Below are 71,117 nucleotides of genomic sequence, written 5' to 3' on the forward strand. Positions count from 1 at the left end.
CCCTTCTCCTCGGGGACCACTGAGAGGACCTCCACCCCCACCAGTGTGACAGGACCCTCCTCCACAGCGACCTCAGAAAGGGTCTCCACGCCCAGCACAGTGACAGGACCCTCCTCCACAGCAACCACCAAGAGGACCTCCATCCCCACCAGTGTGACAGGACCCTCCTCCAAAGCGACCACAGAGAGGACCTCCACCCCCACCAGTGTGACAACTCCATCCTCCACAGTAACCAGTGCGAAGGTCTCCCCCCCATCCAGTGTGACAGGACTCTCCTCCAGAGCAACCACAAAGAGGACCTCCACCCCGACCAGTGTGACAGGACCTCCCTCCACAGCGACATCAGAAAGGGTCTCCACACCCACCACAGTGACAGGACCCTCCTCCACAGTGACCACTGAGAGGACCTCCACCCCCACCAGTGTGACAGGACCCTCCTCCACAGCGACCTCAGAAAGGGTCTCCACACCCACCACAGTGACAGGACCTTCCTCCACAGTGACCACCAAGAGAGTCTCCACTCCCACCAGTGTGACAGGACCTTCCTCCACAGTGACCTCAGAAAGGGTCTCCACGCCCACCACAGTGACAGGACCTTCCTCCACAGTGACCACCAAGAGGGTCTCCACCCCCACCAGTGTGACAGGACCCTCCTCCAGAGCAACCACAGAGAGGACCTCCACCCCCACCAGTGTGACAACTCCGTCCTCCACAGTAACCACTGCAACGGTCTCCACCCCATCCAGTGTGACAGGACCCTCCTCCAGAGTGACCACAGAGAGGACCTCCACCCCCACCACTGTGACAGGACGCTCCTCCACAGTGACCACACAGAGAACCTCCACCCCCACCAGTGTGACAGTACCCCCCTCCAAAGCGACCACTGAGGGGTCCTCTACCCCCACCAGTGTGACAGGACCTCCCTCCAAAGCGACCACTGAGGGTGCCTCCACCCCCACCAGTGTGACAGCTCCCTTCTCCTCGGGGACCACTGAGAGGACCTCCACCCCCACCAGTGTGACAGCTCCCTTCTCCTCGGGGACCACTGAGAGGACCTCCACCCCCACCAGTGTGACAGGACCCTCCTCCACAGTGACCACCGAGAGGACCTCCACCCCCACCAGTGTGACAGGACCCTCCTCCACAGTGACCACAGAGAGGACCTCCACCCCCACCAATGTGACAGGACCCTCCTCCACAGTGACCACCGAGAGGACCTCCACCCCCACCAGTGTGACAGGACCCTCCTCCACAGCGACCTCTGAAAGGGTCTCCACACCCACCACAGTGACAGGACGTTCCTCCACATTGACCACCAAGAGGGTCTCCACCCCTACCAGTATGACAGGACCCTCCTCCAGAGCAACCACAGAGAGGACCTCCACCCCCACCAGTGTGACAGGACCCTCCTCCACAGCGACCTCAGAAAGGGTCTCCACGCCCACCACAGTGACAGGACCCTCCTCCACAGCGACCACAGAGAGGACCTCCACCCCTACCAGTGTGACAGGACCCTCCTCCACAGTGACCACCGAGAGGACCTCCACCCCCACCAGTGTGACAGGACCCTCCTCTACAGTGACCTCAGAAAGGGTCTCCACGCCCACCACAGTGACAGGACCTTCCTCCACAGTGACCACCAAGAGGGTCTCCACCCCCACTAGTGTGACAGGACCGTCCTCCAGAGCAACCACAGAGAGGACCTCCACCCCCACCAGTGTGACAACTCCGTCCTCCACAGTAACCACTGCGACTGTCTCCACCCCGTCCAGTGTGACAGGACCCTCCTCCAGAGCGACAACAGAGAGGACCTCCACCCCCACCAGTGTGACAGGACCCCCCTCCAAAGCGACCACTGAGGGGACCTTTACCCCCACCAGTGTGACAGGACCCTCCTCCACAGTGACCACCGAGAGGACCTCCACCCCCACCAGTGTGACAGGACCCTCCTCCACAGCGACCTCAGAAAGGGTCTCCACGCCCACCACAGTGACAGGACCCTCCTCCACAGCAACCACCGAGAGAGTCTCCACCCCCACCAGTGTGACAGGACCCTCCTCCAGAGCGACCACAGAGAGGACCTCCACCCCCACCAGTGTGATAGGACCCTCCTCCACAGCAACCTCAGAAAGGGTCTCCACGCCCACGAGTGTGACAGGTCCCTCCTTCACAGCGACCAGCAGGAGGACCTCCATCCCCACCAGTGTGACAGGACGCCCCTCCAAAGCGACCACTGAGAGGACCTCCATGCCCACCAGTGTGACAGCTCCCTCCACAGGGACCACAGAGAGGGTCTCCACCCCCATGATTGGGACAGGAACCTCCTCCACAGCGACCTCAGAAAGGGTCTCAACCCCCACCAGTGTGACAGCTCCCTTCTTCACGGGGATCACTGAGAGGACCTCCACTCCCACCAGTGTGACAGGACCTTCCTCCACAGCGACCACTGAGAGGACCTCCACCCCCACCAGTGTGACAGGACCCTCCTCCACAGCAACCTCAGAAAGGGTCTCCACACCCACGAGTGTGACAGCTCCCTTCTTCACAGCGACCAGCAGGAGGACCTCCACCCCCACCAGTGTGACAGCTCCCTCCTCCATGGGGACCACCGAGAGGGTGTCCATCTCTAGTCCCTCTGCCTTCCCGGCATCCTCACCCATGACCACCAAGCCAGGCTTGTCCAGTATCTCACCCACAGGTCACCCCTTGACTTCCCCCTTATCGACTACTCCTGGGTCTCCACCCACTACACCCTCCTGGTCCTCAGAGACCTCTGGCAGCCTGATGCCCTCCATTGTCCCCCCATCCTCGTCTGGGCCAACCACACCCTGCCTTTGTCACGCTTTTGGGAAGTTCTTCCTACCAGGTATGTGAAGTGGCACCCCCTCCTGCAGACCTCCTCCCTGGTTTGGTTACCTTGATTGTATCATACCCTTTTGCCCCACACTGGCTGACCTGTTGTCTCTGACCTTGTAGGGGACATTGTCTACAACAAGACAGATGGGGCAGGCTGCCCCTTCTTAGCCATCTGCAACCAGCACTGTGACCTTGACCGCTTCCAGGGCACCTGCCCTACCTCCTCACCCCCAGGAACCTCAGCCTCTGTGCCCCCAACCACCCCAGTTGTTGGCTGTGATCGCACAATCCCTCCTCGAAAGGTGTGCCTCCTGCCTCCACCATGACTTGCCAGGCCTTTCTGTGTGCACGGGGCCTGGGGCACCCATCAAGGTTGATGGCACACCCCCAGCCCTCAGTGGCCACTCCACGGGTTGCTCTGGCTGGAGGAAAGCACGCGGGGTCCGAGTCCAGCCAGGAGGCAGCAGCTGCTCTGCCCCAGGCCAGAGGGGAGGGTTCCCGAGGCTGAGGTGGGGGCAGTGAGAAGGGGTCCTGCCAGCCCACCCCGTGAGTGCTGCGCTGTCTCTCACAGGTGAATGAGTCCTGGTTCCTGGAGGACTGCACAGTGGCCCGTTGTGAAGGTGACAACCGTATCATCCTGCTGGGACCACGGCCGATGAACAGCATCACCTGTGTGAACGGGCACCTGCCCGTGAAGGTGCAGAATCAGAGCCATCCCTGTAACTACTACTACGAGTGCAATTGTGAGTGCCCGCCCTTGGTTCCGGGTTGGGGGAAGGCTGGTGGAATTTGAGATGTGCACACACCCCCCATGCCCTAGGCCTGGGGCTCCTGGGCCCATCCCCATCAGGCTTGACAGTTTGAAGGGAACCCAGGGGTTTCTAAGAGCAGGGAGAGTAGGGGTGAAGGTGAGGAGCTCCGAGGGGGTCGCATCCTAAGGGTCCTGAGCAGCTTTCATGGCAGAATGGCACGCAGGAGGAGGTGGGTGGTCTTACAGTCCTGAGGGTCCTGGGGTGGCCGAAACAAATGACCCCCCCCACCCCCAGCCAGGCATCTTAAAACAGCAGGAGTTGATTCTCTTGTGGTCCTGGAGGCCAGAAGTCTGAGATCAAGGAGTCAGAGGGACCGTGCTGTCCCCAAAGCTTTAAAGGTGGGGGGTGCTGCCTGGCCCTCCAGACTCGGGGCCCCGGGCGCACCTGGGCTGTGGCCCCATCTCCACCCAGTCATCACACAGCTTCTTCCCTGTCTCTTAGAAGGACCCTTGTCATTGGATTGAGGGCTTCCCGGTCATCCAGGATGACTCCCCCCACAAGCCTTCACTTAATCACAGCTGCAGAGACCCTCCTTCCCCCAAAAGGAGGTCACGCTCACAGGCTCTGAGTGGACACAACTGGGGGGCCTCCCCATCCAACCGGGTCCACTCGTGTCCTGAAGGAGGGATGGAGGCCCCTGGGGCTGAGCGACCCCCAAGGTGGTAGCTCCTGGTGGCGCTGGGTAAGGCCCGTCCATGCCTGCAGGCGTCTGCAGTGGCTGGGGGGGCACCCACTACGAGACCTTCGACGGCACCTCCTACTCCTTCCTGGACAACTGCACCTACGTCCTCGTGCGGGAGATCCAGCCGCGCTACGGCAACCTCCGCATCTTGCTGCACAACCGCTTCTGTGAGGCCGCTGCCCACTGCCCCCGCGCTCTGAGCATCCACTACCAGCCCATGGACATCGTCCTCTCCACTGCCACCGGCACCGGTGGGCAGGAGGAAAGCCTGGTGAGCACTGGCGGCAGAGCGGCACTGGCCGGTCCTGACCTGGTTGGGGGGGCACTGGTGCACAGAGATCACGTCCCCCTCCCCTCAGAGAGCAGCTCCTGGGGGCCTCGGGGAAGGCAGAGGGCACACTGGGACCTGGGGTCCCGGGCGTGATGACTCCAGAGAGGGCAGAGAAGGGGCATGAGGGGTGCCTGAGGCCGAGAGCACCCAGGACCCAAACACACTGACCCTGACTCCGGCCCGAGGCGGGCATCTGCTCTTTGGGGCGTGGGTACCAAGGAGGGGGGCCCAGCACTGGGAGGAAAGCCCCAAAGGCAGGCGCGGCCTCCATCACGGGTTCCCCGGTCATGCCCCCAGATCCTGTTGAACCAAACGCGGGTGAGGCAGAGCTTCAGCAAGAACGGCGTGACCCTGACCCTGACCGGGGCCACCGGAATGCGTGTTGATATTCCCGCCGTCGGTGTCACCATCACCTTCAACGGGCGGGTCTTCCAGGCCCGGCTCTCGTACAGCCGCTTCAATCACAACACCGAGGGCCAGTGTGGTGAGCGGGAACTGCAGGATGCCTGCGGGGGTGGCGAGGGGCTGGCACCACCGCTGTGGGTGCACCGCCCGCTCCCGGGGGCCCCCCGCACCTGCCCCGGCGGGAAGCCCTGTTTGATAGCTGAGCACTTGCTGGGAAGGTTGCGGGATGAAGGGAGAAGGCGAGGATGGTCCAGTGTGTGTCCCCCCTCAAACCCCACCCTCCCCAGGCACCTGCACCAACAACCGCAGAGATGAATGTCGCCGGCCCGACGGCACCATGGCCCGCACCTGCCAGGACATGGCCCGGTCCTGGCTGGTCTCTGAGAGCAGCGGGGAGGGCTGCGGGGTGCCCACCGGCCTGCCCACAACCACCAGTCCCCTCTTGCCGGGAACCAGCACGCCTGCCATCCAGCCATCGTGCCCCCCAGAGCCCCTCTGCGAGCTGTTGCTGAGCCCGTGAGTCCTCCGCCTGGGCTGGGCGGTGTTGGTGGGAGGTGCCATCACCCTGAGGGGCCTCTGCTCCAGCCTCTGATGGGCCCTGCCTGCAGGGTCTTCGCCGGGTGCCACAGCCTCATCCCACCTGGCCCGTACTTCAACGCCTGTGTCAGTGACAGCTGCTGGCCCGGCCGCGGCCGTGCGGTGCTCTGCCAGAGCCTGGAGGCCTACGCAGAGCTCTGCCGCTCCCGGGGCGTCTGCCCCGACTGGCGCAACGCCACCCACGGGCTGTGCGGTGAGTTGGGCATGGCCGCCGGGGGCCCTGGCCTCCTCGGCCTGCTTGACACCTGTCTGTGTGCCCCCAGACCTCGCCTGCCCGCCCACCAAGGTGTACAAGTCGTGTGGCCCCGTGCAGCCGGAGTCCTGCGACTCCAGGTGAGCCCAGCTGACAGGGAGAGAGCAGCGGGGACAGCGGGCCTCCCAGGCCAGCCCGGAGGACCTGGTGGGGAGCAGGAGAAGACCCACGAGGCTCCAGGACCCCAGCTTCAGATCTTGGGGGTGCCCTTCCCCCACCCGACCTCCCACCCCGGACCCGAGGTTGACCCCAGGCCTGCACCGTGCCCACTGTCCTCCCCCTCAATCTGCCTTTGTCGCCTTGCAGGAGCCAGAGCCCGCTGAGTGTGGAGCTGGCAGAGGGCTGCTTCTGTCCCGACGGCCACATCCTCTTCAACTCCCACAGGGACATCTGCGTGCCCGAGTGCCGTAAGCACCCCGCGCTGGGCCCGCCCAGCCCTGGAGAGCGGGAGGGACCCCAGGATGGGCAGTCCTGCCAGCGGCACAGCGTGGCCTGGAGCCTTCCTGAGCCCCCTCCTAAGTGACCCCCCTCGAGCTCTCCAGGGGCTTCTACCCAAGCAGGAAGACAAGGCCTCCACTGGGGAAGGGGTGGCCAGGCCAGCTAGGCCCCAGTGCTCCCACTGACCCCTTTCTCCCCATTCTTGCCTCGCAGCCTGTGTGGGACCAGACGGGCTTCCCAAATTCGTAAGTGCTCTGCCCTCAGCGGCCGACTCCTCGCTTGAGCGGGAGGAGGGCGGGTGTCCCACTCCCAGGGCCCTGGCTCTGCCCGGGGTCGGGCGGCAGGGTGGGTGCGGGTGGGGCACACCCAGGTGTGAGCCGCGTCAGCCTCACGGCTGCTCCCAGGACAGGGAGGCTGGGGCCCGACCTGCTGCTGGACGTGACCCCAGAGGCCAGGGCACCACCTGGGAGCCCTGGGGGACCCTGACCTGGTCTGTTGCAGCCTGGAGAGCAGTGGGTCAGCAACTGCCAGGACTGTGTGTGTGACAAGGGCACCGTGTCAGTGCAGTGCACACCCGTGGAGTGCCCGGCCCCAGACCAGCCGCAGGAATGCGGCCGGGCCGGCTTCATGGCCGTGAGCAGGCCTCTGGCGGACAAACCATGCTGCATGGAGACTCTGTGTGGTGAGACCTGCACCCCAGTGGGCGGGTGGGTGGCCCAGTGCCTGGCACAGGCCATCTGGCCGGCAGGACAGGAGTGCCTCGGGGTCCTGTGGCTGGGCTGAGGCTGGATCCCGAGGTGGGGGGCCTCTCGGTCCTTCACTTTTCCACCTAAAAATGAAGCTGGTGGCCTCTGGTGTCCCTGGTACCAGGCAGGGTCTTGGGGAAGACCGGGGAGGTGACAAAGTGCGGCCCAGAAGGGCCACAGAGAGCCATCAACTCCTGTGGAAAGGACCTCTCTGGTCCAGCATGGGACGATGTTACCCTGGGAACCACAGGGTGGGAGGAGGGGCAGGAGCACCCCAGGCAGCCCCCTGACTCTCCCGCAGTCTGCAATGCAAGCACGTGCCCCCAGAGCCCACCTGCGTGTGGGCTGGGAGAGAAGCTGGTCCGCACCCAGGTGGAGGATGACTGTTGCCCCACCTTCAGCTGCAGTGAGTCTCTGGGCTGGGGGGTGGGGGGGGTGGGGCTGGGGCTGGGGGCCGCCCGGCAGGCGCTCAGCATCCCTTCTCCTTCCAGGCCCTCTGCTGTGCACCTTCAATGGCACGTTCTACGGGGTAAGGGCTCTGCGGCTAGGCAGTTGGGGCAGGCGGAGGGTGGGCTCCGGGCTCGGCACGTCCTCCGAGGACCCCTGTGCCCCTCTCGCCACAACAGCGGGTGGGTGGAGGCCCCGAGCCCTTTGGAGGCAGCTGCTTTCGAGAGCCACTAGGAGCTTAGCTTCGGGATCTCCCAGCAAGAGCTTTGGGGCAGGACCGCACCTCCCATCCGCCCGGGGTCCCTGATGCCCCGGTCTGCGCTCAGCCAGGGTACATCTGTGATCCTGTGTGAAGAGGAAGGAGACCAGTCTGTGGGTCTCACAGGCACAGGGAGGTGGCCTGGCCCTGGTGTCCCCTCAGGGTCACCTCCCCTCACCCTGTCCACTGCAGGTCGGTGCAACCTTCCCAGGGGTCACTCCGTGCCACACGTGCACCTGTCTGTCCATGGACAGTGAGGACCTGACTGTGTGGTGTGAGGAGGAGGCCTGCAACACCACCTGCCTCCAGGTGAGGCCGGGCTGGGGCCCTGGGGAGCCCCGTCACCGGACCCTGGGCCCCCGGGAGGGCCTCCAGCTTAGCCTTCACAGAGGCTTTTTCTTCCCAAAAGGAGGGAGTGAAGCAGGAGGGTGGGGCACGGGGCCTTGGGTGGGGAGCGGAGCTGTAGGCTGCTGGGATCGGTTCCCGGAGGGCCGAAGTGGAGAAGGTGCTGGGAGCAGGGCTAAGGCTAAGAGGGTACCCTGCGGCTGGGCAGGGGCATGCTTCACAGAGGAAAGGGGATGCCAAGGAGGCTAGCCCTGGGCCCTGGGGTGGGCGGAGAGCAGGGGGGCTGGGTGTGGGATGTGACCACCCCTCTGCCCCAGGGCTTTGAGTACTCCACGGTGGCCGGGCAGTGCTGTGGGGAGTGCGTGCAGACCACCTGCCTCGCACCGGACGGCCAGCTGGTCCAGGTAAGGGGGCACTCAGTCTCAGCCCCTGCCTTGCAGAGACCCTCCTGGCCAGCTTCTCTCTACCCACCAGGTAATCCCCAGCCTGGCCCCCACCCATTCTCCCTCTTTCATTCCAGCTCAACGAGACCTGGGTCAACAGCCTCGTGGACAACTGCACGGAGTACCACTGCCAGGCCAGGGACGGACCCCCTATGCTGACCCCAACGCCTGTGGTCTGCCCCGACGTGTCCACCTGCAAGGTGTGTGTCTTGGACTCAGGCTAGCCAGGCTGGCCTTGTGGCACAGAAGCCCCGCCCACATCACAGCCCACACCCACCCATCCCGGGCCCATCACCAGAGGCCCCATCCACCCGCCATGGAGCCCCGCCCATTCCAGCCCCAACCAACCACCACAGAGCCCAGCCCACTCCAGCCCCACCCACGCACCAAGGAGCCCCGCCCACCATCCAAGGAGCCCTGCCCACTCCAGCCCCACCTCTGCACCCTCCCCCCACAGGGCATCCTCAAGAAAATTGGCTGCTGCTACTCTTGTGTGCAAACGGGTAAGTCAAGGCTCACCTTCCTGCCCCTCAGCGCCCTCAGCTCTGCCCACTGACTCCTCCGAAGTTGCCGACCCCGCTAGAACCCCACCCTGAGCGGGAGGTTATGTGGGTCCTCGGAGACCTGCCCCTACTACCCTTCCTCTGCGCAGACACCTGCCAGGTCCACACCAACATGACGGTCCTTCGACACCGGGGCTGCGTCACCCAGGCCGCCGTCAGGGTCTCTTTCTGCGAGGGCTCTTGCCCGGAAGTATCCCGGTGAGCCACCCGTGCCCTCCACCCCCGCCCCAGACACGCGGTCACCACCCGGTGCCCCACGTGACCCTGTCCTTGGAGGGACACCCTGCACTGGGGCTGAGGCCGGAGGGCCCAGCTTGCAACAGGGAAGAGGGAAGGGCTGTCCAGCAGGCCTGCACAAGTCCTGAGCCTCCCCGTCCCCCAGAGCCAGGCCTGGGACAGCTGGGCGGGGCCACGGGGGTCAGAGCACCAGGGCGACCACTGGAAGGTCTGCCCGCGTTCGGGGCTGGGCAGAATCAGCGCCTTCCCTGAGCCGGACTGTCAGGGCAGAGCTGCTGGCAGAGTCCACCCCGCAGAAACCAGGCCACGGCCAGCTGTGAGCCCAGGCAGAAAAGGCAGGAGGAAGGGTCCAGACCTGGCTGGATGGCCCAGGGCAGGTTCCCAGAGGAGGGGTCTGCCATGGTTGGCAAGTTTGAGGAGCTGGTTTGGGAAAGAGAGGGGCCTGGCTGGGGAAGGCGGGGGTTCTCAGCGGTCCAGAGCGCTGTCCAGGCCAGTACGAGCAGCCCTAAGCGCTCAGGAAACTGGTCACTGTCTCTGGACCCCCGAGAGACCAGGAGCGGGCAGTCCGGGTAGGTGGGGAGGTCCTGAGGGCCGTGCGTCTGCAGGTACTCCATGGAGGCACAGGCCGGGCAGTGCCGCTGCACCTGCTGCCAGGAGACCAGGACCCACCAGGAGGTGGTGACCATGCAGTGCCCCGACGGGACGGCCTTCCAGCACACCTACACCCACGTGGACGAGTGCAGCTGTGTCCCGGCCTGCGCGTCCTCGCCCCAGGTTCTTGAGGATAGCGCATCCACCTTCCCGTTCTTGGGGTCCACCACTGTCTGACGTTCTGCGCCCCCCCAGACACCCCCACCACCGTGGAAACCACGGGCGCCCACGCACACCTTCATGGTACCACTGCCCCTGCCCTCTTTGCACTTGCCCGGTGAAGCCTGGGCCCTGCAGGGTGACAGCGCAGTGGGGGTCGGCTTGAGGAGGACCCCGGGCGGGGGCCTGCCCTCAGAGCCCCTCGCACCTGTTTGGCCACCTCCCTGGCCATCAGGGTCAGATGACGCTCATCTGGAACACGAGCACATCCAGGCGTTGACCCCAGTCGGTGTCAGGACGCTGTGGAGAAAACCGCACACCCCCCGCTGTGCTCGGGGTCCCACCAGGGCCTCTGTGCCCCTCGAAGCCCCCGGGGCACAGACCCCCACTGGCTACCTCCTGCAGCGAACCGCAGACTGAGGCCGGGCCAGGCAAGGCCGGCTGCCTCCAGGGAGCTGCGTCAGGCAGGCTGGGTGCCTGCCGGTGTCTGGACCCTGATCTGAGGCTATGAGGGCCAAGAGGCGGGCCAGGGAGGGGTTGGTCCCCACAGCACCCTCTGTGTTCACGCAGCCCCGGTCTTGCAAATAAACGCCGAGCATCACATACACTTCCTAGTCCTGGTGTCTCTTCCCGCCAGCTGTGTCCCTGGGCTCTCCCCACCGTCCGGGGGCAGGGCTGTCCCCGAATCCCGCCCCTCAGGCTCTTGCTGGAACCCCTGGGAGGGGTGGGCAGAGCAGGCGGCAAGGAAGCCCCCAGGGTCCGTCTCAGACCGTGGGAGTATCGGGTGGAGTCGGGGGTGGCCCGAGGGCTTGGAAACACTGTCACCATGATTTCAAACTCGAAGGGTTTAGAAGGAAGCAGTTCACGGGCGCAAAGACTGGATGAGCCTTTGGGGGGAGGGGGGGTCGCTGTGTGTCCATGCAGGAAGCGCTCCCCATGCTGTCCGCACCTCCTGCAGGCACTTGTCACGGGCCAGCCTGCCCCGTCTCTGACCCTCACGTCTTCTCTCCACCGAGGGCAGGGGTCGCTGCCTTTCTTTTCCGCTGCTCCATCCCGAGTGGAGAACACGGTCTGCACCGGGCGGGGCAGGACGAGCTGGGTGCAAGGGGAGGGTGGCAGGCCTGGCCTGACTCACCTGCATGGCATGGGCACCTCCCTGCGAGACAGGGAAGGCTGCCCGCGGAGGGCAAGGCGGCACTGGCTGCAGCCAAGCAAGGCCGGTGGGGGAGAGGAGAGTCTTCCAGGCCTCGCGCATCACAGGGCCCGCCTCTGCGCTGAGCCCACCCAGGAACCAGTGACTCGTGCTGTCCCCCAGGGGCCGTGGTCCTCAGCTCCCGGGAAAGGTGGGGGCTGGGGTCTCTTCGTGGCCTTTCCTACTCAGATCGCCGAGGTCTAGTCAGGGCGGCCCAGCAGAATGGGCTGGAAACAGTCCAGACTGCGGGAGGGGCTGGCGGCCCCTCCCCGCGGCCGCCACTGGGGTCTGTGCACTCCCCCGTCTCAGTCTGATTTCCTGGGTGACTGTGGCTGGCTCCTGCCCTGGCCTGTCTCCTAATTCACATGTGAAACAGCAGCATTCCCTATGCTTCAGTCATTCTCAAGGCGCAGCGGCTTCCTTACACCCATGTACCTCTTCCAGAACTAAGCGTGTTTTCAAGGCACCTGAGGAGTGTCATTTGCTGCAGACCAGAGCTCACGTGTGTGAGCCGTCTTTGTGCTCCGTGGGTCGGAGCTCACGCATGTGAGCCGTCTTTGCGCTCCGCAGGTTGGAGCTCACGCGTGTGAACCATCTTCGTGCTCCGCGGGTGGGAGCTCACGCATGTGAACTGTCCTTGCGCTCCTCAGGTCGGAGCTCACGCATGTGAACCGTCTTCGCGCTCCGCGGGTGGGAGCTCACGCATGTGAACCGTCCTTGCGCTCCGCAGGTCGGAGCTCACCTCGGAGATGAGGGCGCTGACATCCTGCCTGGGTAGAGTGAGGGAAACGGAGCTCAGGCTGGAGTTGGGACGGGCTTTGCAGGCTCAGCTCTCCCGCCCTCAGGGCGTTGTTGGTCACCCCAAATGGGAACACACATCCCCCTCCATCCCCAACAGGAAGGCATCACTCCTCATCCGGCAGGAGGAAGAAAGCTTCCCTCCGCTTCCCACAGCCCAGCCAATCAGAGACCGCAGAGGCCCAGCCCCCAGGAGCCTCCTTACTTTGCATCCCCAGCTCCTCCAATGGACTCTGGTGATCACAGCCCCTCCTAGCTCCCCCTTCTCCCTAGAGTAGCAAGTCCCCTTCCTTGATCTCTGGATTTGCCTGTGGTCCACCACTGCTCACATATCCTGAGCTGCAATCCCTGAATAAATCCCTTTTGCTGGTGAAATAACTAGCTATGTTGTTATTAAAGTCACTGGGCAAGCTGGCCCCATCTCTCTCCAGAGACTGTAAGCCCAGTCACTGAGACGGTGCTGAGAGGTGGAGCGTCTGCCGCTGGGTCCCTGCCTGCAGGGCCCTGGGATCGCCAGGTGCTGCCTCAGCCCGGGGCCGCTCTGCACTCCTGCTCCAGGCAAGTCCCACGGCTGGCCATTCAGGTCCAGTCCTGACTCAGGGCCCTGACTGGGACCCCGTTGGGCCTCCACCTCCCCCCCCCGCCCCGGGGCCTTGTGTCTCCCTGACTCATCAGGTGGGCCCCAGGCGCCCTCATCATCTGCCCACCTGGACCCCCGTGAACTTCGGCAGCTCGGGTGACCCAGCTCTGCCTCCAGGCTCATCGGGGCAGGGCCAGGAGCCTGGAGAGATTCTGGAGCCTCCCATGTGATCCATGATAGACCTTTTTCTTTCATGAGAAATTTTATTCTATTTTAGGTCTTCTGTGTGACATATGGAATTTTAGATCCTTGACCAGGGATCAAACCCAAGCCCTCTGCAGTGGAAGTGCAGAGTCTTAACCACTGGCCCACCAGGAAGTCCCTAAAGATTACGTCTGAATATAAAAATGGAAGCGCTAATGAGGATAACTCACTCTTGTCAGCACAGGAAAGACAGCCCTGGAGGGATGCCTCCGCACCAGGGACCTGTCTCCAACAGGTGCCCCGCCCTCGGGGCCACGGTGTGGAGGGCCTGGCCAAGCTCTGAACCCCTCCTGCCGTCGTTCATCCCACAAGCGCTGACTGAGTCCTGCCGTGCCGGCAGAAACTTGCGCCTCCTCCCCTGTGTGGCCAGCAACCCAGCTGGAAGCAGAGGAAGAAGGGGTGCGTCCAGATGACCCACGAGAGAGGGCTGGGTGTGGGGAGGGCGGGCGTCGTGAGGGGGCTGGGAAGCTGCACGGGGCCGGGCCCTGGGGTGGGCCGGCCAGCTGTGGGGACCAGGAGGGGTCAGGAGCCTGCAGCGGGTGGCAGGCTCAGCAGCGGGCCTCCCGAGCCCCAGCAACCCTGCTGCTGTGTCCCGGCGTCTTCCCTGCAGTGTCAGGGGGGACACGGGCAAGGGACTGGCGCCCGTGCATCCCCCTGGCGCTCAGGGGAGGGGACGCGGGGAAACCTAGACGGAAGGACCAGAGCTGCTGCTGGGGCACCTGGCCCACCCACGAGTCTCCAGAGCTCTTGGTGGGAAGGGAGGAGCCTCAGGAGGATCGCAGCCGGCCTGCAGCTGAGGGCAGCAGCATCGCCCACCTAGGGAGCCCCGCGGGGGAGTGGGGACCCGCGACGGGCACTGTCGGAGCCGCCACAGCGGTGGGGCCAGCCCGCCCCTCTACCCGTGACTGGGGGGAGGCCAGTGTGCAGGCTGCAGCGGCTGAGGCGTGGGTGACGGAGGGCTGGGGAGGCATCTCGGGGGCCTGACAAGCCCTGAACCTGGGCGCGGGACTGGCTGCAGGGTTGGGGGAGGACAGGCCGTGACCTGGAGCACTGCCTGGGGCAGACCCAGCTTTTGGAATTTCAGAGCCCATCCTGGGCTGGAGCCAATGACCAGCCTCTGTCCTCTGGTAGCCCGGCCAGACACCAGACCCAGGCTCTAGGCTCACACTCTGGGCTCCATAGACACACGCCAGGCTCCGTGCTCACACGCCAGGCTCCGTGCTCACACTCCGAGCTCACACTCTGAGCTCCATGGACACACTCCAGGCTCTGTGCACACACCCTAAGCTCCGTGCTCACACTCTGGGCTCCGTGCTCACACTCCGAGCTCCATGGACACACTCCAGGCTCCGTACACACATTCTGAGCTCCATGGACACACTCCAGGTTCGCGGGCAGAGTCCAGCCTCTGCCTTGTGCCTTCACTCACTAGTCTGCTGGTGACCGTTTCATTAACTGGCTTATTACAAGCCAGATTAAAACACAACAAAAACGGTAAACTCTCTTTGAAGGACTGGACTTCTCTGTTTTTACATAGACCATTTATTAAGTTAGAAGGCTGAAAGGTACAAACATATCTTACAATCGAAGAGGAATGTGGACCCTGGACCCCAACAGAATGATCTGAAACGCAAAGCTCCAAGGACTGTTTCTGCAAACACCCAGCACGGCTCCTCAAACGGGGGTGGGGTGGGGAGCCCACTAGACACGCCTCTCTCCGACACTGAGCAGCAATGACCCGCGAGGCGCCCCAGTCCTGGGCCCGGCAGCCACGGGCGCCGCGCTGAGTGCCTCCCAAGGGGCGGCCTGGACGTGAGCACGGACGTGAGCAGAGCAGCGGGGACAGCAGGGCCGTCGGACGTCTTGAGGCCCCACAGACGCAGCCTCCTCTGACCCAGTGAAGCAGCAGGCGTCCACGAGAAAGGACCCCGAGAGCTGGCAGATCTGCAGCCGCCCTGAAGCCAAGACTCCTATCCTCAGAGGCCCAGGCGGGGGAGGCAGTGACGTGGGTGGTGTGGGACCACTGGGTGGGCGCCTGGGGCTGGGGTCCGGCGTTTGGAGCCGTGCTGCAAGTGGTCACCGCGCTGCACTCGGGTCTGTGGCTGCACAATCGTTGGTCTCACGCATCTACAGAGAGCCTGCGGCAAAGGCACCGGTGGTCTGAACCCCCTCTCGCAGGCCTCCCGCCCCCAGGCCATCACGGGAGGAGCCTGGTCAGCTCGCCCGCCGGCCCGGGAGGCAGAGCGCAGCGTCGCTGGCTGGCATCACACTAAGCCTACGTGGAGGACAGGACTGCAGTCAGTCCTCGCCACCTCGGGTGACCGCCGGTCCGTCTCCACGTCCCGAGACTGGGAAAGGCCTCCAGACAGAGCGGCGACTACGGCTGACTGCCAATGACCCCGTCAGAGCGCGCTCAGTGTTCTCACTCCCATGGGCGCCACCCAGCCTGTCCCCATCCTCGGTGTCCACAGCCAGACGCAATGCCAGGGTGCACACCACGGGGCACCTCCTGCCTCTCAGGAAGACCTCCCAGTGCCAGCGGTCACCACACTGACCCAGCCTGGGGCCCAGGGCTTCCCACATGAGGTCGGCAGTGAGCCGAGTGCCTAGAGGCCCTTCGACAGACAAGGACAAGGACGGGGTCTGCTTCCAACACCCCACCTCACTGAGCTCTGCGGCCAGAGCATGTCTGGGGGGGGGCGGCGACCCCTTGGGACAACATGGCACAGAGGGGCGAGGCAGCAGGAAAGACGCGGGGCCGCAGGATCAGGATGTGGCTGCAGACGCCAGGCTGGGCCAGGGCTCCGCACACAGGCTGGGCCCCGCGGCGAGGTCTGCCCGGCCCCAGCGAGAGGCCCACGAAGACCACCACGGGGAGGAGACGAGTTTCCCGTCTGAAAGTCCTAACCTGACCCACAGCAGCTGTTAGGGGATTCTCGGCCTCACGTTAGTGGGTCTACCCAGCCAGGCAGCATCACAAGACCCCACCCGTCAACCCAGAGGGGGCGCTGCTCCCAGGAGAGCACCCTGGGAGGACGGGCGGCAGGAAGTGGGTGTGCGCACGGGACGCGCCGCCTCCACCCTCTGACGGGAGGCGGGAGGAGAGCCACCCCACCCGCCCCGACCACGTCCAGAACGGCTGCAAGAACCAAAACCACATGCATCCCACACGAGGGCGTGGACTGGGCTACACAGACGTCTGAGGAAGGGCTATGCGGGGCGCGTTCACAGGGATCTGCTGGGGATGGTGCTCTGGGGAGCTGGGTGGGCAGGCAGCGAGACGGCAGGCGTGTCTACGACTCCTCGCCCATCTGGAGCAGGGAGTTGATGGCTGCGTCCTTGCTGCCCCGCTGGGCCTCCAGCACGGAGCGGATCACCTCCCGGTCCATGTTGGGAAACATGTCCTGGATGGCCTTCAGGTCCTCCTCGCTGCAGCGGGGCTGGGCGCTCACGGCCGGGGGCAGCGCCACAGGCACCACGCCGGGGCTGCACACGGCAGGCATCCCTGCAAGCGGAGGTGGGCTCAGCGGGCAGCACCTCTGCCGCGGGGCTCAGGTCTCACCTGAGGTCTGCCCCCCCAACACGACCCCAGGGGTCTCCCCCCGATACAACCCCAGAGATCTACCCCCCCGACATGACCACAGAGGTTTCCCCCTTGAACATGACCCCAGAGGTCTCTGCAGAGATCTCAGCCCCTGACATTACCTTTCAGACAGGCCAGACGCTTGGGAGAAACAGGGGTGTGCAGACCTCAGCCATTTGTACCACAGGGGTCAACCTCTTCCACCACGGCCACACCCAGCTGCCCGCCCCCCTCCCCAGCACCGAGACTCCCCCGCTGCCCCCTCTGCCAGCTCTCCAGGACAGGCCTTCCCAGCTGGACACCCAGTCAGTCAGACCCTGACGAGGAAGGAGACCCACAGGGCGGCCAGCCCAGCGTCCTGGGGGCGGCAGACACCCCGCTCCACACGGGCTCGTCACACTGGCCGCACCCTCTCACTCCCTTGTGGATGCTGAGAACCTCAAGGCATCTCAGCTCCTGGAAAATTCAGACCTGGAGCCACTGGACCCCAAGTCAAAGCTGCGACCCTCTCGTGAGGAAAACAAATGAGCAAAAGGCAAGAGGTGCTACTGAGGACCTGCAGCTCAGGGACAGAGCCCGGGTCAACCATCGCTCTGAAAAGCAGAAAAGGGTTTAAAGCCGTTTGCTTTTAGAAACTCAAAAGCACAGTCACCCAACCAGGCCCGAGAGCTCACATGGCTTCCTTTCCCGTCTGAGCTCAGATGACCTTAAAGGCAGCTCAAAAGCGTCCAAACCAAAACCAGCAGAAGGGCCGACAAGCGCTGAGGTGAAGGGGTGCCGGCCGCAGGGGTGGGCTGGAACCTGTGCTGGACACACCCGCAGCAGGAGTGGGCCTGGCCCCTCCTCCCCTGCCCCCACCCCCGGCCCCCTCCTCCCCTGCCCATCCTGGGCGGCCCCACCGAGCACCCAGCCACCTGCGCCCGCCGCCCGCCAGCCTTTAATCCTGGCCGTCCTGAGAGGCGAGAGGTGCTGGGTCCCATGTGGGCCCTTGAGTCTCGTGAGACCGAGGCCCCAGGCGTTCTGGAGCTAGGCAGGTGCCTGCCCGCCACCCTGCACCAGCAGGGAGCAGGAAGGGGACCTGAGACAGGGACACTGACAGCTTCACTTGCCAGCTCCCACCATCTGCAGCGCACCCCGCCCCCCCTGCCCCCGCAGCCTGCTTCTGGAACACTCAACCTTTAGCAGACACCCTGACTCTCCTCAGGCCCCTTCCCCCCGGGGGGGGTCCAGGGCTGTAACTCCAGTCCTCACTCTTCACTGCGCTCTGCTCAGAAGCTTAGAGGTTTCTCGGGGACGCGGCCACCACTGTGCGCACGGCATCCTCACATCCTTGCCTGTCTCCTGGGCTCTGAGCCTCCTACGCTCGCGTCCCGCCCCATCCTACAGACTGTTCACACCTGGGGGGCTGCGTCACTTCCAATCAGAACCAGGGTGGGAGTCAACCACAGGCTGACGTGAAGGCGCAGAAATCCAAGACAAAAGCCAAACCCAACTTGACTCTGCTGCATGATGTGAACTGCTATCATGAAGGTAAACACTGCCGCATGTGTGGGAAGGAACGCGACGGACACAGGAGGGCTCCGGCGTGTGGTCCGTCCGTCTGCCCAACAGGACGTGACCTTGTGCTATGGTGACTCAATACTCAGAAATCATGCTTCCCCATCTCCATACAATTCAACTCACCTTCTTTGCACCAACAAGAGAAAAAAGTGATCGTACTCCTACACGTGCAGGAGAAGTTCTCACGCGACAGCAGACTCCCAGTTTGGGGAGGCTCTCCAGGCACTGCTTGCAGACCAGGCCCAGCCGACACCCCACACACCTCCCTCCTGCTCTGACGCCACCCCAGGAGACGCACCGCGAGGACGGCAGACGCACCTGCAATGGGCACGTAGCCCACGCCCTGCTGGTACACGGTGGGCATCAGGACCACAGGCTGAGGTGGCACCATCATGGCAGCCGGCAGCGACTGAAAGACATGAAAGGTGACCCAGGGGTCACAGCAGAACACACACACACCCAGCCTCGCCGAAAGCGCCTGGGAGGGGACGGCACCAGGCCTGGAGCCCCGCAGGTCGAGGCAGGGACGCGCCCTGTCCCCGTCGTCAGACCGGGGACACCCCTTCACACCGACTCCCCTCAGAATCCTCTGCGGGCAGATGACGACTCAGGTGGAAGGCGTCTGTCGTCAGACCTGCGGAACCATGACTGAGAGGTCATCGACAGACGACGCTGCTCGAGAATATAAACCGAAGTATAAACTTCAGGCTCAAACCCCTGACGTCTCAGGACGGCCTTTCTCTGGTGACAGTTAAGTACAGTAACAGCGCTCTGTCCGCATGGAAGCGTCTGCTGAAAGGGCAGGGTGTACCCAGGAGCACACGTGCTGACGTGGGAACCCCCAGTAAACCAGTCTGGGAGCCCCGGGGCCGGGCGGCAGCCTCACCGTGTAGGACAGCACCAGGTTGATCATGCCCTCCTTGTCGTCGCCCTGCCGCCCACTCAGGCTGTACCACTCGTCCACCACCTTGCCCTGCTTCAGAGCCTCGGGGATCGTCACGTGTGTCCAGGCGATGCGGTCGTCCATGGAGAAAGCTCGCTGCGGCAGACGGGAGAAGGCGTGTGACCCCAGAGGCCCCAGGGCTCCCCCCCAGGGGATGCACAGCAAGGAGCACCCTCCTCACTCCACTCTTGCGGGTCCACAGGCAGGGAAGAGGGGCTCCAGCGGGCCACCACCATCGCCTGCACCAACCTGCGGGGCCAGGCCCCCACAGACACACGCTCCCCGAACCACGCCTTCCCCTCCCCCTCCACCCCAGGCCCCAGAGGTGAGGCTGGGGGTCAGGAGGAAGGACACAGGAGGGGGGCCGAGACCCGAGGACCGCAGCCTCTCCCAGCCCCGCTGCCCACCCCACCCCAGCACCGCAGCCTCTCCTAGCCCCGCAGCCCACCCCACCCCAAGTCGGCCTCAGGAGGGCTGGGGCATGTGGAGGGCCAGGCTGAGGAAGGCCCCAGGGCGCCTGACACCCCAGGGACACTCAGGAGGCTCCTGCTGTTCACCCACAAAGAGGCCAATACCCACCCTGCCAGGGGCCTGACTGCGTGACCCCTGAGCCACATGCAGACAGCGGTGCCTGGCCTGTGTGGTCAGGCGACGCCCACGCTCTGGACACAGTGGTGACGTGTCTGAGTGTAGGTTCCAGAGACTCTGAGGCAGAGCGCCTGTCACACCACAGCGCCCGGTGTGCACACGCCCGACGTTCCGGAGTGGCCAGGAGCCTGAAGCGCAGTGGCTCGCGCGGTGCCCACCTCATCGAAGATCTCCAGGTAGAAGGAGTCCACACCCGGGGGCACGGTGCACTGGATGACCTTGTTCCAGCGCGGGTTCTTGGCGCCATTATGGGCCGTGGGCGTCTCGTACACGGCGTAGCCCAGACGCAGGCGGCAGTAGGGGTCCATGCGGGTCATGCCATAGTTCTTCGCCAGCTTGGCCTGAAACAAAGCCACCACATGAGACGGGGCTGCAGCCATCAGCCCAGGGGCCTCTCCACCACCCATGGCTTCTGTGCGCTCTGGGTGCTGACACACGGGACACAGCCACCACTGTGCTGTCTGCAACCACAGGTCCAGAGTGAGAGAGAAAGGCGCTGGACCAGGAAAGAACATTCCAGAAACTTCCAAAAGCAAACCCTGACTCTGCCACACCAGGAGGTGTGTCTGCAGCCTTGCACCGTACAACAGCTGTGCTCACGTGGTGTGTGCGGCGTGTGAGGCATCACGAGGAACCCAGGCATGGCTCTGAGTATGTGGAATCTATGCAGGTCAAGAGCAAACCTGCCCGGTTTTAGATAATGGCCTTGTGCGTCCTCAGACTGTGCTGCCCGTGGGGTCCCAGAGCCCGTTCCGAGGACAACCATGCTCCGGGGCCCAGGAATGAGGAGGCAGTCTGGGCTGGGCCCAGTGTCTCAGGACACACCCGATTCAGGACACACCTGCTGCTGGGAGGGGCTGGGTCCCCACCACTGCTCCTGGCGAGGAGGGTGGAAAGGGCAGGCCGCCCTGTGACAGGCAGAGCCCTGGAGACGCAGGGGGACGGGGGGCCCCGAGAAGCGAGGCCTGGCCAAGGCCTTCCCTGCATCCTCAGACCATGACCGTGCTGGCCCCTGACCAGGCAGGAATCTCTCAGCAGTGACCGACCCTGCCCAGTGCCTGGGCAGGGGGGAGCCGGGAATCCGCTCCGAGGGGCTTGATCCCCTGGAGCCCACGCATCACAGCGGCCAGGGCTGGCACCCCAGTTCCTGCTGAGCAACGGACAGACTTCAGGAAGCGCCCTGGGGCCCGAGGGCAGGCCCACAACAGGCAGAGGGAAGAGAACTTTCCATGGTGCTGGAGAAACGCTCTTATCACAGGGGTGAACACGTGTCAGAGGTCACAGAAACAAAAGCACATTAATTCAAACCAGTGCGTCCTGACATGTAAATCATACTCAACAGACTTAATTTTTTTTTAAAAAGCTCCTAGAGCCTGCTGCCTGTGAGACGCCTCTCCCCCCCGAAGGCTCTGTGGAAGCCCCGCCCATTGGGAGCCTCCTTGCACCCCTCCCGTGCCAACACCCCCCAAGCTCTGGAGTGTGCCCGCATCATGCCCCAGAGCCGCCCCTCCGCACAGGACTGGCTGGCCCGCCTCAGGACACGCGCTTCATGTCACCGCAGCACCTCCCCCCGAAGTCCTCGTCTCTGAGCCTCAGGCACCTGTCTTTCAAGCACCCTCGACTGAACGTGTCCAATGCTGAAGCGTGGCTCTCCTCCCTGCCTGCTCCTGCCGTGATCTCCCCATTCTGGTCACTGCCCACCACCCCCGGTGCCGGCAACAGGCCGTGGGGTCACACACCCTCCTCCTGCCCCAACTCAAGGGCTCCTGAACTGGACTGGTTCCCCCCAGGAGGCCAAATGCGGGGTCTTCCAGCCTTGCCCACGATCTTCCTGACACAGAGCCCGAGGGAGCCCTGGACCCAGCTCAGGACGGGCCGTCTGCTTCCCACTCACCTGCTCCACGCTGCTCGCTGCCCCCCAAACCCCACCCTCGCCCCACCCCAGGGGGCTACGCTCTCCACAGCCGCCCGCCGCTGCCCCCCGCCCTCAGCATCCGCACTTGGCCCCGTGGGCTCTGAGGGCCGCACCCACCTGCACCACGGTGACGCTGAGGCGGCCCACGGTGCCCAGCGCCCCTCCATACTGCAGCTGCTGCGCGGCCTGTGCGTCCAGCTGGATCTGCTGCTGCTGCTGCGTGGGCGTGATGCGCAGGAAGTCCTGGGGCAGCTCTCCGATGTACACCTGAGGGAGCGCGGCGTCAGTGCAGGGCCCCCCACCCGGGCCCGCCTCCCTGCCTGCACCACGCGGGGCTGGGGCTCCAGCCTGCAGGCCCCCGAGGGCCTGTGCTCCCGGGAGTAGGGTGCCCAGCACACGGCGCTCTGTGGAGGCCCAAGCACGTCCCTGCCTGAAGGCAGGTCTCACGCCCTCACTGGGGCTGCAAGCCGCTCTCAGGCCTCAGACGCGCTTGTCCATGTGTTGGCGGTCCCAGCCGCAGACCAGGACCACGGCAAGCACGGCCTCTCCACCAAGAGCTGTTCACGGGTGAAGCCTGAGGCTGGGATGTCAGGAGACTCAGAACAGCCTCTGTGCGGACGCCTCAGGAGAACAGCTCACACTCAGAAGCACCCCGGAGACCACGAAGCCAGGAGACTGACCAGCAGAAGCCCCGGGATCTGGCCCTGAAGAGGGGACGTGACGGGAAGGCGGTGGCCCCCAGGCACACGCCCGCATGTGGAGAGCACGCGGTCTGACGGTGACAACTCCAAGGAGACCAAGCTCGGGCCAGCTGGGCTCTGCCAGGGCGGTGAGCACAGAGAGACGCCCCCCAGGGCAAGCAGCCCACCCCCTGGGTGCTCAGGGACCTGGAGCACCCGCCTCTGCTCTCTGCCAGGTGGGGGTCAGGGGGGTGCAGGGCCGGGGGGCACAGTGCAGCCAGAGCCCAGGACCCACGACGGAGGCCTGGCTGCTGGGGTAAACCAGGGCCACAGCCCCCCAGCGCCCAGAGCACTCACAGACCCCCATGCAGGGCCCCCAAAGGACGCAGCAGCTTCAGGGAACACGGGAGAAAGACCCCGTATGTCACGGTGAGCTCTGGCAACCGTGTTTATGGACAGCGGCCGCCAGGGACCACCAGACGCTGCCAGACGCCAAGGCTCCTGCGGTGCCGAGCTCACGGTGCCCTGGGAGAGCGCCTGCCACAGCTCACAGCCACCCAGTGGGGTCTGCCGGCTCTGGGGCCCTGCCGCTTCTCTCACAGCATGCTGGCTCTCACCCCAGAACCAGCACCGGTACAGTGAGGAAGGAGCCCCCCGGGAGTCTGATGCCAGTGGCAGGACAGACGGGAACCGGGGAGGAGCACAGGGGCCTTTCCGACGGGCACTCTCCCCACTGTCCCCCCACGGTCTGTTCCCTGTGGACACCGGGCTCCACTCTGCGTCCCCCAACTCCACTGCTGCGAGGCTCAGTGCAGGGCGGGCGGGCCCAGGCACCCCGGAGCCTGCGTTGCCAGGAGAGGCTTAGCACCTTCCTTCGCTCCCCAAGGTGCTGTGGGGCGCATCTCCTGGGCGGTGGCGCAGCTGAGCGGGCCCCAGGATGGGCCTGAGGAGGCAGGCCGCTCATGACACCCTGCGGGCTGCACCCCTCGGGAGGGGCTGAGGCACCTGGGATACGCCAGTTCCCATTTCCACGGCACCAAGACCAGACCCCGTGTGCCCGCAATGCACCCGCCTAGAGCCCTGGGCGCGCTCGCTGCCGGCTGCCCACAGTCCTGCTCTGGCCTGCCCGGTGCTCATCTTCAGCCCTGACTCCCCGTGATTACGCCCCGGGGTCGAGCACAGCCCACCCCCGCCTGCTGCCCTTCGGAGCGGCCGCCCACCCAGCCCTGAGAACCCCAGGGGAACAGGCCATGCGGGGCCAGAGCGACAGTCAGGAACGGCCACTCCCCTCCTCCACAGTCCGTGTGCCTGCCGTGAGCCAACTCCTGGGGCTGTGCGCCCCCTTCACCATCCTCAGGCCTGGGTGGGAGGCGGGGGGGTCGTCACAGCTGAGGGCTGGTGGAGCAGCACGGAACCCAGAGACTCCTGGTCCAGGCAGCTGCCCGCCTGCAGGCGCCTGGGGACGCCTGCCCTCAGCTCGCCTGCCAGCCACCGCGGGAGGCTGAGGCCTGAGTCAGCGGCGGGCCAGGGCAGGCCCTGGGGGCCCCCTGCCCAGGGGTGGTCTGGCCCCACTGGCCAGACAGCAGCCTCAGAGGCCCGTGGGGAGGAGTGAGCCACACATTCAGCCCAATGCACCCCACCCCCGGGAGGTCACAGGACATGCCCGCTGAGGCCTGAGACTCCCACCGTCACCACCTGGATCACTGCAGCCACGGGGTGGGTCTCCGCACCGGTAACCCTCCCTGCCCAACCCACCCTCCTCCTGCCTCAAGGAAAGCGAAGGAAAGACCTGGAAGCCACCAGAGGGAAGGCAGGTACCACCGGCGCCTCTGAACCCGGCCGAGGAGGGGGCGGCTCCCAAAGGGCTCCATGGAGCCCCCAGCCCTGTCTTCTGCCAGGTGTCACTGCGAACAGCTCCGCCCTTCCCAGACGCCAGCTCTCCTCCCGTTCCTATCCTGCAGGCCGCCCCAACTTTCTAAACGGCCCAGACTCGCACAGGCCATTGAAGCCCAAGCGTCTGGCTGTCCCAGCCCTGCGGACAGTCCACGAGCCCCAGGCAGGGGACCAAGAGGCGGCATTAACTGAGCACAAGGCTGCCAGAGGGCCAGCGAGAGACACCAGCAGCCAAACGAGAACCAGACCGCGCCGCTGACAGGACAGCGAGCGGTTCCTGGGGGCTTGGCCAGGAGCTCCAGCGCTGCTCACGCCGCTCTGGACCTGGCGCGACTGACACGGGGCACCCCGTCCACACCCCAGCAAACCGGCCGCTGCAGGCTGCAGGGCCCAGGGCCGGGCGGACCGGCGCAGCACTGACAGGTCTTAGCTCCACCTCACGTGTGCGTCGTCACGGCCAGATGCTGGGCAATCACAGCTCCCGCAGGGTTCGTATCACAACAGAAGACAGGCAACCGCACAAGGTCCCACTGCTGCCCGAGGGCAGATGGCATGGCCAGCTGAGGCGGCCTTGGGAGAAGATGCCACCTCTGCAGAGACCTGAAGGCAGGAAGGGGTGGCACGCAGGACCTGGGGAGGACCGGGGCACAGGCCTGGCTGGGAGCCCGGGGGGCAGCTCTAGGGCCGGTGGGGAGGTGGCCAGAGCCGGGCAAGCCAGGGAGGGCAGGAGCATAGAGGACGGATGGGCGCAAGGCTCTGACTCGGAGACGAGCGGGGAGGGGCTGCACGCACAGCAGGCTCTGCCTGGGGCCTGGCCCAGGGGTAACAGCGGAGACCCGCTGGGCAGGGGAGGCGGGTGTGGAGGTGCCCAGGCTGAGAAGGAACTGACTCTGGGTCTGCTCGGAAGGCAGAGCCGCAGGAAAGCCTGCGGTTGTGCGGGAGGTTCTGGTGGGAGCCCCAAGGGGACTGGGGCTGCCGCCCGAGACGACAGGAATGCCAGGGAGGGTCCCAGGGAAGGATGGAAGTTCCCGTGAAGACGGAGCCTCCAGCAGGGAGGGACGTCACCCCTGTGTCCACAGCTGCAGCCGTTTTCAGAGGCCCCAGAACAAACCCCAGAGAAGTCACCACAGGGCCCCCACCCGAGTCCCCCCTTCCTGCCTGCTCACTCCCGCGCCCCACAAAGCGCAGGTGCATTCTGGGCCCCGGGGCCTGCCCACTGTCGAGAGGCAGCAGCCTCTGCTGCGCCCCACCGCCACCCCGCCCCGGCTCCTGTGCAGCCCCGGCAGCACAATCGGCAGGGGAGGGGGCGGGGGGGCAGGTGGACTGGGGGGTGGGCGTGCAGGGCCAGCAGCCTCGAGCTGAGCTGTGGGCCACACCTCCCACGGGCCGGGGGCGGGGGGAAGGACGCGCAGACGCAGGCAGAGGCGCCAGAGCAGAGGGGGTCTGACGCCGACACCGCCAACATGGGCACCTTCACACCCTGAGAGAAGGGGACCGTGAGCTCAAGAGTCCCAGACACCACACAGACCTTTCAGGAACCAGAGAAAGCAGGACGAACAAGTCCATCAGAACAAGTACCAGCTCATCAAAATAACATGGCTCCTGGGAGGAAAGCAGAGGTCACCAAGGCCACCTGCTGCCCAGGAGGAGGGCTGTTACAGTGACGGAGCTGAGAGCCCCCAGGGTCGCACAGTGACGCTCCCAGGAGGGCTGCAAAGAGGAGGGAAGGCCGACATGTTTTCCAAACCTGCAGAGAGCGAAAATGGAACTTACCTGGGTTTGATGACTCCAACAGAAGGCAAGGAGAGAAAGAGAAGAAAAGCAGGCAAATAAAAGCACAAAAAGAAGTGCTGGGAACAAAGAGTGTGTGTAACTGTGCACAAAAAACCAACACGTTCCCATCGAAGAGTAAAAACTTGACAGTCGAGTGCGTGCTGTTGACGGCAGACCCACCTGACACAGATTCAGAAAGAGTGACTCCAAGAACGAAAACCCATCAGGCAGACACTCCCTGAAAGAAAGCTGGCGTCCCCTCATCGCAACAAACCAAACAAGAAAGGCCTGTACACGGCCAGCAGGGTCACCACACGCAACAAGTTCTGACTCACAGGAAGACAGGGCCCTTCTCAGCCCGGAAGCACTCCTAACTCAGCCGCAGAGAATCCAGAGCAGAGCTCATGGGGCCTGGGGAATCAGGCCATGGGCCAGCTGGGCGAAGAAGCCACCCCTCGCCCAGGACTTGGGCCAGAGGGACGGACTCACCCGGCGAGAGCGGGCCATCTGAGCAAGAAGGGAGGTCAAGCCAGTCTCCAATGGAGAGAGAAAGCCACGCACCAGCCCAAAGAGAAAAACCACTCCTCCCTTTGAATACTGCAAATGACAGAGCAAGAACTGAGCCTGCATCTTGCCTTCCATACAGACTGCACTTAAGGACAAGCAGAGAGCACTCACCTACACTACCAGGCCCGCCAAAACCAAGCAATAAAACTCAAAACACAACTCTCTGCCACCCCTGGTGGGTCATAGGTTCAGCAACAGTGATCAGTTCATGCAAGGCTGACGAGGACCTGGCCATCATCACAAGCCACGTGGCGTCACCCCACAGCTCGCCCTCAGGCCTCACGAGGGAAAAGACAGAAAAGGGCTGCGCTGACCAGCCAGCATCTCCAAAAGCTGGATGAGTGGCCCACATTGCTCCCGTCGGCCTGGAGTCTGTGGGCACACAGCACAGCTCAGCCTCCGACCAAGCCTGACCGCTGCCCGCCGAGCTGGCCAGCAGCACAGGGGTCTGCAGCGACACGTGCCACAAACCTCCTCTGACCCCTACACAGTTACTCCCGTGGGTGCCCTCCAGTGCTTTCTAATCCTCTGTGGACCAGACAGAAGCAGAGGGTGGAGAAGGTAGTCAGAAGGGAAACGCCAACACCGCTGAAAGTGGGCAGACAGCACAGGGCAGGCAACCCTCAGTGGCCATTCAGGGAAAACTACCACGAAGACGCAAAAACCACCTCTTCTGGAATTTAAGTCAATTCCGAGCCCCTCAGGCTCCCTACTCAGGGACAGAGGGAATCTCCCCAAGTGGGCGGGCCCACTTTTGCCTTCACGTGCCTGGGGACCCTGCCCATCCGTCCTTCACCAGGCCTGGGAGGAGACAGTCAGACTTCAGAGTCGGCCCGGATCCCCTGGTCAGTGACCCTGGGCTGAGGCTGAACACTGCCTGTCCTGTGTGGGCCGGACTGGGAATCCTGGCAGAGGGCTGACCCTCAGGCGTGCCACCCAGCCAGGGCCGGCACGGGAAGCCCCGGCTGGTCTAACGGTTCTGCCACAAGGCCGCCGTCCGCGGTCCTCCACTGCACCAGGCACATACAGGACAGCACGTGGGGGCGCAGGCAACACCAAGTCCATGCGTCCTGGCAAGGGAAGAGGTCTCCGCCAGACTCTGGTAACCGCAAAACGAAGGGCTCCTTGACGCCGATAACTGGAGGGAAAGCCTCTACAGTGCAGTCCACCCACAGGGGGTGGGCTGGTGGGGAGACGTGCAACGAGAGAATATGTACCAGGCAAAAGTTCTACAAAAAACAGAAAGCACACTCTAGTGCCCCCCGCCCTCTGGCACAGGCACCCCCACTCAGGACCCCCTGCCCTCCTCTCCCCACCCTCTCCAGCTCTGCTTTCCACGCTCCCCCTCCCTCAAGTCTCGGTCAGACGTGCTTCCTCCACAACCCTTACTCACCCCACACCCCGGCCCAGGGAGGCTACTGCTCACCCCGATTCCAATTCAGACCTCCAGGCCCAGGCCTGGCTCCTCTGCGAACCTCACGGCAGCGTCAGTGAGCCATGCTGCACAAGACGCCGAGGCCAGCGGGCCCAAGGGCCCTGAGCCCCCAGCCGCTCTGGCCCAGACCGACCCTCGCGGCGTGAGTTCGGCTCCTGAGGAGCACCCCACAGACACCTGCCAGTCCGTGTGCGGGGCCCACGAGCCCCGGACAAGAGAACGTGCCAGTCGTCTGGGTCACTGGGGCCTCAACGGCACAGGCCTCACATCCGGACACCCTCTGCCGCCTGGGCCTGTCACAGCCCTACCTCAGCGCAGGGCCAATGTCCCTCTGGACGAGAGGAGGGCCCGCCTTCACCACACGCTCCCCTCACCTGGGTCCGAGCAGGCCCGTGTATGTCTGCCTGTGGATCCTGCCTGATGAAGGCACGGAGCTCCCAACAGGTCTGACCCGGGACAGAACGGACACCCGCCCCCGCCCCAGGGGAGCGAATGATCTGCTCCCCGAGCTTCTCTGATGAGCCACTCATGTAGAATGGAGGAAGTGCTGATGCTCAGCCTGCTCCAAGTCACCGTGTGCAGTGAAGATGGAGACATGAAGTCAGGGGCCAGAAACCACCCTACAGACTCTGGGACCTTTCCACACCCACATCTGTCAGGAAGTCCTGTTACGTCCCATTCAAACGCTCAGAAAGAGCACCTGTGCCCAACAGGCTTCCAACAAAACCTGCCTTCCACAAACACAGAAAGACGTCGTGTGGATGGATTCTTCTTTGGTTGGGAGAGACAGACAAGATCTGTCCACTCTGACAGGGAGGGTGAGGAGCCCGGGGCTGCAGGGACTTCCCTGGTGAAGCCACATCAAAGCATCAACCAGAACCTTGTCCCAGCTCAAGGCCCTGACTGTGATTAAAACAAACAAACAAACCTCACGGCTCATGGTCAGGCACCTCAACCCAGTCCGAACGGGGGCTGGAGACGAACCCCCAAGAGCCCGAGTCTTGCTCTTGGACAAGGACACAGTAGCCGCGGGAGACAGGGCTCCAGGGCCGGGGGCGGAAGGGGACTCCCAGCTCAGGACCCCTCATGTGTTACCAAAAAAACCGAGGGACACAGCCGCGCCTGGACCCTCCTTCATCCAAGCGCTGTCCAGGTGCCCCTCTATAGAAGGATACTCTAGGCACACGGCGCCGCCTCCTTCCGGGTACTCAGCGGTGGTACTCAGCGGGTGCCGATCCTCCCCAACTCGGGGGGCTCGCCGGTGGGGGCGGGGCCTCCTCCTCCCGGGGAACCAACAGGCACCGACCCTCCCCCATCCTGGGGAGCCGCCGGGGGCCGACCGTCCCCCACCCCGAGGACGCAACGGCGCCGACCCTCCTCTTCCCGGGGAACCAGCGGGCGCCGACCCTCCCCCACCCCAGGGACGCAACGGGCGCCGACTCTCCTCCCGGGGACGTAACAGCGCCGACCCTCCTCTTCCTGAGGAACCAACCGGTGCCGAGCCTCCCCCATCCCGGGGGCCCGCTGGTGGGTGCGGGGCCTCCTCGTCCCGGGGAACCAGCGGGCGCCGACCCTCCCCCGCCTAGGGGACCCAGTGAGCGTGAGGCCTCCTCCTTCCGGGGACCCGCACGGTGCGCGGCCTCTCCCTGCCGGGGACTCCCTTCCGCTCGCTCGGAGGCCGGTGTCGGGCCCTCCCTGTGCCCGAAGGCCGCGGAGCCCGCCCCCGCCGGAGCCTACCGGCCCGCGCTGCGTGCTGACGGTGGTCGCCATGGTTCGGCCGGCCCCGCGTCTAGCAAACCAACAGCTGACAGAGACGCTACCCGACCGCGGTCCCCCGAGGCCGCAGCCGCCTCAGTCAGCTGACGGCGGCCCCGCCCCCGCCCGGCCCTGACGCAGGCGCAGTGCGTCCTGCCGCTTCCGGCTTCTCGCGCAGCGCGCGCGCTCCCGCCGGGCGCCTGCGCAGTTGCACCTCCCCCCCCCCCCCCCCCCCGCCCCGCGCTGCGGCCCAGTGAAATGGCTCCCGAGCCGGCAGTGTGCGCTAGCGCGGCGGGGCGGGGCTGGCAGTGGGACGCGACTGGCGGGTGCGGGTTTTGACTGGAGCCGCCGCGGCTGCAGCTGATTCGTGCCCCGGCTGCGCCTCGCGAGTGGCTAGCGTGACCCGGTTCGGCCGCGGCCTTCAGAGTGTTCGGGCGATGAGGCCGCGCGATGCCCCTACTGCCCACCGGCTCCTCGGCACTGTCTGCCCGACGCTGCTGGACGGGCCGTCTCTGGAGTCTCCACGCAGCTTTGCGCTTTTCCGTCCGAGGCGGCTTCCCCGAGCCTGGTGTTATGCTGTCGACACAGGCGGTCTCCAGCCAGCAGCACGAGACTATATAACCCCAATCCTATAAGCCGCTGGCCACTCCAGTCAGTCGCGTGGACCCACCGCCAGTGGCCACCCTCTCCCACCCGAGCTGGAACGCCGCTGCCCCCTCGCGACTCAGCCGCCCGCCAGTCGCCTCTCCTTCCAGATGGCACCCAATCCACAGCGAGAACCCGCGTCCTTAAACCTTACCCGGAATCACCTTGTAGGTGATTCCCCAATCCTATAAGCCCCAGTCGTATAAGGGGCGCCCCTGTGCGTCCCCAGGGTGTGTGGTCTTACTAGTCTACAAACCAGTAAGAATCCCATTTTGTCGAGTTGCATGTGTGTTCCTGGTGGCCTGCCTGGAGGGCGCCGTCACACCCGAGGCTTGAACCGTCCTTTCCATGGTGTGTACCTCCCAGAGCCTTCAGAAGTAGCCAGCCCACTGCGCGGTCTTTGCAATCCCGCATTTGCCCAAGCGACTAGATACCCCCTCGCCCGGCGTCTCATGCCACCGCTGGTGATAATTTTAGGAATTGGGATGTCCCTGATTGACAGGCTCCTGGTACTCGATTTCCCTGGGCAAGGATTTTATCCACAGACTCATCAAATAGACGTGCACCTGAAGGCCAGCATCCTGTTTAGAGCCTGTTTTCTGGGGTCGCTTCTGGTGGCAGTTATAGTATCAGTCAGGGTCCCAGCAAGAAACAGTCGGTGTTCTTAGGAAGATCACTGGAGAGATTTCAGCAAATGTCCCGTTTACCAAGAAAGGGCAGAGTTAAGTGGGAAAGCAAAGCATGAGGGACTTTTAGTCTCAGGGAGCTGCCACTACTCCTAGCCTGGAAAGGACAGAGAGGGAGGGAGCAGAGGTCAGGGAAAGAGGCTTCCTCAGCGGACAGCGAGGTCGCTGCCAAACACAGGCTTGTGGGAGGGGCCTGGGGAACCGAACGCCTGGCCTCTGTCCTCCCATCTGATCTGTACAGTGTCTGCCATCAAGCAGACCAAGAGATCCATTCTGTAGATAAAGACACAAAAGAGAAAGATGGAGAGGATCTGGGAGGCCAGATAGAGACTATTTTACACGTGTCTAAATATCCTCAATAGTGGGTGGGAAGGAGAAAGTGGGAGGAATGGAGAGAGTAGCTTGGAAAAATATACACTAACATATGCAAAATAGACAGCCAGTGGGAATTTGATGTATGACTCAAATTGAGGAACTCCAACTGGGGATCTGTGACCACCTAGAGGGGTGGGATGGGGTGGGAGGTGGGAGGGAGGCTCAAGGAGGGAAACTAGGTATACCAACACAATATTGTAATTATCCTTCAATTAAAAATAAATATCCTCAATAACCAGGGGACACAGTTTTGTAAAACATCATTGAAAAGAGCGACAACAGAATAGATGAGATGAAACTATTATGAAACTTTTATGAGTGTTAAGGAAATATAATAAAATTTTATTAAAACACATTAAGACCTAAATAAGTTGGGAAGCTATATACCATATCCATGGATAGAAAGGCTCAATGTCAGAAATATGTCAATTGTCCCCCAAATTGCCCTACAAAAGAAATTGTCATTAAAATCCCTACAGGGTTTTTTTTTTTTTTTTTTTAAGAAATTTAGCAAGCTGATTCTAGAATCTATGTAGAAGGACAACGGCTGGATGTTAGCCAAAACACTCTAGGAGAAGGAAGAGGAGAAGCCGGAGACAAGAGACTGTTCCAGGAGATGTCAAATGTATTCTAAAACTATAGTAATTGAGCCTATGACATAGATATGGGGATAGACAAGTTCACCAATGGAACAAAATAGAAAAACTTGATTTATGAGGGTATTGGCCCTGCTGAGCAGTGTCTTCTAGTACATGTACTAAACAGTTGGCTGTACTTGGGGAAAAAACTTGACATTCGACCCCTACAAAAAAGCAATTTCTGATGGAGTCGATGCAGTAAATATTGGATGAATTCAGTATCTATGCCATGTTTGTAAAGGATAAAAGCAGAAAAGGCTGCCACTTTGCCTCTGATAGATCTGGGAAGGTTTGAACAGGAGTTGAGGTGTCGGGAGAGAACACAGGAGGAAAGGAGAGACACTCGGTAAGACAAACACGAAGACAAGGTGTTCATCAGACCAGCACCACCTGGCCACCAGGGCACTGACCACATTTCCTTGAGAAAGACAGAGGAAGCTGATGGGCAGAAAAAGTGAGAGTTAGGTTGGCCAGAAAAGGGGGTTCAACCCTAGGGTGGGCATGAGAACCAAAGCATTATTAATAGTAAGTTGTCATCATGGAGCTTTACAGAGTGAAGTTGCGGGCTGTAGAGGTGGGCAGAGAAGACGTCTCTGCCAGGAGAACTGAAGAGGGGACAGAGCTGGAGGGTGGGGTCCAGCCAAGTGTATTTCTGTAGAAACTGTCGACTGTGAAGGGAATTCTAAACACCAGCTGCTTCACCTAACTGCCTACATTTGCTCAGAGAGCCAACACTAATCCAGGGCCGCAACCCTGTATGTCACCTCAATGATGACATCAGCCTGTGGAATCCTCATTGTGCCCAGTCCATCCATGTTGTCATGGCAGGTAAGCTCTCCTTGTCCTTCTGTGTCCAGGTTTTAACTCATAATGGCACCCACGGGCCCCACTATTCATGGGGCGTCCCGATGTCCCAAGAGCCCCACATGGTGTTTTGTATATCTTTGGGTGGATTCTTGAGCAAGAGTGAAGATAAATGACACCTTTGCATGCTTCGTGGGTGCCAGGTATTGATCTAAGTGCTCAGCATGTTTCATCTATTCAGTCTACAATGCAGTCCCAAGGGGCACATGCATTTGTTATCTGCCTGACAAAGGATCACAGGCAAGTGAAGGATGAAAATGTTTACTGTTGTCTAATACCAATGAATAATTAATATCCACAATGTAGAAGCCTGTCCCATCACTTCATGGCAAATAGATGGGCAAACAATGGAAACAGTGAAAGACTTTATTTTCTTGGACTCCAAAATCACTGCAGATGGTGACTGCAGCCATGAAATTAAAAGACGCTTGCTCCTTGGAAGAAAAATTATGACCAACCTAGATAGCATATTAAAAAGCAGAGACATTAGTTTACCAACAAAGGTCCATCTAGTCAAAGCTATGGTTTTCCCCGTAGTCGTGTATGGATGTGAGAGTTGGACTATAAAGGAGGCTGAGCACCAAAAAAATGATGCCTGCAAACTGTGGTGCCGGAGAAGACTCTTGAGAGTCCCCTGGACTGCAAGGAGATCCAACCAGTCCATCCTAAAGGAAATCAGTCCTGGGTGTTCACTGGAGGGACTTTTGCTGAAGCTGAAACTCCAATACTTTGGCCACCTGATGCAAAGAACTGATTAATTGGAAAAGACCCTGCTGCTGGGAAAGATTGAAGATAGGAGGAGAAGGGGAAAACAGAAGTAAATGGTTGGATGGCATCACCAACGCGATGGACGTGAGTTTGTGTAGGCTCCAGGAGTTGGTGATGGACAGGAAAGCCTGGCATGCTGCAGTCCATGGGGTTTCAAAGAGTCAGACACAACTGAGTGACTGAACTGAACTGAACACCAATGAATAATTAATATCCACAATATAGAAACACCTCCCATAAATGGCAAAGAAACGGACTAGATGACAAACCTAGACAGCATATTAAAAAGCAAGAGACATTACATTGCCAACAAAGGTCCACATAGTCAAAGCTATGATTTTTCCAGTAGTCATGTATGGATGTGACAGTTGGACCATAAAGAAGGTTTAGCACCAAAGAAATGATGCCTGCAAACTGTGGTGTTGGACAAGACTCTTGAGAATCCCTTGGACTGCAAGGAGATCCAACCAGTCCATCCTAAAGAAAATCAACCCCGAATAGTCATTATAAGGACTGATGATGATGCCCAAGCTCCAACACTTTGGCCACCTTATGCGAAGAGCTGATTCATTCAAAAAGACCCTGATGCTGGGAAAGATTGAGGGCGGGAGGAGAAGGGTGACAGGGGACGAGATGGTTGGATGGCATCCCTGACTCAGTGAACGTGAGTTTGAGCAAGCTCCGGGAGATGGTGAAGGGCAGGGAAGCCTGTCACTCTGTAGTCTACGGGGTCGCAAAGAGCTGGACAAGACTGAGCGACTGAACAACAAGATGATAAACAGACAGATGTTGTGAATTCAAGGAGGGGAAGCCCAAAGGCGTGACAGGTATGGGAAAGGGCTCTCAGACTCGCAGCGAGTGAGAGAAGTAAACCAGTAATTAGACGCCACCTTATATCTATCAGAAGAGTAACCTTTAGCGGGGAGGGAGACCAAGGGCAGGTGAAAACCGAGCGAGGGCAGCAGGTAGGAGTCAGCCTGGCAGCGGTGCTCTGGGGCTTAGCAAACTAGACACGCCCAGGAGTGCTCTCCTGAGCTTCTGTTCTGGAACCTTCTCACGCTGACCCACAGGGGCGCACTCAAGGCTGTTTGCTGCGTAGTTGTTTGTGCAGCAGAGCCGGCAGCCTAATTGCCCGTCGTCAGGGGAATCCGATCCACGCACGCTCTGGGTGCAGCCCAACAGGGAGAAACGGTAAGGTGGATGTCTGTAGAGCAGCTCGTATGAATGTTTAAAATCCACACAAAATAATTAAGCAGCAGTTTTCAAGACACAGGACATCAGGCAACCTAGGTCAGTGGTCCCTGTGGGATAGGGACCCTAGGATGGCTCTGTTCACTGCCCGGAGAGACAACGCAGGCTGCCACACCAGGAGGGTGACCGAGGGGCGGGGCAGGGTCTCCCTGGGTTGAGGGGACTTGGCCGGGGTCTGAGGAGGTGAGGCAGGCTGGCATTTGCAGAGTGGAATTCCTGCAGAGAAGGGACTGCTGTCTGCAGAGGCTCCCCTGGAGCCTTCAACTGAGTTCAGACCAGAGCATGCACGGGATGAACTGCCAAGGAGGACGAGAGCATCGCCTGAAAGAGCTATAGAAATCATACTGTTCGCCACGCAGGGCCAGGCACGGTTCCTGTTGGCACAAGTCAGAGTAAGAAGTCACGTAAGCGACAAAACACTGAGTACGTGAAAGGTTCTGCCTTGAGACTGCCAGGGACGCACTGGGTTGTTTTCAGCTGGCAGAGGGACGCACTTATCAAGAGGACATAGAAATCCTGAAAGTTTATATAGCTAGTTGTAGCGCTTTAGCACGCTTGAAGCAAAACCAGAGAGAACTGTGGGGACAGAGACAAACGCACAGCCGCCCAGGGGGCTTTCAACACCCTCCGCTCCACATCCAGTGGGACAGAGAGAAGCCTCGTAAAGGGATGAGTGATGAGGGGGCATCCAGACAGCGGGATGTTCCAGGCAGCCGGATCTGACCGACACCTCTAGAAAACTCCACCGAAGAACAGCAGAATATACATCTTTATCAATAAGTGGACACTGAACGGGGCTTCCCTCGCGGCTCCTGCAGGGTTCCATCCCTGGGTCAGGAAGATCCCCTGGATGAGGGCATGGCAACCCACTCCAGCACTCTTGCCTAGAGAATCCCATGCACAGAGGAGCCTGGTGGGCTACAGTTCATGGGGTCGCAAAGAGTTGGACACAACTGAGCGACTAACACTTTCACTTTCACACTGAACAGTTACCAAGATAGACCACATTCTGGGCCAGAAAACAGTCTAAAATGACGCAGGTCACACAAAGTGTATTCTCTGACCGAGACATACGCAGATCTACAGTGCGGGTCGGCCCTGGTCTCCAGGGCTGCCATTTCACTGAGAAGGGGAGACAGGTGGGTTCTGACCTGGGCTCCGCACCACTGGCAGCATTACCTGGTGAAAATAAAAGAGCACCTACCTAAGAAACCGGTCCATCCTAAAGGAAATCAACCCTGAATAGTCACTGAAGGGACTGTTGCTGAAGCTGAAGCTCCAGTACTTTGGCCACCTGATGGGAAGAGCCAACTCATTGGAAAAGACCCTGATGCTGGGAAAGATTGAAGGCGGGAGGAAAAGGGGACGACAGAGGGCGAGATGGTTGGATGGCATCACCGACTCAATGGAGCATGAGTTTGAGCAAACTCTGGGAGATGGTGAAGGACAGGGAGGCCTGGTGTGCTGCAGTCCATGGGGTCGCCAAGAGTCAGTCAACATGACTTAGCGACTGAACGATGACAACAACATATGGTCCAGCTAGACCCACAAATTACTGTTTTTTTATGTGTGCCAAGAGTATGTCCTAAGGATGATTAACTTATTGAGCTCGATATGCAAGGTGTGAGTCTTAGGCCACCATTGTTTTCCCGTTGGGGGGCACGTCCCATGCTTCTGTTGAATGGTTTTGTTGTTAAGCAAACCTGTTTGGTTTTGTGGTTAAGCAAACCTGTTTTCTTGACTGATCATTAACCTGGAGGGGTCTCCCATATTGTTTCTGTCTCTGTAAACAGAATTTACCATTTAATCACCTGTAAACAGGATTCACCACTTAATCACCCACTTCGCCCCCTTGCTCGGGCCCTGTGGAATTCAGCACAGACTCTGTCTGGCAGCCCAGCCGAGGCTGCTAGGGTCTGTGGAGAGGATGACCCCGCTCTTCAGGGTCTCATCCTGCTCCCAACATCAGGACTTCCCCAGGGTCCAGACGCACAGAGACGGTCCCTCACCTCCTTCGTAGTCAGAGACTCGTCTCTGTGTCCCTACTGTGTGCCAGCATCTGCATCTTCTATACGGAAAAGGAACAACCCCGGTCATCTCAGGAACTGAACGCGGCCTGGCCGTCCTCGGGGAAGTCCTCAGGCCCCTGGCTGCGCCTGGAGGTCCATGTCCCTGAATGGACGCCCAGGTGGGCGAGCCACCCAGCTCGCAGTGTCTGCAGGGTGCGGTTTCACAAAAGAAGCCGCTTGTACATACCCTCCGGTAACCCGCGCGAGGGCACGCCGCAGGCATTAGTCACCTGAGAGCAAGATTCAGGCTGGGGTAAGAAATTGCAACCATGACCTTTAAGGTGTGCACAATACAGACTTTCTGCTGTGACAGCCACCACACCCAGGGAGCCTGTGTGTCTGCAGACCTGGGGGGTCTTCCTACGGCCCTGCCAACCCGGTGCGTGGCCCCCGCAGGGTGGAGCGGTATGTTGGTGGGGGGGGGCTGGTCACACCCAGGTCAGTCCTGCCAGGCTGGGGAGGAGAAGGGAGCTGCCAGACACTTCTCCCATCCGGGCTGGACTCGTTCATGGCACTCACCACACTCTATCCAGAGAACAGAGCTCCTGGGGAAGGTCTTTCCTAGTCGGTGTTAACTCCTAGTTTAATTCCTAGTCGGAATTAAAGGAAGAGGGAGGGAGAGATTCTGGCAGGCAGGCAGCAGTCCTTCAGGACCCCAGCGCCCCCCCACGGTCGTGCCCACTGGCCCCGCCCACCGGGCCCTCTGACCCCTGCTTCCCTTCCCTCCCCCAGCTTTACTGAGGTGTAATCCAGCTATTCAGTGGCTTTTAGTGTAACCGCAAAGCGGTGCATCCATCACCACGATCAATTTTAGTTTTTTAATCTTTTGTTTTTTAAGCCTCAGAGCTGGCATGAGGTACTTGAGAGCTATTGATTTATTTTTGGCCATGCGGCATGTGGGACCTTGGTTCCCAGATCAGGGACTGAACCCACGCCTCCTGCATTGCAGGTGTGGAGTCTCAACCACTGGACCGCCAGGGAAGTTCCCGCCACTATCGATTTTAAAGCACACCCCTCCCCCCCAGAGAAGCCCTGCACCCTTAGCAGTTATCACCCACCCCCACCCCCGCCACGAGCCCCTCTTGTAGATTTGTCTATTCTGGACATTTCGTATAAACGGAACCGTGTGGTTTGTGATCTTTCCTTTGTCTTTTCTTCACTGAGCATCATGTCCTCAAGTTTCCTCCATATGATAGCCTGTGTCAGAACCTCCTTCCTTTTTAAGGATGAATAATATTACATACAGGCTTCCTCAGCGACTCAGCGGTAAAGAATCCGCTTGCAATGCTGGAGATGCAGGAGCCGAGGGTTTGATCACTGGGTCAGGAAGATCCCCTGGAGGAGGGCATGGCGACCCACTCCAGTATTCTTGTCCACAGACAGAGGAGCCCGATGGGCTGAAGTCCATGGGGTCGCAGAGTCAGACACAACTGACACGACTAAGCATAGCACAGTGTTACATACAGAGCACCGTCTCCTATCTGTCCGTCCGGTGGGGGACACTCGGGTTGTTCCCCCTCTTGGCTGTAGTGAATGAGGCTGTTGTGAACACGGGTGTGCAGGTTTCTCTCTGAGACCATGCTTTCGTCTCTGCTTCATTCCTCCCTTTGGCCAAACAGCAGTCCATTGTGTGGAGACGGCATTTTGTTTATGGATTCGTCACTCGCTGGGCATTTGAGCTGTCTCCGTGGATTCGTCACTCGCTGGGCATTTGAGCTGTCTCCGTGGATTCGTCACTCGCTGGGCATTTGAGCTGTCTCCGTGGATTCGTCACTCGCTGGGCATTTGAGCTGTCTCCGTGGATTCGTCACTCGCTGGGCATTTGAGCTGTCTCCGCTTGTTGCTGTTGTGAATGACGCCGCTGTGACTGCTGCAAGCTTTCCATGGACGTGTTTTCATTACTCTTGGGTCTTCGCATGTGTGGTTTTTTCCCATGCCCCCCAGCGATTCTCCAACACCACCTGGGCGTCCCACACTTTTGATGCAGTTCCAGCGCTGTCTTCCTGGAATCCGCGTCAGCCCCAGAGGTAACAGGCGCAGACCCGCAGGACTGTCCCTGCCTGCACCTTAAGATGCCAGCCACAGGTCCAGGTTGTCGCCTGTGCCTCTGACCGACTGGGTGTAGGTTGCAGTTCCTGAGACTTCCTCTTTGGGTTTGATTAATTTCCCAGAGTGGCGCACAGAACTCAGAGAAACGTCATACTAGATGACCAGTTTATCATGAAAGGATGGAATTCAGGCGGGAGGATGCTCGGGGCAGGGTGTGGAGAAGGGCTGGGAGCTCCTGGCGGCTCCAGGCATACAGCTCCCAGCCCTCCATGTGCTCACAGCCCAGTCCTTATCCATGTTCTGGAGGCTTCCTTACCTGATTGATTAGATCATTGGCCACTGGTGACTGACCTGGACTGTCTGGGGGGATGGGAGTGGCAACCCTCTATGTGACTGTTCCCTTAGTGACCAGCGTTTTGTCAAGGACAGATACAAACCTTAAAACTCTTCTCTACAAATAATTAAAGACTTAGCTGGGACTTCCCTGGTGAACCAGTGGCTAAGACTCTGCTCTTCCAATGCAGGGTTCCAGGTTTGATCCCTGGTCAGAGAACTGGATCCCACATGCCAAAACTAAGACCCAGCACAGCCAAATAAATAAATACTTTTAAAATGAAAAAAAAAGGAGTCGTCAAGGATTAGGAATGCAGGAATATTAAGAAAGACACTTTAGCTCTCTGAGTGCCAGGCTTAACTTATTCCAACTGTTCTTTATAAACTAGTGAGTTTTGTAGTGTACATGATGATTCATGAAGCAAGTTTAGAATGGAAACTGTGAGATCTCTGTCTGCGTCTGTCTGGGTGACTGTGTGTTTGTCAATGTACTCATCGATATGGTATGTTTCTACCTCTGGACGGTATTGCCACAATTAACTTGTAAGAGAGCTCTGTATAACTGGCTTACAGAAAACTAAGTGCTTACATAAGTTTTCTGAAATAGAATAGAAACGAACCCAGATGAATTTCAGGTTCATGTGATGTGGGAAATTTTCTACATTAAATTAATATCTGATATTAAAACTAGTTTGTTGGTTTAATTAATACAGACATTTCTTCAGAATCATCAACAGTAAGTATAATTACGTTTATTGTACCTAGGTTTACTAAAATAAGAAAAATTATGTTATCTTTGTTATAAAATTTGTCAAAAAATAGTTGATATGAAGATATTTTTATAAGTGAATTAAATGTAAATAAGAGTTGTTAGGTGAATTCTTTAAGAATAATTGTGTTTTATGATACTTAGAAATTTTTTCTCCAAACTTTTTGGTAACTGGAAACTTTGGAGTTTTGTTAAATGATGGAAATTTATTAAATATCTAGATCATTCCCAAATAAAATAAGATGCTGAAACATTAACGGCTGTACATGAAAGTGAAAGTGAAAGTTGCTCAGTGGTGTCTGACTCTTTGCAACCCCACGGACTTCCATGGAATTCAACAGGCCAGAACTCTGGAGTGGGTAGCCTTTCCCTTCTCCAGGGCATCTTCCCAACCCAGGGATCAAACCCAGGTCTCCCGCATTGTGGGCAGATTCTTTACCAGCTGAGCCACAAGGGAAGCCCAATTACAAGGGAAGCACAATCACTGCAAATAGACTTCCTTTTACAGGAAACGAAAGATATTCAGGACTACTGTTGGTAAATAAATCTGATACTACCCTGAGTAATTATCTGTGAGAAAATACGTGTTTCTAGAAATTATAAGAAGTATTAACAAGTTTGTCAATCTACAGAATGCTAACGTAAAAGACAGTCCATAATTTCTTACTCCTTACTAGAAACAAAAGTTTTTAAGGGTTAAAATTCTAATTAACATATATAATTAAAACTACTAAAACTAATAAGGAAAATATCTTCATATGCAAGGTTTTGTTAAGGGAAAAGAAAGTGATTTTTGTGTTAAAGCTGGTTTTCTCTAAACGGGAAAGAAAAAGGGACAAACAATATGGACACAGGAAGTTGTAGAAGGTTTGTAAGCAAAACAACACAAAAAAAGGAATCTTTAGAAAGGAACTTTATGTGTGGTCAGAACTGGCTAAGATCAGAATGAATTCAGTACTTCTAAGTCAATCATTTTTAATATCAAAAAACAAAGTTAAACTTTCTCTGTTGAAAGGAAAAGTTTCCGTAGATTGTTGGTCTGACCGTTTTTTTTTAATGGAAGCTTTCTAAACTGTTTGTTTATTTTTTATTGGCTGCACTGGTCCTCACTCCTGCATGGGCTTCTCTCTAGTTGCGGTGAGTGGGGGCTACTCTTCACTGAGGTGTGTGGGCTTCTCCTCGTGGGGGCTTCTCTTGCTGCCGAGCGGAGTCTCGGGAGTGCAGTCTTCAGTAGATGCGGCAGATTATTGGGCTGATCTTAATGAGAAATTGTCAACAGAGATTTTCTTTATAACTTTATAATTTTCTTTATAAACTTTCTAATGTAAAGTTTTTCTTTACCTTCTTTCTAATGTACTATGTTTTCAAAAACAAAGATTTTATATTGTGTAACTAAGGATTTTTACAACATATATAGCCTTTTCTTTATTTGGCTACGAAATCTTTGTTACTTTGGTTAAATGAATAACTAAGCATTGCTTCACAGTGACCTATGATCCTATTTGACCAAGTGTTATTTTTTAAAAAAAACTTCTGGTATTTGCTCTTTTTTTTTTTTTTTTTTTTTTGCAAACTCAAATTCTAAAGGATGTTTTTTGATTTAGAACTAACTTTGAGTTATGAGATGTTTCATGAACGTCGCTCAGTCATGTCTGACTCTCGGCGATCCCAAGGACTGTGGTCCACCTGGCTCCTCTGTCCATGGGATTCTCTAGGCAAGAACACTGGAGTGGATGTGTTGGTTGCTCAGTCGTGTCCAACTCTTTGTGACCCCACGGACTGTAGCTGCCAGGCTCGTCTGTCCATGGGATTCTCCAGGCAAGAATACTGCAGTGGGTTGCCATACCCTTTTCCAGGGGATCTACCCAACCCAGGGATTGAACCAGGGTCTCCCACACTGCAGACAGATTCTTTACTCTCTGAGCCACCAGGGAAACCCTGAGATGTTTTTTAGGGCTCCCAAAATATCTCAAAAATTTGTTCTCTTTTCTTATAAAAAAGGAGATGTTAAACTAAGAAGGCTTAATTGATATATTAAATTACATGAGAAGCATTGTCAAGTAAGAAGTAACACCAAAGCCTTCTTTATGCTGTCTCTGTATAGTTATAAAATGTGGTTTCTGAAACTGAAATTTCTGGAAATCTAATACATCCTGGTATAGTGTCATCAGTCATGATTCCAGTTATTATCTTAAAATGCTGTAATGTCCCAGAAATAAGCTGATTTCCTTGTCAATTGCATTGTGATCAGATCACAATGGTTCATCTTTAACCAGTGATTTTAAGTCTTTTGTCGTGTGTACATGTGGTTTTACTCTGATCTTTAGAGATGCGTTTCCTCTTCAGAAAAGCTCATGGAAAGGGCTCTGACACTTCTCTAGAGGACACGGTTCTGATAAACTTCTACATCACACCATTCAGTTGGTGAGGATTTACAGAAGAAACTGATGACTCCATAAAACTGCTGACAGGAGATCAAGATCAATAGTTACTTCCCTGGGGACTTCCATTGTTGGCCAGTGGTTGGGACTCTGCCTTCCAGGGCAGGGGGCGCAGGTTCAGCCTCTGGTCAAGGGAACCGAGATCCCACATGCTGTGTGGCCAAAAACAAAAAACAAAGCATAAGACAGAAGTAATATTGTAACAAATTCAATGAAGGTTTTTTAAAAAGAATTAGTTCCACGGAACTGATTACTCAGCTATTAAAAAGAATGAAATAATGCCGTAGGCAGCACCATGGACGGACCGAGAGGTCATCACACTGAGTGAAGCACGTCAGACGGAGGAGGAGAAATAACATACGACCCCCCTTATGCATGGGATCTAAAGAGAAGCGCTGCACACGAGCTTATGGACGGGACAGGAGGGGACTCACAGACCTAGAGAGCACGCTCACAGTGTCCAGTGGGAAGGATGGGAGGGGAAGGACGGGCGGATGGACAGTTAGGGAGTTTGGGATGGACATGTGCACAGGGCTGTATTTAAGATGTATCACCAACAAGGACCTACTGTGTAACACACGGAACTCTGCTCAGCGTTATGTGGCAGCCTGGATGGGAGGGGAGTTTGGGGGAGAGTGGACACGTGTGTGTGTGGCTGAGTCCCTTCTCTGTTCGCCTGAAACTGTCACAACTCTGTTAATCAGCTTTATGATAGGAAATTAAAAGTGCTTTTAAAAATGATCAGAGGAGAGAAGGGAGGGGGAGAGGCAGGATAAAAGTAGGGATTAGGAGCTATAAACTACTATGTATGAAATAAATAAGCTACAAGCTCTACTAGCCTGAATTGTACAGCTCAGAGAAATACAGCCATTGTTTTATAGTAACTTTAAATGAAATATAATCTGTAAAAATTTTGAACCACTTTGTTGTTTACCTGAAACTCATATAACATTGTAAATCAACTGTACTTCAGTTTTAAAAAATAATTTAAAAAATAAAAAACATCAAATTGTAAAAAAAAATAATTAGATGAGCGAGAATTCCAAATTCATTTCTATTCTATTTTTTTATTTGTGAGGTTGAATATCTTTATGCCCTATAATAAAAAAATATGCTTTAGTTGTTATTTTAAAAAAAAGAATTCATTCCATGGAACTGAATGGACTATCATTCAGAGGACTATCATTTTTATGACTTTTTGCTTTAAACATTGCAGGCTCTTTTATGTTTTGCTTTTCCAGATTTTAGAAAACCTTTCCTCTCAAGCTATCTATAACTTGCAACAATTAGATAAAGTAAACATTTGGAGACAAAGATTAAATAGCTATCTTTTCTCCCTACCTGATCCCTCCAGAAGCTGGAAACTCTGAGTGAACATTATCTTCAGTATAGTTTCAATACAACTCTGTTCTCCTTATAACAGTACACAGTTAAAAACATCTGTTCTTTTACCAAGGCTTTGAATGGAATGTTATATTTGAGGGGGACATGCATAGCCTCAGACCAGAGAGCTTTAAGGAATTAGTCGCTCAGTTGTGTCTGACTCTCTGTGACCCCACAGAGTGTAGCCTGTCAGGCTCCCCTGTCCATGGGATTCTTCAGGCAAGAATACCGGAGTGGGTAGCCATTCCCTTCTCCAGGGGATCTTCCTGACCCAGGGATCGAATCTGAGGCTCTTGCATTGCAGGCAGATTCTTTACCATCTGAACCACCAAGGAATCTCCTTAAGAAACTAAGATTAAATTTATGGAGCCAATAAGCCAGTTGGGATCTTGCTTACAGAGTTCCAAGCAGCCTAAATATGTGTGTAAGGAAAGCCACTTCCTGGTGGGTAGCAAAACCTCCGGACACTTGGGGGACCTGAAGAAGAGAGGAATTTAACCAGATCTGTAGGTATTGCAGGCAAAATCTGATGTCAAGTTCTTGCTTGGCTTTCCTGGCCTCAAGAGACCTTTAAAAGTTCATTCTGAGATTCTTTATGAAAAGTTCCAGCAAAACCATTTAAAAGATAAAAATATGCTCAATTGCTATTCTTGTTCCACTTATGTAAATAATTATGTTGAGTTTATTGAAACCTGACTTATTTTGCAAACAAATTAATCTTATTTTGGCTCTCTTTGGTGGAAATGAAGGTGATTTTAGAAAAGTTACATTTCAGTATATATTTTGTGGATATCAGGTTCTAGGGTTGTTAAAAGCATCTTTGAGATTTTGATATTTACCTGTAATCTAGACTAGATCCTGAATTCTCCTAGTTTCTGCTAGTATCTGGCTATGACTCTCCAAACTAACAGTTCCAGTTTTCCTCGCATCTTTTTGACTTGGAATCATCGGGAACTAAAAATGTCCTTTTCCCAAAGTTGTGTAAGCTAACATTGGACAACTTGCTATAAACTTCAGAGAAACCACCATAACAATTCATGGATAGACGATCTTTATGTCTGTTGTTGTATGAGCGACTCAGAAAGTTTACCTAAACCCTTGACGACATGATCAGAGACATTGCACGCTGCAAACGATGCTCCAACCCGACGCTGAGAAGCCTTCAGCTGACGCCCTCTGGACTTGGTGCCTTGCTGTGACCCGGACTGAAGCTCGCCGTACTGACCGCTGCTCCCTCGGTTCTCTTGGTTGTTTTCAAGGGTCTGTGCCTTGTCTCTCTTACTGATGTACCGCGATGCCCTCCACAGCTGTGATGACTGTTTGACGTCGGGATGGCTGACCACTCCTGTAAGATTCCTCCTGAGGAAGATCCACAGACTTCTCCTATGCTGAACACTGCCTCAGACTCACTTTGCAGGAGACTTCTTGCTCAAATGTGGCCAAAATCTCTCTGAAAGCCAACCTGGTGCACAACCATCTCTTTCTCTCCTCTGTGGGACATGACTCTCTGGGAATGAGTCTTCCTAGAGCCAAATGAGTTGGTACCAATGCCAAATAACCAACGAGTCAATCACTGATGCTTTCTAAGTCTTCTCAGGTGGTGCTAGTGGTAAAGAACCCACCTGCCAATGCAGGAGACATAAGAAATGTGGGTTCGATCCCTGGGTCGGGAAGATCCCCTGGAGAAGGAAATGGCAATCCACTCCAGTATTCTTGCCTGGAGAATTCCATGGATAGAGGAGCCTGGTAGGCTCCAAGTGCTAGACACAATTGAAGTGACTTAGCACATTTTCTAAAGAAAAATGTAGGTCAAAAGGGGGAAATGTGAAAGAAAATCAAGCTAGAGTCAGAATCGCTGAGAGCTCTCTAAAATGGAGCCTGAGAAGTGGGGATGTATTGAAGAAGTATGATTTATGTACATGGCAGCCTGCATGGAATCTGACATTTTGACCTGCTGAAGTCATCCAGAATATCTGCCCAAACTCCAAGATGCTTATCAGATCCCTACCCTAAAATAACTTGTGATTCCTTAAGAACAAATCTTCTTTAACCTACATCAGAGTCAATTCAGTTCTCACCAGAAACCTTTACAATCTCATGGTTTTTGTCTTTTTAAGCCCCTGATTTTTCCTTACTTGTTGTCGCTGTTCAGTTGCTAAGTCATGTCCACCCCATGAACTGCAGCACACCGGGCTTCTCTTGTCTAGAGCTTGCTCAAACTTATGCCCATTGAGCTGGTGATGCCACCCAGCCATCCCATCCTCTGTCGCCCTCTTCTCCTCCTGCCCTCGATCTTTCCCAGCATTAAGGTCTTTTCCAGTGAGTTGGCTTTTCACATTAGGTGGTCAAAGTATTGGAGCTTCAGCATCAGTCTTTCCAATAAATATTCAGAGTGATTTCCTTTAGGATTGACTGGTTTGATCTCCTTGCTGTCCAAGGGACTCTCAAGAGTCTTCTCTAGCACCACAATTTGAAAGCATCAATTCTTTGGCTCTTACTTGGAACATCTCTTGAGGTTACTAGAATCTGTGCCTCCCAAATCCTTAAAACCCCTAGTGAAGTCTGTTTTCTTATTTGCAGCCCCCTGGATTTTTTTTTTTTTTTTTTGGTCTGACAATAGTACCTCTGTTTAACATTTTGAACAACTGCTGCACTGATTTCCAAGATGAATGCATTTTACATCTCCATGAGCAGCATAAGAGGGCTCTGATTGCTCCACATCCTCACCAACACTTGTTATTTTCCACTAAAAAAAAGTATAGCTATCCTTGTGGCTACAAAGTGGTCTCTCATTGTAGCTTGATTTGCATTTCCCTGATGACTAATGCTGTTGGTCATCTTTTCATGGGCTTATTGGCCACTGTATATCCTCTCTGGAGAAATGTCTCTTCAGATCCTCTGCCATTTCTGTTATTGTTTTAGTCGCTAAGTCGTGTCTACTCTTTTTGGGATCCCATGGACTGCAGCCTGCCACTCTCCTCTGTTCATGGGATTTCCCAGGTAGGAATACTGGAATGGGTTGCCATTTCCTTTTACAGGGGATCTTCCTGACCCAGGGATTGAATCCAAGTCTCCTGCCTTGGCAAGTGGATTCTTTTCTTGTTTTTTTTCAGTCTTCAAGTATTTTTTATCGGAAAGCCATGCATTGCCTGCATTTATCGTATTTCAAATCACTGTACATTTACTTTTATGAAAACACTGCTTGCATTTTCCAGTACAAAAAAATTGTTTCAGGAATGTAGAGAAATATCCAGCTTAAACAGTGAAAAGGTGCACTGTAATTACTACTGCATTGCAGTCATTTCTGCATTTTCTGTGTTTCTTAAATAACTATCTTGTCTGATAACACACAATATAAAGAGCATTTATGAAAAACAGACATTTACATATACGTCTAAAGTCTTATTGAGAATATCCTATTGGCATCAGATAACCAATCACAGGCGCAGCTGCAGTAACGGGATATGCATACACCTATTGGTTCATACCATTGCCAAGTGGACTCTCTGCCATTGAGCCACCCACTAAATTGGGCTATCTGTGTCTTCACTGTTGAGTTGTAAAAGTTCTTTACATATTCCTCCTTTACATACTCTAGATACAAGTATAAAAAGAGAAATTATTTGCAACTACTTTCTCCAACTCAGTGGGTTGTCTCTTCACTTCTTGACGGTGTCCTTTTCATGTTTTAAACTTTTTTTTTTTAATTTGGCTGCACCATGGGTCTTATCTGCATCATGCAGGATCTTTAGTTGAGACATGTGGGTTTTAGTTCCCTGGCTAGGGATCGAACTCAGGCCTCCTGCATTGGGAGTGGGGAGTCTTAGCTATTGGACCACCAGGGAAGTCCAACACATTAATCGTGATGAAGTCTAATTGATGTAGTTTTCCTTTTGTCACTTGTGCTTCTGGTGTCATATATAAGACACCATTGCCTGATCCAGTATTATGATGATTTACTCCCAGGTCTTCTTCTAAGAGTTTTATAGTTTAAGCTCCTGTGTCAAGGTCTTTGACCCACTTCGAGCTTATTTTTCTGTGTGCTGTGAGGTATCTGTCCTGGTTCCTGATTCCTGCTTACAAGTCCCTCCCACCACCTGTGACCTGGAAAACTCCTATGTTTACATCAAGACCATGCGTGCGTCTCCGCTTGTTGTTAAGGCAAGGCTCTTTCCACATGCCTGGGCAGCTTGTACTGCTTCCTGGGATGTGGGCTCGCAGCCAGTCCTGCTCTGAAGCTGGTCATCTCTGAGGCAACCCTTAGGTGCAGAGGGGCTGTTGCTGAAGGGGTGCTGATCAAGCAGCCAGCAGTGACGGCAGCACCCGCCAGCCGGGGTCTGCGGCGGGGACCCCGCAAGCCCCGCCCCCACCCTTACCGAGGGCCACACCGCTGGGCTCACAGGACACAAATGGGGAGACTGAGGCTCGGGGAGCATAAGCGCTTTCCCCGAGTCCACGCAGGTAGTGAGTGACGGGTAGACGAACAGATGAATGAGTTTGTAAAGAGATGGATTCCACCTGAAGAGACTGAACTGGACCCAAATCCCTCTTCAAACCGGTGAGAGTATCTTACAGGTGCGCCCTAAGAAACACAAAGATCAGATTCCCAGTGTAGGGAATGTCAACAGATAAAACAGCTACACTGGAGAGCGACCTCCGGATTCCTATAGCTAGAAGCTCTTGCAAGACACGGGGTGTTAATTTTCCAAGTGTTTAACTAATTCAGAGATGTTTGGAGGGGAAGTTTCAAATAACACCATCTCTGGGAACAAACTCCTTTGTAACAAAGCTGGGTCTTTGTTTTTAATACCTGTCCTGATACACCAAGATGGAGCCAAACTTCCGGCCAGTTTTCCCCAGGGGGCCCCTCCCCTGCCTGGTTGTAGGTGAACAGGTCCAGTCAGTTGGCGGGGGGCGGTCTTGTGGGTGCTGGCCTCCCTCCCTCCTGCCTGCTCCCTGTGCCCCCCAGCTTTAGTCCTGCAAGACTGCTGGGGGCCCGGGCTGCGTCAAAGCCCCTGCGCCGTTCCACCACCCCCAATCTCCGGCCCAGCTCACCCCAGCACCCCCAGCCCCCACTGCACTCCCCCTCCAGCCCCATCCCCAACCCCACTCCACCCCAGCTCCAGGCACCTCACCTCACCTCTCCCCACCCCAACCGAGCTCATCCCACCCCCACCCTCCCCCACCCCCACTGCACTCCACCCTGGCTCCAGCCCCACCTCCCCTCCCCTCGCCCTATCCACCCCCTCAGCCCCCACCCCACGCCGCCCCATCCCATTCCTTCCCCTTTGGCCCACTCTGGACCCAGCTCAGAATCGCGCCCTTCCATGACTCCCGTGCCGCCCACGTGCGCGGAGTGCGGCACAGCTTCTGCAGCAGCGGGTCTGCAGGCGAGGGGCGACCGCTGATGGGCAGGAGCTCAGAAGGCGCTGTCACCACCATGCTCCTTAAACGTGACTGTGTATAAACTTAGAGTCAAATAACCTGCCGCAAAGCCAGAGCCCACCGCTTCCTAGTGACCTGCCGGCCCTGCGCTCCTCCTCCGCGTGCCAAGAGGGGCGGATCTGCGTGGGGCGCAGGGATGGCCGCACCTCCTCCAGCTGGCACTGGGACCCCACGTGGAGGACTTAGCTCGGAAATTGGCAAGTACCACCTCAGGCCTAAACTCAGTTTCTACATGATGGGGTGACACCCCGTCAGAGGTGATTTTGTTGTTCAGTTGTTCAGTCGTGTCTATTTGTGACCCCATGGACTACAGCATGCCAGGCTTCCTTGTCCTTCACCGTCTCCCGGAGTTTGCTCAAACTCATGTCCATCGAGTTGGTGATGCCATCCAACCATCTCGTCCTCTGTCGTCCCCTTCTCCTACCTTCAGTCTTTCCCAGCATCAGGGTCTTTTCCAATGAGTCAGTTCTTCACATCAGGTGGCCAAAGTATTGGAGCTTCAGCTTCAGCATCAGTCCTTCCAATGAATATTCAGGACTGATCTCCTTTAGGATGGACTGGTTGGCTCTCCTTGCAGTCCAAGGGACTCTCAAGAGTCTTCTCCAACACCACAGTTCAAAAGCATCAATTCTTTGATGCCCAACCTTCTTTATGGTCCAACACTCACATCCATACATGACTCCTGGGAAAACCAGAGCTTTGACTAGACGGACCTTTGTCAGGAAAGGGATGTCTCTGCTTTTTACTACGATGTCTAGGCTTATCATAGCTTTTCTTCCAGAGGCAGTAGTGTGTTTATAATGCAGATCAAACCCGAACATGTGCCGTGCGTAGTCCTCACACTGAGTATTCTTCCAGAAGGTAAGTTCCTCCAGCACAGGCTGGCTCCGTGGAGGCTGGCAAGGCGGGGTCAGGGTTCGGCTCCGTGACGCCCTGCTCCTCCCGGCGAGCCCTGCTGGACCGCCTGTGACCAGCGCAGGCTCCAGGTCAGGTGGTTCACTAGGCCCCTCTGTCTGAGGCTCACCAGGCCAGCTCCTGGCAGGCACCTGCGCACGCCCGGCCCCGACCCCCAGCCCGGGAGGACAGTGGCCCCTTTACTAATGACGGTGACGATGGCAATGCAGACGCTGCGCGCGGGGCGTCTCTGCGGCTCCGTGGTGCGGTGTGAGCGCCTCCCCGTCTCCCTCTCGGCCCAGTTTTGGTCCCTACCTGTGCCCCCTGCGCCAGGAGCCTGTGCTGACCGAGCCCCGACTTTGGGGCCCCGGGGCCCTGCCTTCTACCACTGTCATACCGCGCTCTTCTCTCTTCCCGGGGAGGCTTCCTTCTGTCCCTGTCGGCAGGCTCGCCTTCCCCCCAGGCGTGGTTTTTATTCCACTTCATCGTCGCTGAGAACGGTTAGAGCTCGCGGGGAGCGGTTCTGAAATCCCGCGACCTCTGCTCCCGGGGCCGCGCTGCCCGCTGGCGGCCTCGGAGGCGGCGCCTGCGGGGGGCGGAGAGGCCGCGGGACAGACGGGCAGATTCGGGCCAGGGAAGGCGGCGTGAGGAGCAGCTCAGAGCCGGCCCCCCGCCCCCGCTCTCCCCTGTCTGGTCTGGACGCCGGCTCCGTGCCCCCCACGCCAGCCCCCTTCCTCCTACTGTGTCTCCTTCCCCGTCTCTGTCCCTCCCCGTCTCTGTCTCCCCGTCTCTCTGTCTCCCCTCAGGCTTCTCCCTCCTGGCATTTCCCCCTTGCTGGCCTTGGTCCTCCTGTAGCCCTCAGTCTGGCGGTATCGATGTCCGCCTTCCCGGAGCTCGCTCACCCGAGGCCGCGGGGTCCAGCCCTCCGCCACCCCGGCCCCCGTGCTCCTTTGCCCTAGTCCCCCTGCGCCCTCTCTCTCAGCCCCCGGGCCCCGTCCTCACAGTGCCCCAGGCTGTTGCTTGTTCTCATGGCTGGAACGGTCCCCAGCACTGGGGCCCCCTCAGTGGCCACTGGCCGATGACCCTCTGCAACCCTCAGGGCTATCTGGGCTGGTAGTGGCTGGCCATCTGGAAGGCTGGACTGTTGCCAGCTGCTCGGCCACCAACAGGAAATTGTTTTCTCTTTTGAGCATCTGTGGAAACTCACACAACATCCCTGAACGGACAGAACCGTGGGTTCTCCTCTCCTCCCGCCAGCGCGTGGGTCCTGCCTCTCGGAGCAGTCCCTGGGTGGCGGCGGGCGCCCTCGGCTCCTGGTGTTGGGGGCGCAGGGCAGCAGAAGGGGCTGAGCCCTGCAGCCATTGGGCCAATGCGATGGTGAGTGTGCACGTATGTGCATGTAGGATGTGTGCATGTGTGTGGTCATGCCTATGGATGTGTGGTGTATCTGTGCACACACATGTGCATATGTATGTGCACACACGTGTGCACCTGTGGGTTTTATGAGGGTGTTGTAAACTCAGCAGCTTCTCCTCTTGTCTCTGAGGAGGGCAGGGATGCTGGCTGACTGTGCCTGAAGAGGGTGATGGGCACCTCAGGCCAGGTGCCCAGCGGAGTCCCCATGACCAACAGGCGGAGTGTCTATGCCTGTTGTCACCGCACTCTGACCTCCTAGGTAGTGTTGATAAATTATCTCCCTGGAGGGCCATCTCCTCTGTGACCCCCCAGCAGGAGACTGATTCCAGGCATCAACAGAAAAATATCTTATATAGTAACATATATATTAAAATTTTATAGATAATCAGCAAGGACCTGCTGTGTAACACAGGGAACTTGACTCAATATCCTGCAATAACCAATCAGGCAAAGAATCTGAAAAATAGCAGATATAGGTGTATGTCCTGGAGGAGGAAATGGCAATCCGCTCCAGTATCCTTGCCTGGAAAATCTCATGGGCAGAGGAGAGTCGGACATGACTGAGAACGCACATGCATTGGTATGTGTATACGAGGCTGTACGCTTGAAGCTAACACAACATTCTAAATCAACTATACTCTAATATAAAATAAAATTTAAAAAGGATTTTAAAGGCAGCCGCCAGGAGAAAAGAAATAGGATGAAGAGCTTTCAGAGTACAATCAAGACAACGGAAGAAAGAAAATCCAATCAATACAAGGAAAGGCTGCGGAGGAGGGGTACCGGTAAAAACCACAGTAAATACTAGAAGACAAGACGGCCAGACGAGTGCAGAGCCACCACTGACCACACAGAAGTGTCAAGGGCTTAGGTCCCTGCGAAGAATCTTCCAGATCTGAGGGGGCTGAAGAGGGATTAGTGGACCGTTCTGTATACTGATTGTAAGAGACACAGTTGGACGCTAAATGAGAAGAACCTGTGAACACAAAGGGAAAGAGAGAGGGGAAAGCAGCCGTGCAGGCAGAGAACAGTTGTGCTGTAAACTGTGCCCGAACAAGTGTCAGTTCAAGTAGAAGATCGGAAGGCTTCAACCAGAAAAAGAGGAAGATTTTATATTGACTAAAGGTGCAGTCCTCCAGAGAGATGGAACAGGTCTGAGTTGTGCAGCTAAACACTCAGCTTTGGGATGTAGGAACTTTTCAAGTGAGAACCACCCTCACAGTGAGAAACCAGCCGCTCTCACAGAGGCTGGTGTAGGAGGTAAATAGGTAAGTAGGTCCCAGGAATGGAGCTACCTGGTTGGAGGGCAGGCCGAGCATGTGGTCAGTGAAAGCAGAGGAGACTTGGGCAAGGGGTGGGAGTGCCCACGAGCTCCCTTGGTGCCCAGCAATGAGTGGACCTGCTCCCCAGAACCGTTTAAAAAGACTTTTGTAAACAGCTTTCTGGTTAAAGCCACCTGGAACTGGCCCATCTGAGCCACACAGTAGCAGGGGCGGGCATGGAGGGGAGGCCCCTGCTGAGCAGATGCGCCCTGTGGGAGGCGAGGGCCCACAGAGGGCAAAGGGAGCCCAGAAAACCAAAGCTGGACTTTGGGGGAAAATGAACTTTATTAAAGAGAAAGATAAAAAAGTAACATAAGGACAGAAACCAAAGGCGCAGAGAGTCAAAGCTATGGTTTTTCCAGTAGTCACGTATGGATGTGAGAGTTGGACCATAAAGAAGGCTGAGAGCTAAAAAATTGATGCTTTCGGACTGTGGTGTTGAAGAAGACTCTTGAGGGTCCCTTGGACAGCAAGGAGATCCAACCAGTCAATCCTAGAGGAAATCAACCCTGAATGTTCATTGGAAGGACTGATGCTGAAGCTGAAACTCCAATACTTTGGCCACCTGATGTGAAGAGGCAACTCATTGGAAAAGACACTGATGCTGGGAAAGACTGAAGGCAGGCGGAGAAGGGGATGATAGAGGACGAGATGGTTGAATGTCATCACTGACTCAACGGACATGACTCTGAGCAAACTCCAGGGAACAGTGATGGACAGGGAAGCCTGGCCTGCTGCAGTCCATGGGGTCACAAAGAGTCAGATACAACTGAGCAACTGAACAACAACAAAGAGAAAGATAACTAAAATAAAGACAAAAACCAAAGGGACATGCAAAGTTAACAGAGAACTTCACTCACAAGGTTCTGCCCAGGAAGCTGAAGGTCTGTGTGAAACTGAGGAACTAGGGTATGAGATGGAGTCGTTCATTTATCTCCAGATATTGGGGGGCACGTGCCATGAGCTGGGGACAGACAGACCGATGGGGACCCCAGTCCTCGGGGCTCTGACTCTGTGAGGAAAGCAGGCGGTGACCAGGAGGACGGGATGCAGTGAGGGAGACCCAAAGAGCAGGGCCGAGCTGCGGGCAGCACCTCCTCATGGCTGCTGCTGCTGCTAAGTCGCTTCAGTTGTGTCCGACTCTGTGCGATCGCATAGATGGCAGCCCACCAGGCTGCTCTGTCCCTGGGATTCTCAGGCAAGAGCACTGGAGTGGGTTGCCATTTCCTTCTCCAGTGCATGCAGGCATGCTAAGTCGCTTCAGTCGTGTCTGACTCTTGGCGACCCTACAGACAGAAGCCCACCAGGCTTCTCTGTCCACGGGATTCTCTAGGCAAGAATATGTGGCCAAAAGATGGACAGGGGTCCTGGCCCTCAGGCAGCAGCTGCCCACCCACGCCAGCCTCCCCTTGCAGCCCGCAGGCGTCCACACGCTCACAGTCACGCACATACATGAACACTGAAGCCGAACACCGGGTAGTACACACAGACACACACAAAGGAAAAGACACAGTGAAGGAAAACCCCAGGCAGCATCGCAGGAGACTGAGGTTGCAGGCCCCCTACAGGTTTCAGCATCTGGAGCCACACACAGCGTCACACAAGGCAGACGGCGGTTCGATGCCCCAGCCCCTCCCCTCCCCGGAGGTAAGCACCTGGCCATCTGGAACCTCTCAGGCATTGTCTGTGTGTAAGCAGGTCGTGTTCCGAACTTGCCTGATAAAACACCAGCAAACAACCCAGCCAGGCATGAGAGTGGTCCCCGTGGGAAGGAGGCCTCTTCTCAGCCTGTGGGGGGGCCTTCCACCCACACCACGCCCATCAGCGCAGGTCCGTTCCTACGTGAAGAGCTCAAAGGTGGAACCTCTCAGCGAATCAGGGGCTCCTCCTTCACTTCATGAAGCTGAAAACGTAAGCAACTGTCCTATCTGTTTCTTAGACCTGAGCAGCATCCCATTAAAATCATTAAAATCATTGACAGCAACTCTGGGGAGAACTGACACCCTGACAGTATTGAGTCTCAAGGTCCATAAATAACGGAGTTTGTCTCCATTTTTAGTGATAATCTTTAAATCCCCTCGAAAAGTCATGATTTTCACCATAGAGGTCATACATCTTCTGTTAGATTCATAGTTATCTGATATTTTTTGATGTTTATTATAAATATCACTTTCCAAATTCTATTGTCAACAGTTTGTCACAAGCACCTGAATAATTGATTTCTGTACTGATTTTTTTTTTTACTGTGGTAAAATATATATACGATAAAACTCACCATTGTAACTGCTTTCAAGGGCACAGCTCAGGGTCACTGAGCACATCTACATTTTTGTCCTGCCGTCGCCACCATCCATCTCCAGAACTTTCTCACCACCCCAAACAGAAACTGTATACCCTGTGTGTAGATTTTGCATCAGTCAGTCAAGACTGTATTAGTTTGCTAGGGCCACCGTAACAACACCCCTCACACCAGGCAGCTTTAATAACAGACATCTCTCCAGTCCTGGAGGCTGGAACCCAGACCCAGGTGAGGGCAGGGCTGGTCCTCCTGAGGCCTCTCTCCTGGGTGTGCAGATGGCCGCCTCCTCCCCACGTCCTCACAGGGTCATCCTCTGTGTCCTGACCTCTTCTTATAAGGACACCGGTCACACTGGACTAGACCCACCCAGTGACCGCATGTCCACTCAGCCACTTTCTAAAGGTCCCAGCTCCAAATACAGCCGCACTCTGGAGTTTGAGAGTTTGGACTCCAGCATGAGAGACTGCGGACACAGTTTAGCCTGCAGCATTAGCTCTTTGGGGTTTTCTGTGTATACAACTATGTCACGTGTGAGGAGGTAATGTGATTTCTCCCTTTAATGTCTCTTTCTTGCAGCAGTGGTTGGGACCCCAGCACCGAACGCAGGGCCCAGCCTCAGAGGGACCGTTTTCTGTGACTCCCTTCCTGCACCAGTCACTTTTTCTTTTAACGATCTTTTTATTTTTACTTTGGGTCTGCGTGGCTGCACTGGGCTTCCTCTAGTGAGCGGGGAGTTGCTGGGCATGGCCTCACGTTGCAGTGGCTTCTCCTGTCATGGCTTTCAGGCTCTAGAACTCGGGCTTCAGCAGCTGCGGCACACGAGCTTAGTTGTCCTGAAGCATGTGACATCTTCCTGGACCAGGGAGGGAACCCGTGTGCCCTGCATTGACAGGTGGAGTCTTGTCCACTGTGCCTCCAGGAATGTCCCGCTAGTTATCTTTTAAATCTAACGCAGCAACACTAGGTTTTCTCAAAAGTGTCCTCAGCATCTGTTGAGATGATCCCAGGATTTCCTTCTTTAATTTGTGAGCCATGCCGACATATCCAGGGGCCTTTGCCAGGATGCACTGTATTTTGTAAATTCCCAGGCACATTTTCTCTCACCACTTAATATCTCTGAAGTCAGGTGCAACTGTTGCAGTGAATGTTGTCTTTTTTCATTATTATCGAAGTATATGTGATGTATAATACAATGTAAATTACCGGTGTATAGTATAATGATGGGCTTCCCAGGTGGCGCTAGTGGTAAAGAGTCTGCCTGCCAATGCAAGAGACATAAGAGACACTGGTTTGATCCCTGGGTCAGGAAGATTCCCTGGAGTAGGAAATGGAAACCCACTCCAGTACTCTTGCCTGGAAAATTCCACGGACAGAGGAGCCTGGTGGGCTACAGTCCATGGGGTTGCAAAGAGTCGGACACGACGGGAGTGCACATGCACATAACAATGGTTCACAATTTTTAAGGGTTATACTCCATTTATAACTATTATAAAACATGAGCTATTTCCCCTGTGTTGTACGATATATCCTTGTGTGTATCATCTGCAACTGTGTAACTAGTTAGGTGTCTGACATACCTAATAGTTTGTCCTCTTAGCCCCGGACCCACGCTGCCTTTTCCCCTGTCCCCGCCACCTCCCCGCTGGTGACACCTAGCTAGTTCTCTAGGTCAGTGAGTGGCGGCGGGTACTGTCTGATAATCATGTCCTCCTGATGGCGGCTATGACATGTGGACGTTTGGTCACCCCCCCACCCCCCTGCACACAGGAAAACCTGACCGTCCCTCCTGTGGGTCTGGCTGGACAATGACCAGCCCTCCACAGCTGTCACCCAAGAAGCCCTGTGAGGACCATCTGGAGAAAGAATCTGAGTTCTCTCTCTTGTCTGAAACCCTGCTTAACACCTTCCAGTAAGGTTTTTTTTTAATGTCAGAACTTAGAGAATTGAAATCAGCTGCTTAGAAGGGAGAGACAACGAACGGACCACTATTTTGGACAACACTCGGCTGAAACCCACATGGGGAAAACTTTAATACACCCTGGAACACAACATTGTAAAGCAAATTATAGTCCAATAAAAATTAAATGTAAAAATTAAAAAAACTCTCTGGCAAGGAGTGCAAGACGGTGTGAAGAAGTGGAATGACATCCCCACACCCTTGGACCTGACATATAAAATATCACTTCTTCCCAGTTGATTCTTAAATTCAGTGCAGCCCCAACTGAGATACCAAGACACATTTACGGAGTTAAATAAGTTGGCGATATAGATCTTGCATGCTTAGTTGCTTAGTCATGTCCGACTCAGTGTGACCCCATGAACTGTAGCCCACCAGGCTCCTCTGTCCTTGGGATTCTCCAGGCAAGAATACTGGAGTGGGTTGCCATTTCCTCCTCCAGGGGACACAGATCTTATGTAGGAAGAACCAGGAACACCCTGAAAAGGGAGAAACTGAGGACCTAGCCGATGGGCTTCTCTGATAGCTCATTAGGTAAAGAATCTGTCTGCAATGCAGGAGACCCCAGTTCGATTCCTGGGTTGGGAAGATTCCCTGGAGAAGGGAAAGGCCTCTCCAGTGTTCTGGCCTGGAGAATTCCATGGACTGTATAGTCTGTGGAGTCGCAAAGAGTCGGACACAATTGAACGACTTTCACCTTCACTTTTTCACTTCTCAGCAGACATGACAACACCCCGAGGTCTCTGTAACCGTTCAGGGCCCTGTGGTGCTGGTGCTGGAGTGGACATGGACCAGGGAGACAGGTGAGCCAGAAAGTTCATCTATGACAGAGGCGGGTCACAGGTCACAGGTCACAGGTAAAGACAGAACCTTCAGTGACAGTGTTGGGAGAGCCAAGCAGTCCCTTCAGAAAGGAGACTCATGTCTGTCAGGTCGTGAGTGGTCCCTGGAGCCACTGCTCCACTAAGTGAAGTGGCCATCTTCCAGGCCAGTGGGGACACGTGGCATCCTTCAAGGTCCTCTCTGGATTTCTCATCCCCCAGTGTCCACCTGAAATGTCTGTCTATCTGTCTGTCTGGTTGGTCTACTGCTTGCCCCAACTGCTAGGGAGACCTCGGGTATGGGGTGCTGGCCTTCTCAGTGAGTGGCCACAGAGTTAATTGTTTGGGGTGACGATCTGAACATGGAACTTTCCACACTCAGCTTCAGAGAAAGCTGGTCTCCTCTGTCTCGGTCCTCCTGCCCACTGGGGCCTGGCGGGTGGGGAGGGATGGGAGCAGCTTCTGGCTAAAGTGCCACAAGCTCTTGAGAGTCCCTTGGACTGCAGGGAGATCCAACCAGTCCATCCTAAAGGAAATCAGTCCTGAATATTCATTGGAAGGACTGATGCTGAAGCTGAAAATCCAATACTTTTGCCACTTGATTCAAAGAGCTGACTCACTGGAAAAGCCCCTGATGTTGGGAAAGATTGAAGGCAGCGGAGAAGGGGATGACAGAGGATGAGATGGTTGGATGGCATCACTGACTCGATGGGCATGAGTTTGAGTAAGCTCTGGGAGTTGGTGATGGACAGGGAGGCCTGATGTGCTGCAGTCCATAGGGTCGCAAAGAGTCACACATGACTGAGCTACTGAACTGAACTGATGACTGCATCTTTGAGGGGAGGACCGGCCAAGCTCCTCACTCAGTCATCCAGGAAGTGGCCCGTCACTGTTTCACCCTCCAAGTCCCCGATTCCTGTTGGCTGTATTATTTCTAAGTCATCGTGGTTGACCTGCTTGTGTTCTTTGTTTTGTTTAGTCACTCCACATTTTAAGCTGGTTCAGGGTCGACCTCACTCACTTCACAGCATCTCCTTTTATTTCTTCATTTGTTTCTGTAGCAGATGCTGGAGGCCCGCCTGAGGTGCTGGATATAAAGTGATGCACACGGCAAGTTCTCCCTGGCCCTCCAGCTCTCAGAAAGTGGAGGAAGCACCGCTAGAGTCTCCAAGAGGCTCTGGTTGTTGAGGCGTTTGAAAATGTTGTCTGCGGTGCTGCAGGACGGGCAGATCTCACAGACGTGATAATGAGTGAAAAGAGACGCAGAGAGAGTGTGCCATCTGATTTCATCATCACCAAGTCCTAGAGGGGCTCAGTGGTAAAGAGCCTGCCTGCAGTGCAGGAGGCCCAGCTTCGAGATCTGGGTTGGGAAGATCCCCTGGAAAAGGAAATGGCAACCCACTCCTGGATTCTTGCCTGAAAAATCCCATGGACAGAGGAGTCTGGCGGGATACAGTCCAAAGGGCCTCAGAGAGCTGGATATGACAGAGCAACTGAACACACAGGGCAGGCAGAATCGATCTCTTGAGAGGAGCCCGGTCGGCGGTGGTCTGAGACGGGGCATCAGGGGTCACTCCGTATAGTTCAGTCTCGCAGACTCTGTGACCCCGTGGACCGCAGCACGCCAGGCCTCCCTGTCCATCACCAACTCCCACAGCTTGCTCAAACTCATGTCCATCGAGTCAGTGATGCCATCCAACCATCTCACCCTGTCATCCCCTTCTCCTCCTGCCTTCAATCTTCCCCAGCATCAGGATCTTTTCCAATCAGCCAGTTCTTCGCATCAGGTGGCCAAATGATTAGAGCTCCAGCTTCAGCATCAGTCCTTCCAATGAATATTCAGGACTGATTTCCTTTAGGATGGACTGGTTGGATCTCCTTGCAGTCCAAGGGACTCTCAAGAGTCTTCTCTAACACCACAGCTCAAAAGCATCAATTCTTCAGTGCTCAGCTTTCTTTATGGTCCAGCTTTCACATCCATACATGACTACTGGAAAAACCATAGCTTTGACTATATGGACCTTTGTTGACAAAACAATGTTTTTGATTTTTAATGCTCTGTCTAGGTTTGTCATAGCTTTTCTTCCAAGGAGCAAGCGTCTTTTAATTTCATGGCTGCAGTCACCATCTTCAGTGATTTTGGAGCCCAAGAAAATAAAGTCTGTCATGGTTTCCATTGTTTCTCCATCTATTTGCTATGAAGTGACGGGGCCAGATGCCATGATCTTAGTTTTCTGAATTCTGAGTTTTTTGAATGTTGAGGGATTCATTGCAAAGGAACAAAAAGAAACTTTCCAGGCAGCTTGAAATGCTCCAGATCTGGCCTGGGTAGGCAGCTATAAAGCTGTGTGCATTTCTCTTTTTACAGCTTATTGAACTGGACAGTTTATTCTGTATCAGTTACACCACAACAAAGCTTCAAATTTCAAAAATTCAATAATTTCACATTTTGAAAGCCTATGGCCATTCCTTGCACAAAAACGTAGCTGGTTATAGAATGATTAGATTACAGTTTCTCTGAGATCCTTGTAGATGCTGCTCCTGGCACTACATGTTGCCGTGGAAAATTCAGAAATAAACCTGGTAATTTCCCTTGTAGGTGAGTTTTGTTTTCATCCAGGGTCAGGAGAATCACAGAATGCCCATGAAATTCTCATCTGGTTCCTCAAATTCCAGAAATTCTGGACTCATTCTGATGGGGTTTGAGGAGGCCCAGTAAACAACACTTCTCCCTGTGGGGTTCTGCACCAGCTGAGAAATAAGCATGAGGTTTGGCTTCCCTGGTGGCTCAGCTGGTAAAGAATCTGCCTGCAATTCAGGAGACCTGGGTTCGATCCCTGCGTCAGGAAGATCCCCTGGAGAAGGGCATGGCAACCCACTCCAGTATTCTTGCCTGGAGAATCCCATGGACAGGGGAGTCTGGTGGGCTACAGTTCATGGGATCACAAAGAGTCAGACATGACTGAGCAACTCACTTTGGGGGCCGATGTTTTGTTCATTACTGACCAAGCTGTTGTTGGAGAATATGAGGGAAGTAGTTTTTTTCATCAGTTCAGTTCAGTTGCTCAGTCGTGTCCAGCTCTTTGCGACCCCAAGGACTGCAGCATGCCAGGCTTCCCTGTCCATCGGCAACTCCCGGAGCTTACTCAACCTCATGTCCATCGAGTTGATGATGCCATAAAACCATCTCATCTTCTGTCATCCCCTTCTCCTCCTGCCTTCAATCTTCCCCAGCATCAGGGTCTTTTCCAGTCAGTCAGTTCTTTGCATCAGGTGGCCAAAATATTGGAGTTTCAGCTTCAGCATCAGTCCTTCCAATGAATATTCAGGACTGATTTCCTTTAGGATGGACTGGTTGGATCTTCTTGCAGTCCAAGGGACTCTCAAGAGTCTTCTCCAACACCACAGCACAAAAGCATCAGTTCCTCGGTGCTCAGCTCTTTTTATAGTCCTACTCTCACATCCATACATGACCACTGGAAAAACCATAGCTTTGACTGGATGGGCCTTTATCGGCAAAGTAATGTCTCTGCTTTTTAATATGCTGTCTAGTTTGGTCATAGCTTTTCTTCCAAGGAGCAAGTGTTTTTTCATTTCATGGCCGCAGTCACCATCTGCAGTGATTTTGGAGCCCAAGAAAATAAAATCTGTCACAGTTTCCATTGTTTCCACCTCTATTGGCCATGAAGTGATGGGACCGGATTCATGATATTAATTTTTTGAATGATGAGTTTTAAGCCAGCTTTTTCACTCTCCTCTTTCACTTTCATCAAGAGGCTCTTTAGTTCTTCACTTTCAGGCATAAGGGTGGTGTCATCTGTGTATCCGAGGTTATTGATATTTCTCCCAACAGTCTTGATTCCAAGGTCTTTTTCATAATGACCCTCAGAAGGTACAGACTTGCCCTCCAGGCCCACGTGTCTCTGGTCCTTCCCCAAGGGTAGAGGCTCACCCTGCAGACCTCAGAGGCTGGAGCAGCAGAGATGCTTGGGCAGGTTGGTTCCCAGGGAGGCGTGGAGAATCACTGTCCTGCCCTTCTGCTTAGCTATCCAATAAGAAAGGCCCCCTCCTCAGTCTCCAAGAAGACCCATCAGGACAGGGGCGGCAGGGGACATGTCCACCACCTCTGGATCCTAACACAAAGCCTGTGGGGGATTAGAGAGCCCCCTCTCTGGGCTGTCCAGGGAGCCCATGACCCCCGCTCTTTGGGGCCTCTGCAGGGCAGTGCAGCCGTTACCTCCAGGAGGCTCTGACCGGCTAGAGCTACACTGGACCGCAGTGCTGTTCTCCATCTGTGACTGGCTGAGTCGCGTTCCCGCAAAATTCCTGCACTGCAGACGTCAACCCCAGGACCTCAGAGTGTGACTGTGTTTGGAGGTGGGGTCTTTAAAGAGGTTCCTAAGGTGAATGAGCTCATAAGACACGGACCTGAGACCCAAGGACTGGTGTCCTTATAAGAGGAGGAGGCCAGGACACAGACACAGGGATGACCCTGTGAGGACACGGGGAGGAGACAGCTGTCCACATGCCCAGGAGAGAGGGCTCGGGGGGACCAGCCCTGCCCCCACCCGGGTCTGGGGTCCAGCCTCCAGGACGGGAGACAGCGGACGTCTGCTGTGTAAGCTCCCCCATCTGCGATGCTTGTTACAGCACCTGAGCAAGCTCATACCCCACCCCAGGTGTAAGTGCATCTCTCTCCTGGTTTCCAGGCTTACTGTGTCCAGCCAGAGTGTCTGGAACAGGCTGTCAGAGGTTCTGTGATGACATCATAAAGATACTCCCAAATTTGGGCCCAATTATGCTTCATCCATACAGTAATACGAGCTAACACTTCCCTATCATCTAATGAGAATAGATACTTGTAAAAGCTTTTACGTGAATTCACTAAGTTCTCTCAAGGGCCTCGCAAGGCTGACTTGCCATGACCCTGGTTTATGAGAGAGGAGAGGACAGCAGGTTCCCCTAGAGCCTGTCCAAAGGCTCGAAGGAAGGGAGAAGCCGGCTGGCCTGGTGATCCAGCACTGGGGCCCAGAGCCTGGATTCTTAACTCTGGGCCAATGGCTTCTCCAAATAGCCAGCCCTCCAGTGATGCCCCCAACTCCAGACGGCCATCTGCAGTGGCCCATCCAGGGAACGTCAGGCCCCAGGTGGTGGTCTTGTCAACTCAGCTGGGCCGGGGCCACCAGCATTTTCAGGACACAGCCAGCCAGACAGGAACTGGGGACGTGGGAGAGGAACGGAGACCAGCAGCCTGCACGTTCTCTTTTAAAATGAGAGACAGGGAGAACAAGGTCGCGGAGGGGCAGGTGGACGTGGAGCACATCTCTCTCCACAGATACATCAGGAATTCACCCTCAGACACAGAAGTGCATGCAGAACACCAGCAGAGAGTGAACAGGGGGACCTGACCAGCGGAAGAGAATATATAGAGCCATGCAAAACTCGGTAGGATGAAGGAACTAGGGGGAAAATCAGGAGTGTTAGTAGGATTGGACCTGCCCTCGGAGGGTGGGGGAACTGAAGCAGGGGTCCCATCCCCACAGCGGGGCAATTGTCTGAGTCAGAGGAGAAACTTTAAGGCTGAGAGTGAAACAGCTGATCTGGGGCAGCCTAAATAGAATGAGAATCAGACAGTCCTTGCTGCAGCCACGCATACCCTGGACAGGGACGCAGGTCCCCTGGAAGGCGCAGCGGCTGGGAGCTGGGGTTTAGGGATTGTGGAGCAATCCCAGGGAGAAGGCTGCTATTGACTGCGGAGAGTCAGACAGAGGGGATGTGAGGGAGGAGACTGTGGTGGGAAATGCCTGTGGAGGGAAGCCGGGCAGCCATGGAAGCAAGGCGATACTGCGGAGTCATGTGTAGGGGGTGGAGCAACACCATAGCCTCTTTCCCCCCACATGCCAGCATTGACAGCTGAACAATAGAGAGGCTGGCCCATCAAATGCTTGGTCTGAACTACAGAGTAGGACCCCACCCAGGGTGCCCCTTTAAGTAGATGATCCACTGATCACCTGACACGTGGAACAACAGAGAAGGACCCCAGGCAAGGGAGCCCTCTAAGTGCCTGCATGGACAGAGCTATAGGGAAACACTGGCCAAAGAGGCCTTCTGATCACCAGCTACAAGAGGCCCGAGAAAAGACTCTGATAGGGACATAACTCCTGCGGTGGAGGCAGTCTGTGTCCCCGCACACTTGGCGCTGCCAGGGTCCCCGCAAGCCAAGCAGCTGCGCCACCTTCATGTTCAGCTCTCACTGGGGTGGAGCGGCCACAGGAAAAAGAAGTCTTTGTCTACGCACGCAGGGTCGCTTCAGCTGTGTCCAACTCTTTGCGACCCTGTAGACTGCGGTCTGCCAGGCTTCTCTGTCAGTGGGGTTCTCCAGGCAAGAACACTGGAGCGTACTGGCCAATACTGGTTGCCATACCTTTTCCTGCTGCCCTAGCCTCGAACTTACCTGAGTACCTGGCCCTGCCAGAACCCCTGCGACCCAAGCAGCTGCACCACCTCCACACCTGGCCCTCACTGGGACAGACCCAAGCCCTCCAGGGCAGCCTCAGGAGCAAACCCCAGTGGACGACACACATGTAGAGGTGGAGGTTTAGTTCAGTCCAGTCGCTCAGTCGTGTCCGACTCTTTACAACCCCATGGACTGCAGCACGCCAGGCCTCCCTGTCCATCACCAACTCCTGAAATTTATTCAAACTCATGTCCATTGAGTCAGTGATGCCATCCAACAATCTCATCTTTTGTCGTCTCCTCCTCTTCCTGCCTTCAATCTTTCCCAGCATCAGGGTCTTTTCCAATGAGTCAGTTCTTCACATTAGGTGGCCAAAGTATTGGAGTTTCAGCTTCAGCATCAGTCCTTCTAATGAATATTCAGGACTGATTTCCTTTAGGATGGACTGGTTGGATCTCCTTGCAGTCCAAGGGACTCTCAAGAGTCTTCTCCAACACCACAGTTCAAAAGCATCAATTCTTTGGCACTCAGCTTTCTTTATAGTCCAACTCTCACATCCATACATGACTACTGGAAAAACCACAGCTTTGACTAGACAGACCTTTGTTAGCAAAGTAACATCTCTGCTTTTTAATATGCTGTCTAGATTTTTAATTTGCTGTCATAGCTTTTCTTCCAAGCAGCAAGTATCTTTTAATTTCATGGCTGCAGTCACCATCTGCAGTAATTTTGGAGGTGGAAATAAAAGCACAGTTGAAACCCTGGGGCAGGGTGACTAAGGAAGAAGACCCAAAACCCTCCCACCAGCTTTAGCAGCTGCAGATTAAACCCACATGAGCAATTAGGCAGACTCTGTGTTTCTGGAATATATAAAAGGTCGTTGAGAACTTCCACAAAAGAAAACGCACTAGTTCTGATAGCAGTGGACATTGGGGGCAAGAACACACAGGCGTAGGACCAGATTAGAATCTGAGCTGCCCCCGCAGCAGATCCAGAAACCAGCCCATTGTTGGAGGGCTTCCTAGGGAGGCGAGGTGGACTGTGACCCCCAGGGAGGGAAAGGACTCTGACAGCACTCAAGAAAAACATTTATTATTCTTGTATGTTCATTTGTTCTGTAGATCCTTTTGAATTTTTTCTTTTTCTTTTTACCTCCCTACCCCCCCTCCCCGATATAGTTGTCAATTTTATTGGCATTATGAAATCTAATTAAGTTTTTGAGCTTTTTTTTTCCCCTCAGTCACACTTTTTATTGTTGTTATGAACCTCTGCCTGTCTGTATGTTGGGCTTTTGCAGTTCTGTGGAGTTTTCCTTTTCTCTCTCTCTCTTTTTTTAACTTTAATTTTTAATTTTTTAAACCTACTATTATTTTTTCTACATTTATTCTTTGTTTGCCTTTCCTACTGTTCTTTTCCCCTTGCAGTTAATCTTTAATGTATATAAATTTTCTTTATCTACCTCTATTTAACTTTGCATATCTTTCTTTCATTCTTTTTTCTTTCCTTTCCTCTCAACACATTTGTTAGTTTTATTTTCATTGCTTTATTCCCCAGTTGGCACCTTGCTTTAGTTTGTTTTCCAGTTTGTGCTTCAGTTAGTTTTGTTCTTAACTGGTAGATACAATTTTTGGTTTCCTTTGTTCGCTAGGTCAATCTGTTGTAGTTTATATTTGTTGGACTGTTTTGATTTTGCTTATGGGTGTATATGTATGTGTGTATATTCAGTCACACTTTTTATTGTTGTTATAAACCTCTGCATCTCTGTATGTTGGACTTTTGCAGTTCTGTGGAGTTTTCCTTTTATTTTTTTTTTCTTTTCTCTTCTTTTAATTTTAATTTTTTAAATCTATTATTACTTTTTCTACATTTGTTCCTTTGTTTGCTTTTCCTACTGTTCTTTTCCCCTTGCAGTTAATCTCTAATGAATATAAATCTTCTTTTTCTAACCTCTATTTAACTTTGCATATCTATTCTTTCTTTTTTTCTTTCTTTCCTTTCCTCTCTACGTATTCGTTAGTTTTATTTTCATCGCTTTATTCCCCAGTTGGCACCTTGCTTTAGATTTGTTTTCCAGTTTGTGCTCTAGTTAGTATTGTTCTTAACTGGTAGATATAATTTTTTGTTTCCTTTGTTCGCTGGGTCAATCTACTGTACTTTACTTTAGTTGGACTGTTTTAACTTTGCTTATGAGTGTACATGTATATGTGTATATTCTATTACTTTAATTATTATTTGCCTGATTTTGTAACTGCCATTTGTTGGAGGTTCATCTTTGATTTCTCATTTTTGGGTAATTGTTTTAATCTCACATAATGGCATAACAAACCACTTGTGGAAGCTTGGTTCTTGATCAGAGATCAAGCCCTGAGCCTTTGGAGTGGAAGCATTGACTCCAAGACCCTAAACTACCAGAGAAATAACCCTAGGGAGTATCAAATAGTGAGAACTCACACAAAGGAAAACACTTGAATACAAGATCCACATCACCCAACCACCAGTAGCACCCTGTGCAGCACACCTCATCTAAACAATAAACAAAAGAAAAATATAAGCCCAATCATCAGCAGACAGTATTACCACCTCAGTCAGCCTTGCCCATCAGTGGAAAAACAAATGAACAACAAAAAAATTCAGCACAAATCTCAGTTTATACGAAGCTTACACAAACCAATGGACCAAACTTAGGAGGGCAGAAACCAAAAGGAAGAAAGAATTTGGCACTGAAGCCTGGGAAAAGGAGACCTCAAACACAAGTTTAAAGAAAATTAATGAAAAGGCAGAGAAATAGTACACAAATGAGGGAACAAATTAGAAATACAGAAGTCCAAATAGATGAAGAGGAAATAGGTAAACTACCTGAAAAAGAATTCAGAATAATGATAGTAAAGATGGTCAAAAACCTTGAAAAGAAAATGGAGAAAATGAAAGAATCAATTAACCAAGACCTAGAAGAGTTAAAGCATAAACATACAGGAACAAACAACACAATTACTGAAATTAAACATACTCTGGAAGGAATCAATAGAATATCTGAGGCAGAAGAATGAGTCAGTGAGCTGGAAGATAAAATGGTGGAAATAACTTCTGAAGAGCAGGGTAAAGTAAAAAGAATGAAAAGAATTGAGGGTAGTCTAAGAGACCTCTGGGACAATATCAAATGCACCAACATTCGAATTATAGGGGTCCCAGAAAAAGAAGAGAAAAAGAAAGGATGTGAGAAAATTTTTGAAGAGATTATAGTTGAAAATTTCCCCAACATGGAAAAGGAAATAGTCAATCAAGTCCAAGAGGCACAAAAAGTCCCATACAGGATAAACCCAAGGAGAAACATGCCAAGACACATACTAATCAAACTAACAAGGACTAAACATAAAGAAAGAATATTAAAAGCAGAAAGAGAAAAGCAACAAGTAACATACAAGGGAAACTGCATATGTTTAATAGCTGATCTTCTAGCAGAAACTCTGCAGATCAGAACGGAATGGCAGGATATATTTAAAGTACTGAAAGGGAAAAATCTACAACCAAGATTTCTGTACCTGGCAAGGATTTCATTCAAAATTGGTGGAGAAATAAAAAGCTTTTCAGACAAGCAAAAGTTAAGAGAATTCAGTACCACCAAATCAGCTTTACAACAAACGTTAAAGGGATTTATATAGTCAAGAAATAGAAAACAAGTAACAAGATCTACAAAATCAACCCCAAGCAATTAAGAAAATGGCAATAGGAACATATATATCAACAATTACTTTAAATGTAAATGGATTAAATGCTCCAACCAAAAGACACAGACTGGTTAAATGAATACAAAAACAAGACCCATATATATGTTGTCTGCAATAAACCCACTCAGACCTAAAGACACATATAGACTGAAAGTGAGAGGATGGAAAAATATATTCCACATGAATGGGAAGCAAAAGAAAGCTGGAGTAGCAATACTCATATCAGACAAAATAGACCACAAAATAAAGTGTATTACAAGAGATAAGGAAGGACACTACATAATGATCAAGGGATCAATCCAAGAGGAAGACATAACAATTGTAAATATCTATGCACCCAACATAGGAGCACCTCAATACATAAGAAAAACACTAACAGACATAAAAGGAGAAATTGACAGTAACACAATAATAATAAGAGACTTTAACACCCCACCCACACCAATGGACAGATCATCAAAACAGAAAATTAATAAGGAAACACAAGTCTTAAACAATATATTAGATGAGATGGATCTCATTGATATCTTCAGGACATTCCATCCAGATGCAGAAGAACACCTTCTTCTCAAGTGCACCTGGAATGTTCCCCAGGATAGACCACATCTTGGGTCACAAATCAAACCTCAGTAAATTTAAGAAAATTGAAATCGTATGAAGTATCTTCTCCAACTACACTATGAGACTAGATATCAGCTGCAAGAAAAAAAACTGTAAGGAACACAAACACATGGAGATTAAACAATATGTTTCTAAATAGCCAACAGGTTACTGAAGAAATCAAAAGGGAAAAAAATTTCTAGAAACAAATGACAATGAAAATATGACAACTCAAACCTATGGGATGCAGCAAACGCAGTTTTAAGAGGGAAGTTTATAGAAATACAATTCTACCTCAAGAAACAAGGAAAACATTGAATAGACAACCTAACTTTACACCTAAAACAACTGGAAAAAGAACAAAAAAAATCCAAAATTGGTAGAAGGAAAGAAATCACAAAAATCTGAGGAGAAATAAATGAAAAAGAAATGAAAGAAACAATAGTAAAGATTAAAAAACTAAAAACTGGTTCTTTGAGAAGACAAACAAAATTGACAAATCTTTAGCCAATAATTATTATCAATTTAATCAAGAAAAAAGAAGAATCAAATCAAGAGAATTAGAAATTAAAAAGGAGAGGTTACAACAGACAATACAGAAATACAAAGGATTATAAGAGACTATTATGAACAGCTCTATGGCAATAAAATGGATAACCTGGAAGAAATGGACAGAGTCTTAGAGAAGCTCAGTTTTCCAAGACTGAACCAGGAAGAAATAGAAATTATGAACAACCCAGTTACAAGCACTGAAATTGAAGCTGTGATAAAAAAAAAATCTTCTAAAAAACAAAAGCCCAGGGCCAGACAGCTTCACAGGAGAATTCTATCAAACATTTAGAGAAGAGCTAATGCCTATCCTTCTAAAACTCTTTCAAAACAATTTCAGAGGAAGGAACACTTCCAAACTCATTCTACAAGGCCACCATCACCTTGATACCAAAACCAGACAAAGACAACACAAAAAAAGAAAACTACAGACCAGTATCACTGATGAACATAGATGCAAGAATCCTCAACAAAATTTTAGCAAACAGAATTCAGCAACACATCAGAAAGCTCACACACCATGATCAAGTTGGGTTTATTCCAGGGATGCAAAAATTCTTCAATATATGCAAATCAATCGATGTGATATACCATATTAACAAACTGAAAGATAAAAACCATATGATAATCTCAATAGATGCAGATAAAGCCTTTGAAAAAATTCAGAACCCATTTATGATGAAAACTCTTCAAAAAATGGGCATAGAAGGAACCTACCTCAACATAGTGAAGGCCGTATATGATAAGCATATAGTAAACATTACTCTCAATGGTGAAAAACTGAAAGCATTCCCCCTAAGATCAGGAACAAAACAAGGATGTTCACTTTCACCACTATTACTCAACATAGCTCTGGAAGTCCTAGCTACTGCAATCAGAGAAGAAAAAGAAATAAAAGGAATCCAGATCGGAAAAGAAGTAAAGCTCTCACTGTTTAAAGATGACATGATACTGTACATAGAAAACCCTAAAGATGGTATCAGAAAATTACTAGAGCTAATCAGTGAATTTAGCAAAGTTTCAGGATGCAAAATCAATACACAGAAATGACTTGCATTTCTATACAGTAACAATGAAAAATCAGAAAGAGAAATTAAGGAATCAATCCTACTTACCATTGCAACAAAAAGAATTAAATATCTAGGAATAAACTTATCTAAGGAGACAAAAGAACTGTACACAGATAATTATAAAACACTAAAGAAAGAAATCAAATATGACATAAACAGATGGAGAGATATTCCATGTTCCTGGGTAGGAAGAATCAATATTGTGAAAATGATTATACTACCAAACACAATCTACAGATTCAATGCTATCACTATCAAATTACCAATGGCATTTTTCACAGAACTAGAACAGAAAAACACAATTCATATGTGTGTTTTTAGACCAATGGAGCAAGATAGAAAGCCTAGAAATAAACCCATGCATCTATAGGTACCTTATTTTTGACAAAGGAGGCAAGAATATACAATGGGGCAAAGACAGCCTCTTCAATAAATGGTGCTGGGAAGACTGGACAGCTACATCTGAAAGAATGAAATTAGA

At 54.5% G+C, this 71,117-nt stretch overlaps 1 protein-coding gene across 1 annotated transcript; it reads right to left on the bottom strand.

The window, feature by feature from the left end:
- Window positions 1-14,582: 14,582 nt before the first annotated feature.
- Window positions 14,583-29,951, bottom strand: TOLLIP (toll interacting protein). Its single transcript, XM_061161212.1, has 6 exons — window positions 29,793-29,951; window positions 21,825-21,974; window positions 19,951-20,133; window positions 19,088-19,240; window positions 18,520-18,610; window positions 14,583-16,563 (listed from the first exon to the last, which is right to left on the bottom strand). Exons 1-6 carry the CDS (start codon window positions 29,823-29,825, stop codon window positions 16,352-16,354), a joined length of 822 nt encoding a protein of 273 aa, XP_061017195.1. The 5' UTR covers window positions 29,826-29,951; the 3' UTR covers window positions 14,583-16,351.
- Window positions 29,952-71,117: the final 41,166 nt, after the last annotated feature.

This window comes from Dama dama, chromosome 2, assembly GCF_033118175.1.
Source record: "Dama dama isolate Ldn47 chromosome 2, ASM3311817v1, whole genome shotgun sequence".
NCBI lineage: Eukaryota > Metazoa > Chordata > Mammalia > Artiodactyla > Cervidae > Dama > Dama dama.

Excerpts from the sequence above, each read along its gene's own strand:
- TOLLIP (XM_061161212.1), bottom strand. The coding sequence starts at position 29,825 with ATGGCGACCACCGTCAGCACGCAGCGCGGGCCG. Across the intron at positions 20,134-21,824 it reads TCAGCGTCACCGTGGTGCAG|GCCAAGCTGGCGAAGAACTA; the intron begins GTGGGTGCGGCC and ends GCTTTGTTTCAG. Across the intron at positions 19,241-19,950 it reads ACCTGGAGATCTTCGATGAG|CGAGCTTTCTCCATGGACGA; the intron begins GTGGGCACCGCG and ends CGTCTGCCGCAG.